At 31.9% G+C, this 72,089-nt stretch overlaps 1 protein-coding gene and 1 long non-coding RNA gene across 2 annotated transcripts; one reads left to right on the top strand and one right to left on the bottom strand.

Moving 5' to 3' along the window:
• Positions 1-6,508: 6,508 nt before the first annotated feature.
• Positions 6,509-8,338, bottom strand: LOC134695409 (uncharacterized). Its single transcript, XR_010102756.1, has 3 exons — positions 8,020-8,338; positions 7,192-7,270; positions 6,509-6,628 (listed from the first exon to the last, which is right to left on the bottom strand). It is a non-coding gene; the product is annotated as an uncharacterized LOC134695409 (long non-coding RNA).
• Positions 8,339-27,030: 18,692 nt separating this feature from the next.
• On the top strand, positions 27,031-48,235 carry LOC134694322 (visual pigment-like receptor peropsin). The gene is made up of 3 exons (XM_063555327.1): positions 27,031-27,723; positions 47,267-47,276; positions 47,703-48,235. The coding sequence occupies exons 1-3, from the start codon at positions 27,031-27,033 to the stop codon at positions 48,233-48,235; spliced, it is 1,236 nt and encodes a 411-aa protein (XP_063411397.1).
• Positions 48,236-72,089: the final 23,854 nt, after the last annotated feature.

The raw sequence follows: 72,089 nt of genomic DNA, 5'->3' as shown, positions 1-72,089 counted from the left end.
AGTGAACTTATAATCACCTCAGCTATCATTATTAGCTTTGCTATTCTCAATTCAGGATTAAGTTTTTTTGAAATTAGCTTACTCAACTCTATACCGATATTTCAGAAACTTCCAATTTTGGCCGATACTAGTATGTAAAAGATGCCATATTCGACATGCGAAATCTTTTAAACCTATGGTTCAAATCTTTTAAAATTTTTACAAGATGTTTAGGTTGGCCTAGTTAATCAATGAAAAAAAATTAAGAAAAATTAAACGCCAGGATTTTTTTGGGGTATAGTGTTGGGTACCCCCTTAATAGCAGAAAGAAAACCAAAAGCCAAAAAAAAAAAACACCAAAAGAACACAACAAAACAGAACAGAACAACGATAAAAATAAAGAAACAATACTTAAAACAAAAAAGTAGCAAAAAATATAATCTGATCAAATTTTTTTAGTGTTCTTTAACCACTTCAAGTAATTCTATTAGATATCGGTTATGTACGTAATACATACATACATATAACTTAAATAAATACACACATGTAAATACATAATTATGTTCTAGACAGGACAAGAGACCACACAAACCGTCAATCTTTTTAATACTTTTTTTTGTTCTATGTTTTCTTCTTCTATTGTTGTATTTTCATTATATGCATTTTACATTTTACCTCCTTCTTTCATGTAGTTACTCATTAACTCTTGTTCCATACCATTGTAACATAACATGATATACTAATGTAATCGTCAATTGGAATTGGTATTTCAAGGAAACGAATAAATATAAACTATGACCAGCTTGTTTCCAAATCCTAATATTATTGTGTATTTTTATAAAAAAAAAGAAGATGTGGTATGATTGCCAATGAGACAACTATCCACAAAAGACCAAAATGACACAAACTTTAACAACTATAGGTCACCCTTCAACAATGAGCAAAGCCCAAACCGCATAGTCAGCTATAAAAGGACCCGATAAGACAATGCAAAACAATCCAAACGAGAAAACCAACGGCCTTTTTTATGTAAAAAATGAACGAAAAACAAATATGTAACACATAAACAAAAGACAACCACTGAATTACAGGCTCCTGACTTGGGACAGGCACATACATCAATAATGTGGCGGGGTTAAACATGTTAGCGGGATCCCAACCCTCCACTAACCTAGGACGTTTTTTTTGTTGATATATTTGTAATGATTTTGAATATGTTAAAACAAGCCGTTCACGACCTACAACAACGAGAAAATAAAACAAATACGGAAAAACAACACGAAATTAAAATATAAACAAATACAAACAAAACACTAATCAAAACAAAAACAAAAAAACACCCATAAAACTAAGAGTCGTTTAAGTAAATACACAACTTGCACAGTGATTCCATGTTGATATTAAAAATGTTTTGTCTAAAAGATTTTTTACATATTTTATACACGTAATAATTTACTTCACGAATCTTATTACATAAGATTTCATTGAATTTTGATTTTACAGATTTGACAGATTTCACTGCGATGAATTCAAGATTTATATATTCGATGACTTTTGAAAATGTCCTTTGATCACGAAAGCTCATCACCACACTTCTTGTCACCAGGGTACATACATGTATCAAAATGAGTACATGTAGTTTGCCATATGTTGCCATACATTATCAGTATCATCTATACATATGTATAGTTTTTTATACAAACATATTTCAGAATTAATCTGTCAAATGTCACAACTTAACGTTCACATGTACTGACAAGTAATCTTCAGACTTATTATACGATATATATCAATTCATTTAACTGCTTGATATACATTCACCTGGGTAAAGCTGATGACCGTTACTGCATTCACGGTCATCCCAGGATGTCGGATGAAAAATTAGGGCAGTATCTGTATTGTCTGTTAAAGGGTTTCTACAAATGTATATCATTGTCTTTACAAAACATATATTGATGTGATGTTTTTTTTATAAAAGATTCACACGGAAATCACAAATTACTATCGAGAAATGTGTATAAAACGGGAAATTGGATTTGAAAAGGATGTTTGACCGTAAATCACAATCGATATGACCGTAACAGGATCGGCAATTCATAACAAGGGTGACGTAATTGGTTAACAGATGAACGTACTTCCAAAAGTAGACCGTAACTTTTAGGGATATAAATAATTACGTTTAATCAATTTCTTTTTACCCATTAAACGTTTTTTAAGTTTAGCATGTTCATACAACGATAGTAAATTGCATATTTCTTATGAATAAATAAGTATTTAAACATTTTAATACAAATTGACAGCGACAGACAGGAAGTTGAAGAAAAAAAACATCATCAATTAAACATATAAATATCCGGTAATCGAGCCTATGTAAAATTGAGAATGGAAATTGGGAATGTGTCAAAGAGACAACAACCCGATCATAGAACATACAACAGCAGAATGTCATCAATAGGTCTTCAATGTAGGGAGAAACTCCCGTAGCCAGAGGCGTCCATCACTGAGCTTGCCCTTAAACAAATATCTATAGGTACTAGTTCAGTGATAATGGACGTCATACTTAACTCCAAATAATCATAATAATACAATAGAAACTAAAATCAAATCAAATACAAGACCAGAGGCTTCTGACTTGGGACAGGCGCAAAATTGCAGCGGGGTTGAACATGTTTTTGAGATCTCAACGCCCCCTATACATCTAGCCAATGTAGAAAAGTACACGCATAATTATGCTTTGTAAAGTAAATGGTATAGAAACCCTTTAACAGGCAATACAAATACTAATTCTTCATCCGACATCTTGGGGTGACCGTGACTGCAGTTACGGTCATCAGCTTTACCCCAGTGTTTATTGTTACCCCTCGAGTATCAATCATCATTAGAATCAAAGCTGAAGTATAAAGCTGTATCATGTCATTTATGTTTTTTACGATGTTAACTTTTTTGTTTATTTTGCGTCTTTAGCCTTGCAGCTACATACATATATTACGTACATTAACACTCACAATGTCACATCATTGACACAATATGCTCCTTTACTAAATATATTAGTTTGTATTTATAAATATACGATAGCATTCAACAGTCACCTTTAAAGAATTGATTTTCCTTACAGTAGTTTCCGAAATGAATACACAATTTCCTCAAATTAATGTTAGTCCTTTGTTGTTAGGCTTGTTAATACCATACTTATCTAAAGACATATGTTTAAAAGAAAAAGTAAGAAATATATCTTAAGGTCAACATTTTCAATAATTTTTTTAGGATGAAAGGCTTCTAAAACTTTGAACGTAATTGGTACTAATAAGTTAGTATAAGAAGTAACATTCATTAAGAATGGTATGCTACGAATAAGTGGGATTTAATAATCATCTTCTTGTTATATTGATGAAGGTTTTGGTTATGAAAAATGATTTTTAATAATTCTATTTTTTTTAATAAGTAATGAAGACCTTCTTTGAAATGGATTTATTTTCAAGACGTTTTTGAATCAGTGACTCTGTAAATGACAAAAAAAAGTTATCAAAGGTACCAGGATTATAATTTGGTACGCCAGACGCGCGTTTCTTCTTCATAAGACTCATCAGTGATGCACAGATCAAAACAGTTAAAAAGCCTAACAAATACAAAGTTGAAGAGCATTGAGGACCCAAAATCGCAAAAAATTGTTCCAAATACGGCTACGGTAATCTACTCCTGGGGGTAAGAAAATCCTTAGTTTTTCGAAAAATTCAAAGTTGCAAAACAGAAATTTATAAATTTGACCATATTATTGATATTCATGTCAACACTGAAGTGCTGACTACTGGCCTGGTGATACCCTCGGGGACGAAAAAGACAGTTTGTGTGTCATTTAATGTGGAATAAATGGAACGGAAGCTGAAGCATTTTTTTGTGTTTTTATTTCATTGATGATTTTAAACGATTTTATGAAACCCTCTTAATTATCACAACAATAAAGAAAAATGAAAAACATGAACGGAAAAACGGATTTGTTGATTGTATGTGCTCTCCCATTATGATTAGTGTAATAATTTACCAGATGTACATTGATTAAGTTCATTGAAATCCAAAACACTACAACATCGACACAGGATGCTATTATACTAAATATAATTAGTTTTTATGAATTAATATTGTAAGGCATTCAGCAATACTTTTTAAGTATGGAGTTTCTTTTCTTTAGTGTCCGAAATGAATACACAATTTCTTCAAACTAATAACAGTCCTTCGTGACCAAGCTTCTTAACACCATATATATCTATAGACATTTATTATATAAAAGAAAGAAAGATTTCGCAAGGTCAAAGTGTTTATTCATTCATATAATAGAAGGCTTCTTTTACTAAGAATGTAATTTTCTAACAACAATGAGTTAGCTATTAGAAGTTACATTCATATAAGATGTATTTTGAGAAAAAGTGGGAAAATTGATCTACTTCGTGTTTAATAATTATCTTTTTTGTCATATTAATGAAGGCGTTTTTAATAATAAAAAAAAAATAATAATTTGAAATTTGTTCTTATTCATATGGACCTTCTGTTTTTGTATCCGAAAGGTTCTTGACTTTATATGTCAGTCAGAGTCTATGTGAATGACAATATGAAGATATATGTGTCATTAAAGTGTTGAAATGGGATAATAGCTGAAGAATATTATTAATTTTTTATTTCATGGATGAAATTTAAGAATTTTATGAACCCCTCTTGATTATCACAATAACGTAAATGAAAAAATATGAGGAGAAGACCTTCATGTACAAATATAAAAAGAACCCATAAACATATCATATCAATAAAAAAAAAGCAGGACCTTGACGAATTTACAGAGGTGGGTTCCTATACAATAATGTAAAGAAAAATGAAAAACCTGAACAGAAAAAAACGGATTTGGTGATAGGATGTGCTCTTCAATTAAAATAAGTTTATTAATTTACCAGTTGTGCATACATTTAGTTCATGGAAATCCAAAACACCACAGCATCGACGCAGGATGCTTCTGTACTAAAAATAATAAGTATTTATGTATACTATTCAAGAAACGAAACGAAACACGACTTTAAAATAAAATTCATCGTAATGTATTAAAAATAAGACAAAATTAGATACACTATTTAAAAAAGCCTTCATTCGCAATGTATACGCATGTGATAATGTGATCAGAATTTGTCGGAAAGTATCTAAATTCCGTGTAAACGGTCATAGCGTGCAAATTAGTTTTGTCGAAAGTTGAATAAAAAATTGACACATAATTTTCTAAGTACTAAAAAAAAATTTAAATTTGATAAAAAATATTCAATATGCTAATCAAGTTATGTTCATGTTGTACCAAATGGGTTGAAATATTTTTTTTTCCCATTTTTTTGGAAAAAAGTGTTTTTTGAAATCTCAAAAAATGCACAACAAAACTTAATATTTTCGTCTCAAATCAATGCTTTATATATGAAAACGATACACTGTCAATTTGGAACCTTTTAGATTCGTTTTAAGATTGTTACCGCTTTTTGAATATATCTTTACACAAACTGTCTATGGTAAATCAGTTGATGATGAATACATTTTAACGATTTCTTGTGGGGACAAACTTTGCTTAACAAATACACGAAGAAACTGTATGATTTTTAAATACAACTTGATGGCAAACACTGTCTTTACCTTTGAATGAGAGGTTGGAATTATTAGTTGGAACTTTTGTTTACTAAAATTGTCATTTTATGTAAATTTTGTAAAAAAAAAGCCAAAAAACGTCACGAAAGCAAAAATATTTTTTTTAAACGGATTTATGTTTCCAGGTGTAATACCACCATTGATTTTTCCCTATTAGTCTTTGTTAAATTGGCACTTTTAAAAAAATTGTACAGTATTTACCTTTATTTCAACCAAAGAAATACTTTGCATGAATAAAGTTTAATCCTTTCCAGTGCTACAGTGAAAATTTCACACTACATTTCATTGCATATAAGAAAGTAACCTGCACCGGAAGTAAACAACCAAATTTTTACCAGATTATTTACTGGTTACCTGCTTTGGTAACTATGTAACCTTAACTTTCCAAAATATTTTATAAGACCATCAAATAAAAAAAGAATGATGCTTTCAGACACCCAACATACATGTTTATGACTCAGAAAAATTTAAGTGCATTGAAATGCAGGGTTAATTTTCTACAACTGTCAAATTCAAGGGAATATTTTTTTAGACCTACTTTCGTATGCAACCGGATGTGGCTTATCATGATTTGGTGGTATTACACCTAAAGAACACCTAATTGTCAAATAAACTTAATGTAATTTTTTTCCCTCCAATTGCAAGTTATTTCAAGCATAAATGCCAAGTTTTGTCTCAGTCAGGTCTATAGTTTCAGAGAAAACCACTATAATGTAAGGCCATATCCTACGGCGATTTCAGTCTAATTTCTTCAAAAAATCCTTATTTCAGTGTATCATTATAAAATGCAGTGTTGACTTATATCTGATCATATACTCATGATCTAAGCATTCAAACAATTAAATAAGATACAAAAGACAACTTTAAGATGATATACAATTTTATTGCACCTTTTAGAGTTCATTTGAAGGTCTGTTTTGGTCTGTTTTTGGTCCATTTTTCCTTCTTCCTTCTTTTTTCATCAAAACTTGGTATCTTTTGCCTAAAAAATAAAACAAATGTAATTATTTTCCCAAAAGAAATGAGAGACATGTAATGTCAAATCAATAATTAAAGTGTTTTAGCTGAAAGAACTGTCTCTATAAATGTTAACAGTCTCCACCGAAGTTTCTATAAGCCCTTATGTGTAACTTGAGATTTTGGTCTGTTCCCCGAGTATGACAAATAACGGTTCCCTTTCAGTCAACAATTTATTGTTACTGATATCAATGTCATTTCATTTATTTATTGCAGTATATTTCTAATAGATTTACACCAAAAAAAGTCCACCTTCTTGTATTTTACATTAGAAAATGGGGAGAAAGAGTAATAAAAAATACATCAAAATGGTTTAAAAAAGGGTTATGTCCCTTTGAATGCGGGTAAAAAAATAAATTGGTAAGAATTATAAAATTTAGGTATGTGAGACTGGATCCTGATATATATGTATAAATCCAAGGCAAGTGTTTAGATGATATTTTGTCGGTGCAAAATACAGACGGCACAATGGCAAATTGTAAACTTTTGCGGCCAAAAAAAAAAAAAATGACATTAGTTGATACATACCTCAATGCTAAAGTGTCATCTGCAGACCAGTTCACATATAAGATTTTTCAACAGAATGCTTGTCACATCATGGTTAACACTGAAATGAAAAATCACATGTTGTATAAACAAAATTGTTAGGGTGATTTAAAATTTGACACAGAGGCTTACGTAAAATGGTGATTTGCATGGCAAGCTATAAGAAAAGTCTCAATGTAATATATGTATGTTGATTCAAAAGTGTATTTCATAAATTATATCATATGAAGAAAAATAGGACTTCTCTTTTAAACCATTATTGTTTTACCATTTTAAATCAAACAGTCTTGGTAGGATTTGTGTTTTCGACACCTTGTTGGGTGTGTACTACGACAAACTTGGCGGTCTTGGTTAATATGAGGCGGCTCGAAAGACAAGTGCTCAGGGTTAATGCATCTCTTCTGATGACAAAGATGAGACACATGAAATTCATCTGATATGTCAAATTTCTCAGTGTGCAACATGTATGCAAATCTGTGACCATACAAGGTTTTTTTTTTCTGTCCCAAGGAAACCTAACACTATACACTGAATACAGCCTTGTCTGTCCACCCTTTTGACTTAGCAAACATCCGTAAACCCCCATTTCAATGCAATTTTCCCTCAAACGTGATTTCTGTGTCTCAATCCATTCGGAATAGTCCATTTTTACAGCGTATGAACTAGTTTAGTAATAATTTTTAAAAATGAAAGTACAATAAGGTCACGAGTGCACGTGTTGTTTCCCTAAATAGGTGTAATACCACCATTGATTTTTCTCTATTAGTCTTAGTTAAATTGGCACTTTTAAAAAAATTGTACAGTATTTACCTTTATTTCAACCAAAGAAATACTTTGCATGAATAAAGTTTAATCCTTTCCAGTGCTACAGTGAAAATTTCACACTACATTTCATTGCATATAAGAAAGTAACCTGCACCGGAAGTAAACAACCAAATTTTTACCAGATTATTTACTGGTTACCTGCTTTGGTAACTATGTAACCTTAACTTTCCAAAATATTTTATAAGACCATCAAATAAAAAAAGAATGATGCTTTCAGACACCCAACATACATGTTTATGACTCAGAAAAATTTAAGTGCATTGAAATGCAGGGTTAATTTTCTACAACTGTCAAATTCAAGGGAATATTTTTTTAGACCTACTTTCGTATGCAACCGGATGTGGCTTATCATGATTTGGTGGTATTACACCTCCATAATGATTAAGTATTACCACCTTCAACTATTGGTCCAATAAACGGAAAAAATTATCTTTACTTTGAAAAAAATCTTGTATCGTTTCTTTTGTTGACTAGTATATTAATATTATAAGGTATTCAGCAACACCTTTTTAAGAATTATTTTTCATTACTTTAGTTTCCAAAATGGGTACACAATTTCCTCAAACTAATAACAGTCCTTTGTGACCAAGCTTCTTAACACCATATATATCTAAAGACATATATAATATGAAAAAAAGGAAGATGTTTCAAGGTCAAAGTGTTCATTCATTCATTTTATAGAAGGCTTCTTTTACTAAGTAACATTAATAAAAAAATGTATTTTGAGAATAATTAGGAGCATTGACCAACTTCATGTTTAATAATCATCTTTTTGTCATATTCATGAAGGCGTTTATAATGAAAAATAAGTATTAATATTGTTCTAATTCATAAAGATCTTCTGATTTTGTATCCGAGAGGTTTTTGACTTTATATGACAGTCACAGGCTGTGGATTACGAATTGGAGGTTTATGTGTCATTAAAATGTTGTAATAAACAGGATAATAGCTGAAGTATTATATGTTTTAATTTCATGGATGATATTAGGAAAACTTCTTAGCGATCACGACAAATGTAATATAAAACATGAGAAGAAGACCTTTATCAACAAATACAATTGAACCCGAAAAATGAGATATTGATTTAGAGGCTCTAAGCCTGTCACCCGTTATTGTTATGTATAAAAAAGAAGATGTGGTATGATGACCAACGATACAACTCTTCACAAGAGACCAAATTACAGAAATTAGAAAATAAAGTTCACCGTTCTGCATTTTACAACATGAAAAATGAGTTATCTCATACTGCATAGTCAGCTTTAAAATCACAAACGTTAAACTAACGGCCTAAATAGTGTAACAAACACAAATTAAAAACATATGTGACGACTTCTGACAAAAAGGGCCCAGATTCGGTAAAACGTAATTTTGGCTATGACGTTGCAAAGTTAACGTTATCGAGCACCTGCAAAAATATTTTTTTGCTGCCAAAAACAATATTGAAAGTACCATTATTTTCTCAATATTCTTTCACTTAAAAGCACATGTACAGCTTACCATGTGTGCATATTTCGCAATTTTCCTTATTTGTCAAAGTCCGCATCTTCATTTTAACATAATTTCGTGTTTAAGCCTTTTATTATTATAAGTTGCGTCCCTTATCGATTACGAAAGTTGGCAACGCGTGAAAATAATCTGAAGCCAGTTGTTTCATTTGGCTTAAGTATCCCGTCGGAACTCAAATATAAACAGTATGAGAGTTCATTGAGGAACAACGGATTGCTTTTGAATTATATTTTGGCCATGATAATATGAACAACGATGTTGGCGCTGTTAACAAACCGGTAAACATGGTGAAACTGTAGAATAAGTTCGAGTCAGTTATGCAGGATGATTATTTTATACAAACAATTTGAAAGGAAATCGGGAATTTATGAAATATGTGCCGCAGAAGTGAAATACTAAAGTGTTGATTGAAATAAAGATTTGCAAGCTTGAACTGATTACCTGATTTTCTTCACAATTTGTATTTACTGAACACATGTCACATGCATGTATATATGGTCAGTTAGAAACAGAATACAGGGACCAATGCTCTTCGAGCAAAGAAAAATATATAAAACTCCCAGGTGTCGGCCAATAATTATATTGAATAATCAAAATCAGATGAAAACACATTAGTTTATGAATTATTATTTATGTTAATATTTATCTTGTGTTATCATTTTCATTAAAAAAAAATATAAATTGTCAAGTAAAATTTAAAAAAAAATAGTAGTAGCTCAGGCTATGAACCCTCTTAACAGATTAAGTAATGTAATTTATTGATTCGAGATCATTATAAATACATACATGTAATACATGCATTCAAATGCATGTGTGTTTATGCCGTGTGGTTGTACATGCATAAAACAATGTACTTTCATTTTGTTGAACATTACTTTTAATTTCTACATGCAAAACTATGTCATGTATGTACACATTGAAATTGATAACATTTTACTGACTCTAAATCAATATTTAAATGCCACTCATTGGTGGCCTTTGGCTGTTGTCTGCTCTATGGTCGGGTTGTTGTCGCTTTGGCACATTCACCATTTTCTTTCTCAATTTTATCTCTTTGTTACCACACTGCACACATGGCATACATTTCAATGCTGTTATAGAAAGTACATATTGACCTTGTAGTTTAGTATCAAGCATGAAAAGAGTGTTTTAGCTTATTTTATTTGAATTTGACAAAGCATAAATATATAACCCTAAGTTAATGCATCATATGTTTAAGAACATTGCTGATAATTGTTAAAGATAAATTGATAACAACTATCAACAGACAGATTATACTGACAGCACCAAACTAAAAAACTGCATCCTTCTGTTATATAGTCTGAATATAAAATTGAGAATGGAAATTGGGAATGTGTCAAAGAGACAACAACCCGACCATTGAAAACACAACAGCAGCAAGTTACCAACAGGTATTCAATGTAGCGAGAAATTCCCGCACCCGGAGGCGTCCTCCAACTGGCCCCTTAACAAATATATACTAGTTCAGTGATAATGAACACCATACTAATTTCCAAGTTGTACACAAGAAACTAAAATTAAAAAGACTTACAAAGAGCAGATTCTCCTGACTTTGGACAGGCGCAAAAATGCGGCGGGGTTAAACATGTTTATGAGATCTCAACCCTCCCCTATACCTCTTGCCAAAATGCATATTCTAATGTAGGAAGCATGATAAGCATCTCTATATATCATATGTAAATATATGCATATTACACCAGCCTTTACATGTCCTTATAAAATTTAAACATTTATGAACAGAAGTGGCTTTATTATTTTAGTCATTGAATTGCATCTTGGTTAGCTCTTACTTAGTCTAGGTTGAAGAAAAGGTTGAGTTAAACTACACATATTAATATACAAAATGATTCTTACAGGTATTAGTTATGTACATGTATATACCATATCTCTTTTTTTTTGGTTTCTATATGAATGGTTTGTGTCACTGGGCCTCAGGCCTCTTAGACATATTCTAACTTAAGCTGCATGTAATTGCTACTGTTTTTGTGTATTAGAGGCTCCTGACTTTGAACAGGCAGATACATATATAATTGTTAGGTTAAACATGTAAGCGGTATCTAATAATCCTACTTATCTTGGACAGTTGTGTAACAGTAAAACATAAGAATGAACTATACAAATCAATTGAAAAAATAGCTATGTGCTTTATCTTTTTACAAAGAATGTCTCAAACACTGCAAACAATAATATAATTTATTTCATATCGGTTGCGAATTAGATTCTCTAATAGGATTAAAAGGGGTCTCATGACATTCATTATTCTTTAGTAATCAATTCCATCGGTCATTAACAGAAAAAACGGACCAGAAAACCGGTCGTTAACGAACTTTTACATGATAATGACTGGTGGGGCGTGGTGTCCGTCTGATAATGACCGTTGGGGCGTGGTTTCCGTCTGATAATGACCATATGGGCGTGATTTCTCTGTTAATGACCAGTGGGGAGTGGTTTCTCTCTTTAGAGAGATGTACCTTTTATAAAACATGTTCCTGTTTTCAATATTATTTTCAAGTTGTTGAATTGTTTATTATATGTTTTCGTTAAGTTTGAAATTAAAGATAACTTGGTTAAGTATTTATATACTGAAAAATTGCACTAAAATTAATAGCAGTATTACTACGACTGGTTTTCACTCTTTGCCATAGAAATCGTAAAACTACTCTAGTTCGCTGTAAGCATTTTGAATTTATAAGAATTTTCTGAAACATGGGTTCTCAATGAAATAAACATAATAGTCCTTGAAAAACTGGTCATTATCGTGATACATGGACTGCCCAGAGGACAGTTGTATTGATATTGATAATGACTGTTGATATCCTGTATAACTGATTATTTTGTATAATTATTTTATCTCTATATTGTTTTGTTTTTGCTGACAACACACGAAAAGGTCATTTAATATGTCTAAGGACAACCACGTCTTTAAAAAGTGACAGTATAATAACAATATCAGCACATTTGACCTGTGAGTAGATTTAATAACTGCAAGGAGTCGTAAATAGAAAGATGCTTGTGGCATTATTTTAAAAAAAATCTGATTTGCATTCTGTATGTTATATGTGAAATGTTATTATTATTAATAATATTATATAAGAGTTTATTGAACTGCTTTTATCCTATACGGCAAAACGCCCAAAAAGAAAATGGTAAAAATCGTTATTAGAGGGCAATAACAAGATTAGGAGTCATTATGAAATTTCCTCTATATTTTCTTAAGGAGGTCAAAGAACAGTAAATGGGCAACCTTTTATATAATTTTTCATGTACATGGGCCCGTTGAATTATATTTGAAAATCGATTTGACAGATTCGACAGATTTAGCTGCGCTGGATTCACTGAATTTGAATATTTAAAAAAAAAATCAGACCAAATCTGCCAAGCTGTTCGGTGTTAGCGTTAGGTGTGAGCGAAGGATCAGTGTTGAAAGACCGTACTTTGATCTTTAATTGTTTACTATGACTTGGATGGAGATTTGTCTCATCTTCCTATATCTATCTCTATACAAATGCAGACATATTTTTTTATATAAAGATATTTCAGAATAAATCTGTCAAATGCCAAAACGTAATGCAGGGTTCACACATTGCCGATTATTGCTCCCGTTTGAGATCAGACAGCAATACGATACGAAAAGTGAAAAAGTCGGATTGGTATCCTCAATTATCTGGAATGTCCTATCATTGTCTGAACGCATTCGTTTTAGTTCGTAACAGATTCCTACGGATCGGGAAGGGTCCGAATTGTTCGGCAAAGCATCCCGACAGTTAGGTGCGTCCCGTAACATTCGGGGCAACTCAGCCGATTTTGTCTAATCGGATTACAATCGTGGCTATGTCGTGACAGATTCTGCTGTATCGGATCGAATTCCTAATAATGTCTTGTGTATTCTGGACGGTGTCCTGTACAACGGGAATGATCCGGAGTAATTTTTCATAGCTGTTTTTCTGCCGATTGAGTCCAGATTGCATCCAGAGCTTGTCGATTGCGAACCGTTTTTTGCCGAAACCGTTCCGAAACAGTCCCGTTATTAATACGAAATTCGTCAATGATACCCACGTCAGAGTCCCGACAACTACAGAATACAATACGACTGAGACCAAACAACGCCGTTTGCAATGCGATAGAGCGGACCGTGATAGGATTACGTTCCGACAGTACCTGATCATCCCGAACATGCCGACAGTTTTCGAACAAATAACTTCCGTCAGCGTCGGTTCCCTGTCTGGTCACTGTCTGATCTCAGTCGGATTATATTCGGTAGAGTCGGGACGCAGTCGTGACAGACTCGGTCGAATTTTACCTGGCGAAAAATACAAATCGGATTAGAAGCGGATTCAGAACGGGATTATCGGGACTTATTCGCTTAGAAACGGTTGAATATCGGTGCTTCCTGAACACTATCTGATTGTTGTCGTGATCAAATTATTTTTTTTACAAATTTTAATTTAAGTTTGAATTTCCATCCACGATTCACAGGATCTTGATCAGACTTTTAATAAATTTTAATCGGGAATGGTCCTGTCAAGAACGGTAGTAAAAATCGTTAATGTGTGACCCCAGGTTAACGTCACATATACTGACAAGTAATCTTCATACTTATTATTATTTATTATTTATTATTATACAATATTTATACAGCGCATTATATAATTTGAAAAATTTCCCTAAGCGCTTAACATGAATAAACAAAAAAATAAGATGCATAAGGTAAAAGCAAAATATACAATCACATAAATACAATTTCTGAGCAGTGGCGTGTAAAATGAAAACATTGATTGTCAGTTAAATAGAATAATATAAAAGAATGTACAACCCACATAAAAAATATCAAAAAATTTAAAATTAATCAAAATGAAAGAAAAGTAAAAAGTTTCAAAAAAATAAAAAATGAGTTAAGAAAAGTTTAAAATTTCCTCTGTATAAATTTAAAATAATGATTATCATTAAACCACAGTGACTCAAGTATTAAAAATTATTAAGTAAAAGTTCACAATACAATCAACTGGTAAAACAAATTGTTCATAAATTTCAAAATTTACAAAAAATCAATGAAAGCACTTCGGAAAAAAATATGTCTTAAGATCCTTTTTAAAAACGTCAAGAGATTGTTCATTTCGTAAGGATGAAGGTAAGCTGTTCCAAAGAGTTGGTGCGGCAATATCGAACCGTCGTTCACCATAGCGTTTTGTCCTAACATCTTTTGGTAGTCGTAACAGCATGCTTTTCTCCGATCGCAAGGCTCTACCAGGTTTGTAATGTTCAACTAATTCCTGTAGGTATGATGGTGCCTTGCCATGAATTGCTTTAAAAATGTACAACAGGAGTTTGTACTGACAACGAAAATGAACCGGTAACCAGTGCAATGAAATGAGAACAGGTGTTATTGAGTCGTATTTTCTCTTGCGCGTTATTAGCCGTGCTGCTGTATTTTGCACACGCTGTAGTTTTGTTATTACACAGCTATTTGTTCCATATAACAGCGCATTACCATAATCTAGTCGTGATGTAACGAGTGAGCACACTAGAGTCTTACATGCCTCATCTGTAATCAGGGATCTAATGCGACCAATTTTTCGTATCTGATGAAAACATGCTTTTGTCGTTGCACTAGCTTGTTGTTCCATGCTGAGTGTTTTGTCAAAATAAAATCCAAGATTTTTCACACAAGAAGCATCAGTCAATATAGTTCCATCGAATGTTAGTTGGAAACTGGATAGTTGCTTTAGTTGTTGTTTTGGTGCAAACACAATTAATTCGGTTTTGTCTTGGTTTAATTTAAGCATGTTGATACTCATCCATGCACTGATATCCGACAAACAGTTCTCAAGACGATTGGAGAGGTCTGACCAGTCTCCAAGAGGTTTCATGACTTGATACACTTGCGTGTCGTCAGCGTATGAATGGTAAGACATCCCATGTCGCCTGCAAATTTCTCCGACTGGTTTGGCAAACATACAGAAAAGTTTTGGTCCCAACACAGAGCCTTGTGGTACACCAAAGCCGAGTCTGATATCATCCGATTGTACCGATCCGATAGAAACACGCTGAGTTCTATCTGTCAAATATGATTTCAACCACAACAGTGCCTCATCAGTTATCCCAAATGAAAACTCTAAACGATTGAGAAGTATTGTATGGTCGATAGTGTCAAATGCAGCAGATAAGTCAAGCATAAGCAAGACGACACAACAGTTATTATCAAGTGCGCACACAATATCATTATGGACGCGCAAGAGAGCGGTTTCCGTAGAATGGTAGGCACGATACGCTGACTGAACATGATCATAGAGAGAATAAGACGTGATGTGATTCTCAAAACGAGTGGCAACGACTTTCTCATTTATCTTGGATATGAATGGTAAATTAGAGACCGGCCGATAGTTTTTTAACACTTCTTTGTCTAAACTCGGTTTTTTCAATACTATAGTGGTATCGGGTATACAGGAATGGTTTCATGCTTATTTCACTGCCCCCTCTTTTCGAGTATCATCAACAGAATTGGAAAAGTTTAAAGCATTTGTTCAAAACAGGACCTCAAAAATCTAATCTTTCGCATTCTCATAAAATAATTCTGATGATTTCTTGACAAAATGTAAGGATATCAATTCCGAATCGTATATAATTTGAAATTGTAAAGCCTAATGGATTGTGGACAGTAAGTTAATGACAAAAAAAATAAATATATAGAATATATAACTGAAAACTCACATATTAACAACTAAAAAATTAGACGGGGAAGATGTGACTCTCCATAACGATAATAGGAATGCTGGAAATCTTTAAATATCATATATTTTTTGGCAACATATTCGATTTTAAAAAAACATTAAAATAAAACTCCTATAAATACTTTATATTATGCTCTTTTAAAATAGGATTGGGTGCCTATGGCGGCCAATAACAGCCAATGGCGGATGAGAAGGGCCAACATTGTACAAATAAAGTGGTTAAGGCATTTCAAGCAAATGTATCCAGGGGAGCACCCTTCGAAAGATTCACTGATACAGAACAAATTACAAAAACATTAGGTTTGACAGTATAAGGCCACGGCTTAATTAAGATTCAATATACAAACATTTGTACCTTGACCTATAATTGTTTACTTATATGAATTGTTATTTGGATAAAGAGTTGTCTCATTGGAACTCATACCACATCTTCCTATATCTATTTGTTGTGTACCTGTCATTTGTGCATTGGTTGGCTGCATGAATGCAGTATAGATACATATAAATTTAAATCTATGATCTGAAATATATTTAACAATGTCTACATTTATATAAAAAAAAACTTATAATGTTCGACTACGGCAAGTTATAAAAGAACACACACTTATATGTATTTTTTCAATTAATATGTCTATAATCTGGTACCTTGAGGTCGAATGATAAGCTTTGGTAATCAAAGGATATCATAAGTTTTCACTGATTTTTTTAATGTTGAATTCAGTGCATGAAAGTCTTAAATATCTGCCTCTACTTTACGTTGACATGTACTGACAAGTCGTCTGCATGCTCATTAGGCGGTATATAGTAATGCTTTCCACTTGATATCACTGCTGGATTACAACCAACCGAATTAAAGCAGAAATATAAGGCTGAAAGCATTATCATGTCTTCTACATGAATATAACGAATACCTTAGGTGGGTGGTGATTTTTTATAATGATAACATTTTCTGTAATCAATTGGCATATGTTGACCTTATCGTTCAATTCTGAAAAGACTCTAATGAGGCTGTGATTCAACTCTCTACTGCAGATATATATATATATTCGATAAAGTCAGCAATGTACCTGCCTTGGTAAAGATAATCTTAAGAAAGTATTAGGGGCATAACATGGTTTTATGGCTAGCCATACCAATGGCTTATATCATATATCAGTGTTATACAATATCGCTTAATTTAACATAACTAAGTGACAGTACTAAAAAAAAAGTCATGTATAAGTCGTTTCAAAACAGGTAATTCGTCGAATAACAACAAATATCTAATACTGACGACATCACAGGACATCACAAACTGACTTATTTTGGGAATGAATATTTATTCTTGAAAATCATTCAATTATCTCCAAATGATTATCAAGACTATGACAGTATTGTAAAGCTATTTCAAATAAATCCTGTGGCGACATCATAATTATTTGGACTAAAACACATTTTTTTAGATTGAGAATGGAAATTAAATCGACAATACAGAGACATAAGACTTATTTGAAATGTACCTAAAATATAGTGCACTTTGATCTGGTTGATTTCTTGATTTTGTTCTTTCCATTCCAAAACATTTAGACAATCGAAATAAGAAAGGATAGATTTTTTTCGTAAATAAATATTAATCGATAATTTAAAACAAACCATATATATATTTTTATAATGATTACATCAACAGCTTCATCGCAGGAAAGTGCGAGACAGAAATTCATATCAATTTAAGACTTTGGACTAGATTATAAAAACAAATATAAAATATATAAAGTATCATTCAGCCTCACGGGCGGTTTTGCTAACATTATCATATAAACAATATATTCGTCGTCAAAAATCTTGGTTAGACTATAAAGTATTTTATTTTTTCGATTTTTTGTCTAGACTGACGCAAAATTAGCAGATTGCAAACGGAGGAAAGATATCAGAGACACATTTAAACTCATTGATCGAAAATAAACTGACAACGCCATGGCTACACAAGAATAAGACAAACAGACACAAAATATTACATAAAACACAACACAGGCAAATAGGCCTGGACTAAGCAACACAACCGCGACAACATAGGTGTGTGATCTCAGGTGCTCCGGAAGGGTAAGCAGATCCTACTCAACATGTGACACTCGTCGTGTTGATCATAATAGTATAGAACTGATAATACGTCTAGTTCAGTAGGTCACCTTTGGAAGTCTTATCCTTAATCATAGTGCTGTAGGATATCTGTTTTTCTATATACCTATATACATGTTTCCTTAATATTATAAATTCGTATATTTAAACAAATTTAATTCATTTAGGGATAGTAACATGTTAAACTATTTTTTCGAAGGTAGAGAGAAAACGGCGGATAGTAAAAAGCATATTGAACGGAGCATATTGCACGGTTATTTTAGAATATCTTAAAACCTAATTACTTTGTGACGTCATGTAATGAATTTCTAAACATCGTTAAAGGTTTTGAAACAAATAATATCTGTGATCGATTATTTGACGAAAAAAATCGTCAAATACAATGTATATTAGATGTAAAACAAACATAAAAACATTGAATAACAACTATTATTATACCTTACATATATTTCAAACAATTCTATTGGATAACAACTTATCACGTGACATGGAATAATTCGGTTAATTTTTGTTTAATTGCAAGGGAGGACGAATAACTCTTAAAATTTACCCCAGCGGCAAATAACCCTATTATTCACCGGCGAATAACCTTAGTGTATTGATTTGCACTCGAATTACCTCCCATGAAAATGTCGTCAAAGACGTAAATAAACAAGATGGCAGCGTTCACGTTACACTGACAGCCCATCGAGAGATGAGGAAACAAAGCTTTGGAAACGAGTGCCAGCAGTCGATGGTATCTCCTATAAACGGTCCTTTTAAGGGCCATTAATATTTTACAAAAAGATTCTACCATTGTTGTTCATCCGAAGAATTGTAGAACACAAACATGACAAATGTATTTTCCTGAGCTATTTTCAAACGTCAGTTTGTGTTTGTTATGTAAAAAATATAGTGTTCAAAAGGCCCTTCCACTGTTACTTCGGTATAATAAAACAATTGTGGCCCCTTATAATCGATGAATATCCATAATTGTCAACCCTTAAAAGTTATTTCACTTCGGGCTGCGCCCTCATTGATAAAACCTTCTCGTGTTGACAATTTTGGATATTCACCTTTTCAATGGGCCATAATTGTATAATATGTTGTTTTTGTCAGGAAGCTTTAAGACAATATGATATATAATTTCAAACAAAATCAGATGACAATTTTGATAAAATATGGTCGGAAATTAATAATATAACAAATATAGCCTTTGTATGAGGTCAATACAAGATATATCAGTCAATCTACTTCTTTCAGGTCAATATATCCTTTTATCATATACTTAGACTAAAATACCATATGATTTTTTACTGTATGATAATAGCATTAAATCAACGTAAATTCCATATTTGGATTATCAAAAACAACAAAAAAACAATTAACAAATTATTTAATAAGTGCATTTTTAAATGTTTCAAGAAAGTAACTCTTAAAAAGTTGACTTTTCCAAACAGTGGTCATTATGTTTATTTTTGTCGATTCGTCAATATTAAAATAATTTTCTTCTCTGTTTAGGCATATGATAGAAAGATTTTAGGTATCGAATGTTCTGACTAATATTAAGGTCCGACGTCCGTGAACTTTTCACTCTTTGAACTTCTATTTGAGAACCACGTAAAAGGATCAATATATGAATCTGTTATTTTCCTCTATTGTTGAAACATATGATAAAAAGATCATAACATGTCATTTTTCTTATCGCATGTATTATCAACCCTCGGTCAATATCAGCCCTCGGTCAATATCAGCCCTCGAGCCATGCGGCTCTTGGGCTGATAATATATGCGACATGAAAAATAATATGTCATAATTTGATAGTATCGACCTCATACAAAGGTTATATTTGTATAATATTGGTGTTGTGCTGTATACTATGTAAGCGTAAACATATTTTAATTTTTGTTAACATGTATCGTAGGTAAAATTGCTGACTGATATCTTGATGTTTTATATTTATACTTGATAAACTTCTCTGTTGAATTTGCATCTATTGTCTAATTTAGAAAAATCCTGAGATATAGTGTTGGAGGCTGTAATTCAAATTGTTACTTCATTTGCTTACATTTTTCATTTCGAAGCCTTTTATATCTAGCTATGTGGAATGGACTTTCCTCATTGTTGAAGGCCGAACTGTGACCTTTACTATTTAATGTATGCGTCATTTGTTCACTTATGAATAGTTGTATCGTGGCAATCATACCACATCTTCATTTTTTATATGTACTAACTTAGCATTTACTTAGAAAAGTATACCTTTCACATAAAAACACTGATAATTGTCACATGAGCTTTGGTCGCATTTGTGAAGGAACGTGTTATCAAGTAATGAGTTTGTTATATTTCTATATTTAATTTTTGGATGATATGTTCTAAAAAACAGTTTTATAAACTTGGCATTTAAATCAGAACTAAACATCGAAGAAGTGAACAATAACTTTCATTTGATTAAATTCTAGTATTTGTACTTTCCGTTCATTTAAATCAGATATTAGAACATATGAAGGAAACGTTACGTTATTTAATATCAATCAATAGTTCATCTTTAACGTTTTATATTTAAAAAAAACACATGGGAATTTTCATACTGATTTCTTTAACCGCTTCATTACAGAGTAGTTCGAGACAGAATTTAATATCAAATTAAGACTTGAACTTGAACTAAATCATGAACACAAATATATAAATAAAAAATACCAATTATCATTCCGATTCAACGGCATTTGTGTTCACGTTTGATGGAAAACCAATAATTTACACAAAGTATTGCTTCGTTAATAATCTTTTTACGACTTCAAATGAAACTTTATTACTATTATTTTGATTTCCTGACAATTTGCGTTTTGCTTTGAAAAAATCATCACAAAGATGTTGGTTTTTATTTTAGTTTCTGTCTCGACTTCTACAAAAGTCTAAGAATATAAAACATGATAACTGTCGTGTTATGCATCCTTTCGTTACAATCTTCTACAATTCGTTGTACTGAATTTAGCATAGGTGCTTGGATATCTGTCGTGTTTAATAAAAAAGTAAAATCACAAAAATAATAATCACCGAGGAAAATTCAAATTGGATAGTCCCTAATCAAAAGGCAAAATCGAAAGCTGAAACTCATCAAACGAATGGATAACAACTGTTATATTCTGAACTTGGTACAGGCATTTTATTATGTAGAAAATTGTGGATTCAACCTGGTTTTATAGCTAGCTAAACCATTTCAAAAAGTTACCCTTAGGTTTATCCTTTTACCCAGGTAACTGTTGTGTTGCTTGCCTTGTTTTTGTATTATCATCTTGACATCGTTGATATCACTTTAAAAGTTTGCCTAAATATTTGTCAAAATGCTTTGTCTAGCCTTGTACAATCATTTTGATTCCGTTGTCATCAGATAGACCTTAGGTCGCTGTTTATATGTACAATCATCTTGATTAAGTTGTTCTTAGTTATGAAAATTTCCAAGAATTTTGTCATGTTGCCTAGATATATGACTGTCAGGATGTATCGTAAATGTATATACTCCAATTGATATCGTTGTAATTGATTTAAAAAATTGCTCTGATAATTGTCTATCATTGTGTACTTGGTTATTATTATTTTGAAGTTGCTTAGATAATCGTTGGATTTTCTCTTTCAGAACTAGAACAACTTTCTTGATTTTGTTGTTTTTGGTTTGGAAAAGGTATCCGTTTTCCTGCGTATTATTTGAATAATCCTTTTGATTCTGCTGTAATAGGCAAAACATTATTCAGATTACTTTCATGTTGCGTCATATGTGGTCAGTTGTCATGAATCAATTGTTATAGATTTTTCAAATGTTGGCCGGAAACAGTGCATATTATTTCGTATTTGTTCAATCCTTTTGAGGCCATTATAATCAGTTTAAAAACAAATACCCAGGTAACTGTTATGTAGCAACATATTTCTACAATCCCAATAATGATATAGTAATTGATTTTAATCATTTAACCGGATAACTGTCATGTTGCCTCGTATTTGAACAATTCTCCTGATTTCATTATATAGCTAAGTAACTGTGATGCTGTTTCATGATTGTACCACCCTTTGAATCCACTGTAATTGGTATAAAAAAATAGTCAAGATAACTGTCATGTTGCTTCGTGATTGTACCACCCTTTGAATCCACTGTTATTGGTATAAAAATATAGTCAACATAACTGTCATGTTGCTTCTTTGATTGTACCACCATTTGAATTCACTCTAATTGGTATAAAAATATAGTCAAGATAACTGTCATGTTGCTTCGTGATTGTACCATCCTTTGAATCCACTGTAATTGGTATAAAAATAAAGTCGAGATAACTGGCATGTTGCTTCGAGATTGTACCACCCTTTGAATCCAATGTAATCGGTTTAGAAATATGTAGTCAAGATAACTGTCATGTTGTTTCTTGATTGTACCACCCTTTGAATCCACTGTAATTGGTATAAAAATATAGTCAAGATAACTCTCATGTTGCTTCGTGATTGTACCACCCTTTGAATCCACTGTTATTGGTAAAAAAATATAGTCAAGATAACTGTCATGTTGCTTCGTGATTGTACCACCCTTTGAATCTACTGTTATTGGTATAAAAATATAGTCAAGATAACTTTCATGTTGCGTCTTAATTTAACCACCCTTTGAATCCACTGTAATTGGTATAAAAATATAGTCAATATAACTGTCATGTTGCTTCTTGGTTGTAACACCCTTTGAATCCACTGTAATTGGTATTAAAATATAGTCGAGATAACTGTCATGTTGCTTCGTGATTGTACCACCCTTTGAATCCACTGTAATTGGTATAAAAATGTAGTCAAGATAACTGGCATGTTGCTTCTTGATTGTACCACCCTTTGAATCCACTGTTATTGGTATAAAAATATAGTCGAGATATCTGTCATGTTGCCTCGTGATTGTACCACCCTTTGAATCGACTGTTATTGGTATAAACATATAGTCAAGATAACTATCATGTTGCTTCGTGTTTGTACCATTCTCTTGATTTCATTGTACATGTTGTAATAGGTTAAAAAGTTAAAATCAAAATAATTGTCATGTTGCCTCGTATTATCAATCTTCTTCATTCTATTGTTATCGGTTTAGAAAGTTGCCTTGCCTTGGTAATCCAGGTGTTGCTTATCTAAATTGACTATACAATCTAGAATGCGTTGTAAACAATAAATGTAATTATCTATAAATATTTAGATATAAAGGATCCTTCTTCGGTTAGATTATTATGTTTCTTTTTACACCATAATCATACAGATGTCTGCTCTAGGGTCGGGTGGTTGTCGCTTTGACACATTCACCATTTCCTTTCTCAATTTTAGATGAGGATATTTGTTATCCAAATGACCAAAGCTGCATGTTTGCCTCTGTCTATATATAGCTAATATGAAGCTTCTGACCTTTCTTTAGTCTGCTATGATTTTTTATTTTAGTCATTTATATATTTCGGAGTTTTAAGTAGTATGACGTCCATTATCGTACACATACACATTTTTTGTTAGAGGACAGCCGAAGCACTTGGCGTGGGATGTTCTTGCTGTGTATAAGTTTAATCTTTGACTGTTTTCTACTCTATAGTTGGGTTATTTTTTTTTAACACATTTCCATTTGCCTTCTCAATTTCATAGATAATAATATTTAATGTTTCCTTTTATATATATATTTGTGATGTTTTGTACACTTTTAAGGCGTTTATATCATGTATCTATTGTTTACAGGTAAGGTATCGTAACTCGTAAGGATCAGACGTATTCTTACGAAATATCGTTCACAACAATACATACGCTTTATATTCTATTGTTATCGGTTTAGAATATAAATTGCATTTCTCGTCCTTTTTGTAAAACGACCTAAACAGTCCCAAAAGGTACCAGGATTATAATCTAGTACGCCAGACGCGCGTTTCTTCTACAAAAGACTCATCAGTGACGCTCATATCAAAATATGTATTAAGCCAAACAAAAACAAAGTTGAAAAGCATTGAGCATGTTGAGGATCCAAAATTTCTTAAAGTTGTGCCAAATACGGCTAAGGTAATATATGCCTTGGATAAGAATAGCCTTAGATTTTCGAAAAAATTACAGTTTTGTAAACAGGAAATTTATAAAAATTACCACATTTTGATATTCATGTCAACACCGAAGTGTTGACTACTTGGCTGGTGATAGCCTCAGGGACGAAGCGTCTACCAGCAGTGGCATCGACCCAGTGGTGTAAATAGTTATCAAAAGTACCAGGATTATAATTTCAGGAGTAGATTACCTTAGCCGTATTTGGCACAACTTTTTGGAATTTTTGGTCCTCAATGCTCTTCAACTTTGTATATGTTTTGGCTTTTTCACTATTTTGATCTGAGCGTCACTGATGAGTCTTATGTAGACGAAACGCGCGTCTGGCATATGAAATTATAATCCTGGTACTTTTGATAACTATTTACACCACTGGGTCGATGCCACTGCTGGTGGACGTTTCGTCCCCGGGGGTATCACCAGCCCAGTAGTCAGCACTTCGGTGTTGACATGAATATCAATTATATGGTCATTTTTATAAATTTTCTATTTACAAAACTTTGAACTTTTCGAAAAACTAAGGATTTTCTTACCCCAGGAGTAGATTACCTAAGCCGTATTTGGCACAACGTTTTGGAATTTTTGGTCCTCAATGCTCTTCAACTTTGTATATGTTTTGGCTTTTTCACTATTTTGATCTGAGCGTCACTGATGAGTCTTATGTAGACGAAACGCGCGTCTGGCGTATGAAATTATAATCCTGGTACTTTTGATAACTATTTACACCACTGGGTCGATGCCACTGCTGGTGGAAGTTTCGTCCCCGAGGGTATCACCAGCCCAGTAGTCAGCACTTCGGTGTTGACATGAATATCAATTATATGGTCATTTTTATAAATTTTCTGTTTACAAAACTTTGAACTTTTCGAAAAACTAAGGATTTTCTTACCCCAGGAGTAGATTACCCTAGCCGTATTTGGCACAACTTTTTGGAATTTTTGGTCCTCAATGCTCTTCAACTTTGTATATGTTTTGGCTTTTTCACCATTTTGATCTGAGCGTCACTGATGAGTCTTATGTAGACGAAACGCGCGTCTGGCGTATGAAATTATAATCCTGGTACTTTTGATAACTATTTCCAGAAAGTTGTGCCAAATATGGCTAAGGTTAATGAAGCTGTGATTCAATTACTGATATGCAGTATTACTTAATAATACATTGTTTGACTACTAACTACCAAAAATAATAATTACTCAAAGAATAACAGGCTATAAAATTAATGATTGTATTTCATTTTGTCAATGTTTAAAAACGAGTTTGGTATGTGTAGAAAGGTATATTATAGTTCTTTGTATACTGTATTTCTCAGGTAGTCAATGTCCGATGTAATTTATTAAATTTATATAACCAAAGCATTTAAATTTTCATTTGTTTTATCTATGATTATCAACAATGAGCGACGGACGCTTTTCTTAATGTGTTCTTTAGTAATGCGTTGATTTTTACTGAATTTTGATTTTATTTTAATATCATTTGCATAAAAGAGTCACAATCGACGTCCTTTCATATGGTAGTGATTAAAGACACTGTCCAAAAGAACATTGCCCTATTATTTTGCTTTCATCCAAAATCTGTATCATATATTCAGCAACTGTCATTGGTTATTGTCAGTCACATTTGTTTTTCACTAAATTTCAAGTCATAAAATCAGGCCGTGGATTTTTCTCATTTGATTATTTTACATTTATGTCATTTCAGTGACTTTTATAGCTTACTATGAGATATGTTTTTATCAATTTTAAAGGCCATATGGTTTAATTAATTAAATTGACGCCATGTTGACTTATTGACACTTATACAACCTCTTTTGCACTGAGTATTACAGCTTTATCTTTTCTCACGCGTGATGACTTTATACCGCGGCTTTGCAACTTGAACATTTATTTTCAATTGGCTACACAATTCTTTGTTGTATTGTATGTTGTATAATATTCCAGTTCATCTATAAAATAAGGTTGTTTATTGTCATCTCTTTTTTTACAAAATCGAAAGTCCGTCACCTTAGGTCTAAATCAGAAGAATATGAACCGTTACAAAAAGTGACAGGGCCAGGTGAAGATCGCCTCCCAGTGTCAAACGTTCTCGTTGCGTAGAGGACCCATTGGTGATATTTTTCTGACATTTTCGTTATACTGACTATTTATCTTCTAAATACGGCTGTGTTAACAATGAATATAAACTCACATATTGGAAGACTCCAAAACAGTTGATTCGTTTTTGTCATTGACCTAATTAATTGTATATTTATAATCTAAAAATGATTGGTTTAACATTGAATTTAAAGACATAAATTGTATGACGTCAATCATCAGCGAATACAATACTTTGAATATGAGTATCGATTTGTCATCATTCAATACTTTAACAGTTTATATAAATATAGGCATCAAGCTTCATCAAATCAGTGTAAGGTGTGATATGCTAGCAAATTAATATTTCGCTATCAATTGCTTTGGGTAATTATTTTTTACAATGTTCATTTACTTTCGAATGATGTGTATTAGGAGTTTTTCGTTATTCTAAGGCACATCTGATTTACCTTATGAACTGTTCTGCAGTCACGATGATTTTTGACAATCTCAATCAAATAATATCGAATATAAGTGTGGCACCGAAACAAATTGTAAATAATTCTATAGTCATTGTGACTAATCAGAACATTCAGCAATTAAGCTACGGCGGACATTTGGCAATTGGTATTATATTGACTTTATCAAGCAGCATTGGTATACTGGTAAACGGATCAGTCATTTTAACTTTTATAAGAAATGTTACATTAAGAACTCAAACAAATTGGCTTATATTGAGCTTAGTTATATCAGACTTCTGTATGTCTTTCTTGGGTACACCAATGGTAGCCGTTTCAAGTTTCTACCAAAAATGGGTCTTTGGTACTTCCGGTTGTGCGTACTACGCGTGCCTCATGAGTTTTATGGGATACATGTCAATTGTTTTATTGACCGCTATTTCAATATCGAGGTATGTTGTGACAGTTCGGAGAGAATGGACTCACTGTCTAACGTATAATGTTGTAATTTGTACTATAGCTATCGGAGTTTTGTATTCATTGTTTTGGTCTTTATTGCCACTGGTAGGATGGAGCTCATACGGACACGAGGCTGCAAATACATCGTGCTCAGTACAATGGAACAAAAAAGACCCGCTTCATTATTCATACAGTGTGGCAATCATGATCTTCAATTTGGCTATACCATTTGGTATTATAATCTTTTGTTATACGGCAATAATAACAAAGGTAAGTTTATCACTTAATTCTATCTTACCGACTTTCTGTCTTCCTGTCTTTCTTTCATTCTTTCTTTGTATTTTTTTCCCACCTTCATCAACCGCGTATAATTTCTGCGTGGTTAGCAGTATACAAAACATGTTTAGAAACATCAAAAATTTACGATATTGTATCGAATCCTATTAATATGACATAAAACAACCAATTGCAACTCAAATCACAAAAAAAATGAAACATTTTAAGAGCAAAGTCTCATTTCTTATGCCCCACCTAATGACATTATGGTTTTTGGTCTGTACGTCCGTTCTGTCGTCCGTTCGTTCATCTGTCTGGCTCTAGGTTGAGGTTTTAAGTCAAAGTAGTTTCGAGGTCCAATCAACTTGAAATCAGTACACATGGTCCCTAGTATATGATCTTTCTTTATATTATGCAAGATTAGTCCACTGAACATAGAAAATGATAGTGCGAGTGGGGCAGCCGTGTACTATGGAGTATTTCTTCACAATCGTTAAATATTTTATGCTGTGGTCTTAACGTGTGTGTGTCTGTTCTCTATCTAGCAACAGGCTATGAGCCACGACTGTTGAAATGTTTAATTTAAAGGAGGATAACACTTTCAGGCAATTTTGTTCGCAAATTTTAGTAATGAAGTAAAATACGGCGAAAAGACGATATAATGTTGTCATTCAGACTTAAATAGTTCTATAGAATATATTACGGCAGATTAAAATATAAACACAAATCTGGTTTTGTAGGTAGGCAAGAAAGGTTGATGTTTAAATGTATTCTATAATTATCAAATTCCCTGTGGTTTTAATTTGAATAAGGACTTCGAATGTCCTGAATATGACCGAGGTGACGATGGAGTAAATGAGAATTACATCATGAGTGTGTGTGTTCTTTAAAAGTAATTTACAAAGTCAAGTAAACATAATTTCATGAGTTAAGTATGGCGTCCTTTTTCACTGTACTGGCATAAATATTTGTTAAGGGGCCAGCTGAAAACGGCCTCCGGGTGCAGGAGTTTCTCGCTACGATGCAGACATATTGGTGACCTTATGCTGTTGTCTGTTCTATGGTTGGATTGTTGTCTCTTTGACACATTCCCTATTAGCATTCTCAATTTTATAAATACAAAGGTAGATCTGAAAGTAGCAAACAAAATGGTTTAAGTATCAAAAGAAGCATCTCCTTCTTGTTCTTTGACATTCATTTGTAATAGCAGCTGTTTTAATTCTCTTTATTGATAATACAAGATATGTCTGAAATTTCATGTAATTTTATGTTCCAATCGGCTCTCTGTTAACATTTATCATTCAAATACACTTGTTTTCTTTAATCTGACATCATACTTAAAACATTTGAAAGGGACAATCAGGTAAACATGTTTAATGGTAAAATAACCAAGAAATTAGTAAATTTCCTCTTTTTCGTTAAAACATGGTTTAACACAATCATCAAAAATGGTTTAACACAATCATCAACGTCTGACAATGATATCTTTAACCGTTTTTTATTTGTATCATTAGACACAAACTATTCGTCTGTTTTGTGGGTTCTACGCCGGAAAGTACCTAATATAATGGCAAAATCAAAAGCACAAACACATCAAACCAATAGACAACAACTGCCATATTCTTGATTTGGCAAAGGCCTTTTGTTATGCAGATAATGGTGGATTGAACCTCGTTTTATAGGGCTTAACCTTTCACGATGCGTGAATAAAACAAACAGACATAAAAAGTAAAAATGTAAAAAATTTGGTACAGCAGTCAATACCGTGTCACAATCTTAATCACAACAAAAGCAAACAAATATTAAAGAAAGAAGCATAGACAAAATACTAATTAAGCTTATTAAAAAGGAAGGGTCTGTACCAATTCAAATCACTTCAACAATTTACTAGTTCAGACAAACTAAAAAGATAAAAGGAACCATGCATACATATGGTATTTTTTTCAGGACAACATAATATTATGCTCCATGTTGTTTAAATCTGAAAAGATGACTGCATACCATGAAGAATCCCCACGAAACTCTATTTTCGTCTAGGCATATGTCTTTTGAAATAAGAGTCAGAGAAAAGGTAAAGAGAAAACAGCCTGGAAAATTGAATAAAATTTGAAAGAAAAACAAAAATATTGTAAAAGGCTTATTTAAATTATTATCTTTTCTGGGATTGTAATACATAGTTCATGTAATCAATACATAATTTTATCATATATCCTAACAACTTTAATCAAGCAATTGTCCATAACAGCTGCTAATCGAGACAGCGAATTCATTAAGACTAACACAAAGCGCGCGAATAGTAAAAATTAATCAAAAACTGTAATTAGAACAGTAGGTGACATATACATGAAAGGAGACAGTAAGGTATATACCAATTAGGCAGCTGGTTAACATAAAAAAAAGTAAATCAGAAGTCAGAAGGGTTTAGATAAGGTTTTTAGAATAGACAATAATGAGTTAAAAGTGTACAAGAACAGAAGAACAGCAAACGATGAAAGAATAAAGAATTTTAGATAAACAAGATATTGAATACTAGTAGACTATTTTAAGGTGTAATAAATCAATGAATAGATAACAATGCCCTAAATATATCTTATATATGAATATTACAGACGAATGATCTAAGATGAATAATGCATAACAAAGAAACCCTTACAGAGCCTAATATATAGAGCCAGCAATGGAGTCTTTAACTTTATCAGGAGTATAACTCTTAATCGCCCAGTGTGTTTAAAAGTGTAGAATAAAATCGTCCTTTCAATAAACAATTTTGTAGTTGATCTTTTGCTGTTTATTATAAAGGGTCTAAAACGTCATGACTTCCAAAAATGTACTATTGTTTAATTGGGTTTTTTGTCTCAGTTATTTTAGTTAGGTTTACAACGTATACATGAAGAACACATTGCATCAGATAAACAATAAGTAATCATAATATATTATATTTACGTTTTTTTTGTAACGGATTCAAATTGGTGAAAAAAGAGGAAGACTATATTTCCAACTTATATCTGAAAGCAAAGATCTTTGAAGAAAAAAAACCCAATACAGTGAAACCAGTTTGAACCAAACCTCTTTGGGACTTTTATTTTGTTCGGTTATGGCGATGTTCGATTCGGTTTTAGCAGGTTCACACCGCACATGATTTGATATAACTGTGCTTAAGAACATGTTTGGTTTATAGAGGTTTTCGGTTTATACAGGAGTAGGTAAGTCAGGTTTCACTGTAATATCATTTTTTTCGTCCATCTATGCCAGGTGATGTATGCCCAAAAATAATACATATCTCAATACACCATGTCTTTAATGACTGAGTTCAGGTCAAGTTTTCATATGCAGGATTCATTCAACTTCAATCTTAATAAAAATGTGTTTTCCCATAAGACGAACATTTTAGCAGATAATACTTTCATTCAAACAATACGTTAATGTTTGTAAACTGTTAGTTCTATTACTAGTAGGAACATACAGGAATTTGTTACAATAACTGTTTCTATCGAATCAATTGGAATAAATCGTTTGCATCATAACAGCGTGCTTGTGCACCAATCTTATTTTTATCAATGCTAAATTAGCGCCATCAATTTTAAGTATTGCTCGCGCCCAAAGTATGCGAATCTCCTATTTTTCCCATAATGAAAAATGGATTCCTCCTTTTTGGTTAGAATTTATCAACAAAAAGTAACATTGATAACAGTCAGACATTCAAATTGTATTAAAGGCTGAAACGTGTTACTATACCACATACATAAAAGTCTCTACGGCTTTATAATTCTGTCATTTCTCAATAGGAAATTGTTTTCGAGTTATAAAATGTATGCTTCATACGGCTGTTCCGTTAGCAACACACAGGGTAATAAACGTACTTGCTTTACAATTAATTTCACATTGTAAATTCAAACAACAACAAGAGCAAACATACATGTAGATGGATGAGATGATTAAACGAAAGCATTGAAGAGATTGCTAAATTTTTCATGTGTGACCACTATTAATCAGCTTCGCGGTTGATAGGGTATCGCCTGATTGAGATTTGGGATCACATTGTCGTCATTACCATCAATGAATATCAAATAAGAAAAAATCTTGACCATTTCTATCACCTGGTAAATCGTAAAACAAATCTGTAATGAACCACAGATCCATAAGGCCCTCATATGACAAAATATTTGATAAACGGCAAAAACGGTAGTAAATTTTTTTTGTTATCAGTGGTGTTTATATAAGTACTACTTTTCATCATCTGCTTTCGAAGTAATCATCAAGCACAGCCTATCGTCAATCCTAGCGTTTGGTAAAACATTCGATGATGATGATGATGATGATGATGATGATGATGATGATGAGGAGGAGGAGGACGAGGAGGAGGAGGAGGAGGAGGAGGATATCCACTTTTTTCTAACATTGACTGTATCGTGAAAATTGGACCCTCACGAATACAAAATGATTTTCTTATGTTACAGTAGTAATGACAAAAAAATAAATGCAGCTTGTAGAATCGTGATTTTATTTTTTATTTAGATAAATATGAAACATGTTCCGTTTTTGTTTAACATTGAATGAATTGTGATAATTTAAATCTCAAATGAACCATTAACCGTGTGAAATAACGAAATTAAAAGGATGTATTCCATATTAATATAGAAGAGACAGCAACACGTACTTTTAAAGTAATAACACATGTTTAATCAACATGCTGTAGAATAATACAATCCGATACTTTTTGCAAAATATTCAGCAAAGTTAAAGGCAACAGCGTTCAAAAGTAGTAAATATATGAGATATGAATGAGATATTCTACATGTTTTATACCAGTCATAAAATTCTTCTTTTTAGACTCATCAGCGACACTTGAATCAAATCAGTTGGAAAATAATAAATTATGATTATTTGATGGTATTATGTCATCATCATTTGTCCTATTAATTCTTATCACATTGTTATTTTTCCGATGTCTTCTGTGCAATCTCTACCTTTTAAAATAATTGGAACCATGGCTATCATAAAGCTTCTCATTGTTACTGATTATGTTGCAACAATTCGCCGTTTCAGAATCTAATGCATCCTGGGTAATATTTTTAAAAGTGTACACCGAAACGTTGTGATTGATTTTTACGGTCATCAACAATGGAAATTCAACCAATGACGTGACGTTATCTTCATTTTGGGATACGAACAATGAAACTACCCATGATTCTTTATATTCTGAAACGGCCAATTGCTTTTACCTTTTGGTGTTTTATCGTTGAGGCTTCTGATGAAGGCAGATTTAGAAAAAGATTCCGACACAAATTCATGAAGTGTTTTTCTTTCTTCACTTCAATGTGAAGGCATGCTTTACCAAAAGTATATTAAGAAATAATCTATCAATTTAGATAAATGTATGTTTTTATCAATGACTCCTTGTTGATTGATTAGATTGATCTTGAATGTAGTACTAAAATATTTGATAATTTCAAGATATTAGAAAATGTGTTAGGATGATGATGAGAATTTTGTGTAGATTGTTTGGAAATAGATTTTTCCACAATTAACTGTATCATGATCATTTGCCCTTCAAATGAACCATTAAACTTAAGACGTCACGAACACAAACAGAGTTGCTTACGTGGAAATGACCATAACATAATTTTAGCTTGTAGAACCCTAAGGCAAAGATTATAATTACGTGCACGTTATTTCACATTTTGTTTAGTTCGTTATAAAATCAGATCTTTCGGCTTTTTCCAACATTGACTCTATCGTAATCATTCAATTATCAAATAAGCCATTAACCTTGAGAAATAACGAAAATAAAAAGATTTATTCCGTGTTAATGTATAAAAGACAGCAACACGTATTTTTCATGTTTTTAAAGTAATAATATATGTTTTACCAACATTCTGCAGAATACTACGACCCTGTACGTTTTGCAATATGCTCAGCAGAGTTAAAAAAGATTATGCTTTTGTATATTTAAGGCAACAGTAGTATACCGATTTTCAAAAGTCATATATCGTATGAGAGATTGTATACCAGGCATACATTTTTTCTCTCTAAAACTTATCAGCGACACTTGAAACAAATCAGTTGGAAGGCCACATACAAACGTCTACCAGACAATATAGCTTTTTAAATCAGCAAGGTATTAACCATCCTGAAGCAATTAAAAATAATGTTAAACATGAAAATAAATGATACAATTGTGCTAGAAAATAGGCAGAAAATTGTTCTCTTAAAACTTGATATTCACTAAATAATCACAATATTTTTTTATCAAGGCTTATGGTTTTGTTTGTCAGACATGTAGTTATTCCCTGTGAGACTTATCAGCGACACATGAATCAAATCATTATAAGGCCAATTCTAAACGTCTACCACATTCAATCAGCATGGCATTTACCATCTTGAAGCAATTTAAAAATGTTGTTGCATGAAAATAAATGACATGATTGTGTTAGATAAATAATCAAAAATTAGTCTTCTAAAACTTGAAATACACTAAAAAAACACTATGATTCTATATAGTTTACAATCGAATACACGACTTTTATAAATGACCTTAGTTTCAAATTTCCTTTAAGAGTATAATTCACATCCACTTTGTTGTTGATTTGACTCCAAATTATATGATTGACTTTTTATGAAATGTTCCCAAAACAAAAGAAATGATAGATATAGGAAAATGTGTCATGAGTGCCATCTTTCCATTCGGGTCTTAATTTGAAAAAGTAAACCATACGCATTATCATGATTATAGGCCAATGTATGGTCTTCAAAACGGAGTCTTTGCTCAAACCGCAAGTTTTAAAGGGCCTCAAAATTGACTAGTGTACAACCATTCAAAGGGGGAAATCCAACCTTCTTACCTATAAAGAAAATGATAAACGAGAAACACTTATGAACCACATCAACAAACGAAAACAACTGAACATCAGAGTTCTGACGTAGGACAGGAGCAAACAAATGCAGCGGGTTTAAACGTTTAACAGGCACATGTACCAATCGCGCCGCCCTTATCTGAACCATTATCATAACATCGCAACATAGAACAACACACTATGAAGTATCAATTAAAATGACTTTACTCAATCAAAAGTCACATTAACACTAGTAACATTATAATATATCGTTTATTTATATAGATTAGACTGTTGGTTTTACCGTTTGAATGGTTCTACACTAGTAATTTTGGGGCCCTTGATGGCTTGTTGTTCGATGTGAGCCAATGCTGCGTGTTGAAGGCCGTTGATTGACCTATAATGATTTACTTTTATACTTTTTTTTTTGGATGGAGAGTTGTCTTATTGGCCCTTATACCACATTTTCCTATATCTATTGATAGGTATCCATGAAACGTCAATCAGAATTGATTCATTCATAGTTGTTTGTGTACCGTGTTGAACATTGTTAAAACTAACATCAATGTCGGTATCAGGTGCATATAAATTTAATGCTACGACGTGTTTATAACATTAATGGGAATGTTCTGTTATTGTGTCATCATTATTTTTCCTATTAATTATAATTACACCCTTGTATTTCCGATGTGTTTAAGGCAACCTTAACCTTTTTAGAAAAAATCATGTCAATATTATTCATAAATATTCTCATTATAACTGATGATATGGCATAATTTGCTTTCATGTTTTTGGTGTTTTTAGTGAAAATGATTCTGATGAAGACAAATTGGGAAAACCGACTCCGACACACGAAATATATTAAGTGTTATTTTCAGTTTATAGTGAAGGCATACTCCAACAAAGGTATTTGGGGAAAGAAATCAACTCAATTATGAAAGTTGTTACTGACTTTTAACTCGGTTATTTGCATGATCTTGAATGTATTGCTGAAATATTTCATAGCTTCATGTTTTGTGTATAACACCAATTGATCAGTCAACTTATTGTCCTAATATCACATAGAAAGATCAAGGCCAATACCGACGGCTTATAGAACATCATTATCGTTTGTCACTCGAATCTACTTTATTAACGCTACAACTTTTTGTCATGTATCTGCGTATGGCCATGAGGTGTTCGTTGTTTAAATTACAGCTATTTATTTTCAAAAATTGAAGAAAATTAAACAAAAAACAAATTGACACTTCCATTATAATGAAATAAAGTAAATTCTTCAACCTTGAGATATTCATTCGACAAAAAGCATACTCTGACGAAATTCACAATTTCACAATTAAGCCTGACATTTAGTGCAGTGTTGAAAGAGTTCAAGAATTAAGATACATATATAACATAAGACACTGCGTAGAGACAATTCATACATTGGAGTAGATGTATGACATAAGGAAGTCCCTGACGGAATTTTATATACCACAATTTAATTTGATCTTCAATAGTGTATTGAACTACGCCGACTGTAAAATACATGTACGACACAAGACAGCTACTGACCAGATTCCGTAATCCACAATTTAGCTTGAACTTCAATGTGCCGAATTATTTAAAACATTTAGATAAACGTATTTTATAAGACCGCCACTGACCGGTTTCCGTAATCCTTAATTTATCTTGAACTTCAATGCAATGCCGAAATATTTAAAACATTTAGATACATGTTTAATTTAAGACATTTACCGAATTGATTCCCGAATCTACAATTTGGTTTAACCTTGAATGTAGCCTGAAATATTTGAGACACATGTACCACATGGAAAAGTACCTGACGAGATTCCTTATCTTACAATTAAACTTGACCTGTAATGTAGTGGTGAAATATTTTAAACATAGAGATGCATGTACGACACCCGATAGTTCTTAACGAGATTCATAATCCCACAATTTAGCTGTACCTTGAATGTAGTGCTGAAATATATAAGACATTGCAATACATAACATTACAAGATTACCTGACAGGATTCCTCAATCCACAATTAAGCTTGACCTTAAAAACAGTACTGAAATATATATTGAGACATTGCGATGCATGTTAGACAAACACGTCTACTTTTTGTTTAGATTGTTATGCTACCAGATCTTTGCGTTTTTTTCCCAACATTTAATGCATGCATCGTGAGCATGAAATCAGATCTTCCTCTCCTAAAAAGATTTTCGTACGTGGAAATGACAATTAAATAGATGCAGCTTGTAGAAACCTAAGGCAAAATGATCTTAACATGCTTGAGCTTATCATGTTTTTGCTTTTGGTAAAGATTGTTATAAAACCAGATCGTTCCTTTTTATTCAACATTGATTGGATCGTAAGCATTTGATTTTCAATTTTATTCTCAAATGAACCATTAAGAAATGTGTATTTATAAAAGACAGCCACACGTATTGTTAAATTAATAAATCACTTTTTATCAGAAGTATTCAACGATACACATGATACAGCTTGTTTTCAATTAAGTGTTAATATATTCCAGACATTGCGATTCATATAAGACACACGACCTTGAATGAAGTGCTGAAATAAATTTCAGATTCAAATTATTTGTACAAGACCAACTTATCAGTCAAATTATACTTTTCAACTACATGGCTAATTAAACATGTTTGATTCCCTCGACACTGAAGTGTCTTTTGTAAACTAAAAACGAGTCTTGCATACCAAATCTTAGTTGTAGTTTCTATGATGATTAGATATAGGAAGATGTGGTGTGAGTGCCAATGAGACAACTCTCCATCCAAATAACAATTTAAAAATTAAACCATTATAGGTTAAAGTACGGCCTTCAACACGGAGCCTTGGCTCACACCGAACAACAAGCTATAAAGGGCCCCAAAATTACTAGTGTAAAACCATTCAAACGGGAAAACCAACGGTCTAATCTATATAAACAAAACGAGAAACGAGAAACACGTATATAGTACATAAACAAACGACAACTACTGTACATCAGATTCCTGACTTAGGACAGGTGCAAATATTTGCAGCGGGATTAAACGTTTTAATGGGCCCAAACCTTCTCCCTTTTTCTGAAACAATAGCATAACATCACAACATATAAAAACATACGATAAAATATCAATTAGCAGACTTAACTCAATCAAAAAACGTATGATTACACAAAGAACGAATAAATTTGATCTGCGATATCTGAATACAAATGCACAGTTAATTAAATATTAGAGACAAACAGTCATGACCAAAAGGCTATCAAACAAATTCAAACACACTGAGAAATATTTAACCAATCAATGTTCACTTTAGAAAAAAAACGGTTTTTTATAATCTTGAAGTTTATACAAATGTTGTAAGAATAAGTGAAAAATTGAAGATATTACAAATAATCAAAGCTGGTATACAGCCAAGATCCATATAATTAAAAATGACAAAAAAGCATTATAAACAGTATCAACAGGTCGAATTAACAAGAAAATACGATTTGAGAGTACTCGCAGTTACTGACAGCTAGTTAAAAGCCAAAACCAATTAATAGTAAAAAATCATGCATCAGAGACTAAAATCGACTAAAACACATCACAGGGATTTAGTATTTTAACGTCATTAATAGTCAAAGAAGACATGACTTGTGACATGATGAGTTTGTGAGTTTATTGGCCTAAATTTTTCGAGAAAACCAAGGACAAGGTAGCAGCTGCTTTGAAAACAGCATATTCTTCTTTTAATCATCAAGTTGTAAAGTTGTCAATAATTGAAGTTTCTTTTTTTTTAATTTCATGATGAATAGCTTAAAATATATCAAATGCGATAAGTATCATGAAATAATTAATTAAGAAATTGTTTTGATGTTTGAGAAGAAATAAAAAATATGGAAATTGATTAAACATTAAGTTTATAAATGTATAAGACGATGTGGTTTATGAGTGCCAATTTGACCACTTTCCATCAAAATCACAATTTTTTAAAAGTTATCCATTATAGAGCCAAGGCTGATCAAAGACATAACATAGAAAGACACACTATAGAACACACTTGTAATGACTTAACTTAATCGAAAGACACATTAAGACAAGTGGAGATGCCTATTTACTTCTATATCTCAGTTTTGATGGTTGATTCTAAAAAGCTTATAAAAGCTTTTCCCGAAAGCAAAATAATGCGTCATACATGTAGAAGTCAAACAATTATCTGTAAATCATGTACGAAATAGGCCTCCCTACTTGGCCTAGCTTCCACTACGCGTAAATCCGGTTAAATCAACGGGGACAATGTAACCAAATTTAACATAGTAATGAGCAAAGTCCAAGTCACTAGAAATTTGACCTGAATTCTTCTTAAAAATTGTTCTACTATGATTCGATAAGCTCTCTCAGACTTACATTAGTTATCAAATCATTATTGTGTATTAGAATAATATAGGTTCAGGTGAAAGTTATCATGCTTCCTTTTAAAAAAATATGAAAGCAAGAAAGGATTTGTATGAGACCAAATGTTTTTCATTAGTTGGAAAATTGTGTTGTTCTTTGCAATATGATAGCTACATTAATTAAGATCTTGTAAAGAGATTAAGTGTCTATTGTACAAATTAAGAGGCTGTTCTTAGCTGTTTGCTCTGAGGGTCTGATTTAGGTGTTCTTTTTTTTATTTGTTAGGGCATTTTTTGTATCTTTGATATAACGTTAATTCTGTAAAATTACCGTGAAAACAATTTGACTATTAAATTGTTTTTTGTTATACGATCTTTATTTTGAGCTGGTGATTTTGCAATTTGCTAAGTGACTTTCCGTTTTGATTTTCCTTGTAGTTCAATAATTTTGTTGTATATCTATATATCTGTATGGCAAAACTACTCCAGTAAGATTCATTAGAATAACATATTAAATTCTAATGCAATTATTTTGTAACAATTGTTCTGATTGGATGACAGCAAGCGTAAAATTCTCTATCTCCTTGTCTGTAACTAGGGAAGCCGACATTTTGAATTTCGGAATATTTCCGCGTCGCCATGTAAACTAAATTTGCGACAGTAAAACTACCGATGGACGTCCTTAAAGCTTCAAATACAATACAGTTATCTCTTAATTCACATATAAATAACTTCACAAAATGAACAATTTCATAATACACCAATGTAAAATAACGGTTTTACCTAGAATCACAAACCTCTCTGACATGGGTCTTTTACCTCCTGTTCTTGAGACTGATAATAAATAAACAAATATGAGTAGAAAGGCTAAGAATAAGTACACATGTAATAAATAAAAATGAATCAAGATATATAAACCATGTCATGTTTATAATATATTTGCTTTATTTTTGGGATCCTTCATAGCTTGCTGAGCCAATGCACCATGCTAAAGGTCGTACTTTGACCTATAATGGTTCACTTTTACAAATTGTGACTCGAATAGAGAGTTGTATTATTGACACCTATTCCTACAGTTTCTTTTATTTTTAAAGACTTTTAGGAACTGTCATTTGTAAATATGTCGTAAGCACACTGCTTGAGATTACATTTGAACTGCAATACGTACGACTATTGTTCAACATGTCACTATCAGATAAATTTATATTTAAACACAAGACAAAGTCATTACGAAACTACATATAAGTAGAACTAAAAGTCAGTTAAAAATGTGCCCCACAGCGTTACTTGTTAAATAATCTGTAAAGATTCGATAAGTTCTCCCAGACTTATATTTTTATCAATATAGTACTGTGTACAGGAATTAGACAAATTCTGGTAAAAAAAACATACGCTCTACATTAAATAAAAATAAAAATATTTTGTATCAAACCAAATATAGATCATAAGTAAGAAAGTTGCAGAGTTATTTCAGATCTCATTGGCAGATTTTAATTAGATAAGGTCACATCTAGTTAGTTGATTGTTTGATTATTGTACAGGTATGACATATTGTTGACGGCTGTTTTTCATGTGTCCCAATTTTATTTTATATTTGAGTGTGAATTTACATTATTATAAGACGTGGCACGGTACCTTTCTATCCCAAATTCATGTACTAGTATTTTGGTGTTGATGTTATATTTGTTATTCTCATCGTATGTTGTCTAATGATTAGTCTGTTTCTGTGTGTGTTACATTTTAATGTTGTGTCGTTGTTCTCCTCTAATAATGTGATAATGTCTGTTCTGTAACGATATCACTAGCTGGAACCGTTATTAAAGGTAGCAGGATTATAATTGTGTACGCCAGACGCGCGTTTCGTCTCCATAAGACTCATTAGTGATGCTCATATCAAACTATTTTTTAAGCCAGACAAGTAAAAAGTTGAAGAGTATTGAGGACTCTAAATTCCAAAAAGTTTGCCAAATACGGAGTCATGGTTTATCAATATTTGAATGCCAATTCATTCTTTGCTACAGTAATTGACACAAATTATCTGCGGTAAAACACTTCTTAGAAATACAACTTACAAACAATACAACAATTGTACAAAGTAGCAACAACTAGTTTTAAATCAAAACTTTTGATAAAAAAGAAATGAATGCGACACACTTTTGAGTTATGACTAATGCGGTGTTCACACATTGCCGAATATTGCTCCCGTTTGAGATCAGACAGCGATACGACACGAAAAGTAAAAAAGTCGGATTACTATGATCCTCAATTATATGGAATGTCCTATCATTGTCTGAACGCAGTCGTTTAAGTTCGTAACAGATTCCTACGGGTTGGAAAGGGTCCCAATAGTTCGGCGAAGCACCCCGACGGTTAGGTGCGTCCCGTAACATTCGGGGAAACTCAGTCGATTCTGTCTAGTAAATAATATCTAGATTAACAATAGAATATATATAAAAATATTTGGATCAGTATCATTGTTTCATATTCCAACATTAGAACCGAAATGAAGGATGTGCAAATTATCTCAAACCGTTATTTTCAGTATTTGACCACAATTGTATTACAAACTGACCCATTCATAAACATATATAACTAGATATTAGAAAAAAATATAGGATATAATTGAATGGTGATAGACAGATTAATAATGACAAACTATGACAGATAAATTTATTAACTATATAGCTTTTCAATGCAATTGAAGCAGCAGTTCTGTGTTGACACGAATTATCATTGATATTGGCATATTTATGTATCAACTGTTCAAAATTTAGAAATGTTTGAAATATCGCGGTTTCTATCTTAAACATAGATTACGGTAGCTGTATGTGGACCTTTTTCTCTCCGAATTTCGGATCTTTAATGCTATTTTTCTTCGTTCCTTATTTATATTTCTTTTTTTTCTATTTTTTAAATGCAAAAGTCCACGTTAGCCTTTTTATAGAATAACTGGGAACTTTGATGAGTATTTAAAATGAACCCTGGATAAAGATATTTGTGCATGTAGTGTTTGACATACAGAAATGTTTGAGATGCTAAATGAAGTATGACGAAAATCCTATCGTATATCATTCATTATTATTTGGTTCGTTTAATTTTATATGAAGTAAATGTAGCCACATGTTAATGACCAGATCAGTAGACATTTCCATTTATCTTTTTAAATGGCAGATATTATACACAGTTACTTTTGCATGGGTACCTTTTCTGTACTAAAACAATGCAGTACTGGTTTACTTATAATATTTAGTCCTATTTCTTTACTTGAAAACTATTGTTATATTTAGGAACTTGTATTTTACAGTACTTGATTTGTACTAAATGTTTTGGTACAGAAATAATACAATATTCCATGTTTGAAAATCATAACTTTAAGAGATTTGAAATAGAAAAATTTTCTAAACGCTGAAAATGTAACGGTAGTAACCAAAAATCAGTAGTACCTAAATTTCAAGTACAAATTAAGTACTGTAAAATACAGGTACCTAAATATTACAATAATTTTAGAGTAACAAAATAGTACTGAATATTAAAGTAGATTTCCAGTACTACAAATTTTTAGTACAGAAATAGTAAGTATGCAAAAGTAGCTGTGTAGACTTGTAGATAACTGTTATTTACACCATGACACAATTTAATCAAAGTACAAACAAAGTAACATCACAAAAATACTGAACTCCAAATTAAATTCAAAACAGAATCAAATGCCAAAATCAAACCTCAAACACATTAAACGAATGGATAACAACTGTCATATTCCATACTTGGTAACTGCATTTTCTTATTGAACCTGGTTTCAAAACTAGCTAAACCTCTCACTCGTATGACAAACAACAATAAACAAACTATTGCATAGAAACGACAAGATTGCGCAATGAGAACTTTAAACAACAACTGGGGGTGATATCAGGAAAGGTAAACGTATCAATCTCTAATAATGTGTTATATGTAAAAAAAAAAAAAAGAAAAAAAGACGTGGTATGATTGCCCATGAGACAACTCTCAACGAGAGACCAAAATGACACAGAAAGTACCAACTATGGATCACCGCACGGCATTTAACAATCAGCAAAGCCCATACCACATAGTCAGCTATAAAAAGTCCCGAATGACGATATAAAACAATTCAAACGAGAGTACTAACGGCCTTATTGATGTATAAAAAAATTAACAAATATATGTAACTCAAACACAAACGACAAACAATGAACTACAGGCTCCTGACATGTAGCAGGAACATACATACAGAGTGTGCCGAGTTTAAACATGTTAGCGGATTTCAAACCCTCCCTTGGACAATGGTATAACAGCATAAGAACGAACTATAAAATCAGTTAAAAAAAGCTCAACTCATCAGATGTTCCCTTGTTCTGCCTTCAGATACGACTTCCTGCATAAAATTCCTCAGTTCTATAAACTCTAATAATATATTGTCTTTTTTTCTCTATTCACCTAGATACGCCATGACGCCTTACAACGACGTTATCGACTAACAAGGCAATGCTGGAATAGAAGATCACATATGGAAAAAACGATAACTTTTACAATCATATTAATGATCGGTGAGTTAGATTCGAATTTAAGTGGTTGCATGTATTATCTCAGTTTCCTCTCAATGTTTAAATGGTCGGTAAGAATGATTTATTGTTTTTTAAAAGTGGTTGCATGTATTTTGTCTGTTTCCCTTCAATGTTTAAATGGGAGTTAAGACGGATTTAAATTTCTGTGTTTGCATGCATTATTTGTTTCTCACAATTGCTTAAATTGTCGGTCATTTAGATTCTTGTTTTTTGTTGTTATCGGTATGATATCGGTCCTCGCAAATGCGTTAAAAGTTAGATATTCCGTTTTAAATTAATGTGGTTGCATGCATTACTTCTTCTCTCGCAATTGCTTAAATGGTCAGTAAGTCAGATTTAAATTGTACTGGTTGCGTGCATAATGTCTGCTTTCACAATCGTGGCAATTGTGTTAGACGCCGATCGTTATTAGCTAGGATTGTCAGCTGTCGTGTTTCTATACTAAGTGGGTCTGTCTGGATACTCCCCACACCTTTAATTAGATATGAAGAAATATATATTAAAGCTTAAAGTTGCATTTAAAACCAAATATCACTCAATAAGAAACTCCTCAATACGAATGTTTGAAATATCTATTAAACATATTGACTTTTTATGTTTAGTTTTTTAACTATATTAAGTTTACTAATTGTAAAGGACCACATTCAATTTTTATATAAATAAGGCCGTTAGTTTTCTCGTTTAAATTGTTTTACATTCATTTTGTCTTACCCGGGCCTTTTATAGCTGACTATGCAGTATGGGCTTTGCTAATTTTTGAAGGCCGTACGGTGACCTATAGTTGTTATAGTCTGTATCATTTTGGTCTTTGTGGACAGTTGTCTCATTGGCAATCATACCACATCGTCTTGTTTATACAACACGTTTCTAAATTAGTTCGTCAGAAACGATCAAACCGAAACCTTTGAATGCCAGGAATGTAGGACAAATTACCCTGAAAGGTTGAGAGCTAACTCGCAAAATTTAAATAATATTGAGTGTTATCGACATACTTTTGGAATTTTGGAATTCCAAAAAAAATTCGTCAGCGATTTAGGTTAATGTTAAAATTGTCTTTTCTCATTCCTGATTTGAAGGTTCTTATAACTAACTTCTCCAAACAAAAATAACTGTCATGGGTCAGTTCGTTTTTAGACGATATAGTTATATACAGGCACAACAAAATGTTTCTTGTTTTATTATGATAGTATGACTTTTTTTGTCTATGTACAAATGATATATCTGAGAATTGACTTTTAAACCTTTGGGAACTAGTATTCTTGGTGAAGGAATATTTTAGTATCATTGGTCATATATTTTTCTAAGTCTTATAATGACAAGTGTCTAAGACATTTCCTTTTTTTTTAATTACCGCTCAAACACGTGACTCTGATTAAGTATATCCTTAGGCAATGCAGTTTAGATGTATTATCTCTTTTTTCCTCTTTTCATTCAGTTTTGATTGTATATTTAAGTCAACGAAACTAATCGTTTATTATGTATGATTGATTGCTAAACGTCCTCAAACATGACCAGCTAACCATATAAAAACACATGCGATTATGTCGGTACAATGTTTCTGCAGTATACATTGTAGGAACACCGAGGTTCAGATGAAATTTACTTAATAAAACGTAAAAAAGTGTAGAATAAAGGAAAACACGTTGAAAATTATAAATAGATAAAAAAAAAAATCTAAAGAAAATATTCATTACTTAATAAAATTGAGAATGGAAATGGGGAATGTGTCAAAGAGACAACAACCCGACCAAATAAAAAACAACAACAGAAGGTCACCAACAGGTCTTCAATGTAGCGAGAAATTCCCGCACCCGGAGGCGTCCTTCAGCTGGCCCCTAAACAAATATATACTAGTTCAGTGATAATGAACGCCATACTAATTTCCAAATTGGACACAAGAAACTAATATAAAAATAATACAAGACTAACAAAGGCCAGAGGCTCCTGACTTGGGACAGGCGCAAAAATGCGGCGGGGTTAAATATGTTTGTGAGATCTCAACCCTCCCCCTATACCTCTAACCAATGTAGAAAAATAAACGCATAACAATACGCACATTAAAATTCAGTTCAAGAGAAGTCCGAGTCTGATGTAAGAAGATGTAACCAAAGAAAATAAACAAAATGACAATAATACATAAATAACAACAGACTACTAGCAGTTAACTGACATGCCAGCTCCAGACTTCAATTAAACTGACTGAAAGATTATGATTTCATCATATGAACATCAGGCACAATCCTTCCCGTTAGGGGTTTAGTATCATACCATCATAAAATATATGAGAAGAACATAACCCGTGTCATGCCAACAACTGTTTTTAGAATAAATGTCTTTAGTTCCGACGCAAAGACCTTATGAGTGACTCAATATTAACGTCAAAATAAGCAATTAATTACTTGACAACAGTATCGTAATTATCTCCCTTCTTAATCAGTCTATTTAAAGGTTTTGTAAGTTTCTGAGGTGAATACTGACACCTTTGTGCTTTATAAAGAATATTTCCATAAAAAATTGAATGTGAAATACCTGAACGTATAAAAAGTCTGCATGTTGAGCTATATTTACGAATGATGTCTTTATACCGATGATAAAATTTAGTAAAAGTTTTGACTAGTTTGTGATATCGAAAACCCTGGTGTAATAATTTTTCAGTAATACATAAATTTCTCTCGTTAAAATCTAAAACATTGTTACAAACACGAGCGAATCGTACAAGTTGAGATATATAAACACCGTAAGATGGTGACAAGGGAACGTCACCATCTAAAAACGGATAATTAACGATAGGAAATGAAAAATCATCCCTTTTATCATAAATTTTAGTATTCAGCTTTCCGTTAGTGATATAGATATCAAGATCGAGGAAAGGGCAGTGGTATATTAAACATACATTTTAAACATACAAACCAAGAGACAACGATTAAAAGAAGGAACTGTAGATATAGCTAGACCACATATGGATTGAAAGAAAGGTAAAAAAAAATGGCGGACGGTATTAGGAGATATAACAGATAGAAAGCAAAGTAGAAAAAAAGCAATGTTAATGTTCAAATAAAGAATACCGAATGACAGCGATAAATCAATCCAGTCCACCAAACATGTACCCCATACAGTAATTCTGAACCACACACACACCCAGGCACAGACTGGGGGTGATATAAGTTGCCATTAAGGTTGAGCAAGTCCTGTTCCTATAATGTAACTCGTCATGATTCGTATTGTAAGAACACGCATATACTTTGTAGTGTAAAAATATCAAAACTAAAGAAAAAAAAAATGAAGTGTGTCAATTGCCACTATAAAGCAGACTGTCAGGGAAAATGGTTCGGTCAGTAGATTTTTAGATCCAATGACTATTCTTGCTGCTCTACCGTTTTGAAGTTTTGTAAGAAATTTGAAATCATTTGCTATAGATCGGAACTGCCATTAATATAAAAAGGAAGATGTGGTATGTTTGGCAATGAGACAGCTGTCTTAAGGAGATCAAACTGATGCAGAAATTTACACATTTAGGTCACCATACGGCTTTCAACAATGTGCAAAGCCCATATATTATAGTCAGCTATAAAACATGAAACATGTTAAATGCTAACCCCTATTTTTCATTTCATAATTCAATAGCATATACAGCAGGATCTTCGTATTGTTCCATAGCACCTGGGATCACTCTCAGTTTTATATGGGATTCCTGCTGCTCAGTCTTTAATCTAATGTTGTGTTTTCTGAAATATTGTTTTTCCTATTCCAGCCTCAGAATTGTCAGTTTGTTTTCGTCTTATGCGTTTGATATTTCGCCTCCCTCTTTTATATAATTAAAAAAACGATTTTAAATTTTTGTTCAAATGTTTGCTATTTTTTTAATTGCTTTAAGGATAAAGACAATAAGTGATAATGTTAAATACATGATACATCTAAAAAAAAATCATGTCCAATCAAATGTTAAGTGTCTTGTTTTTCTGCTTTTTTTTCCGTTAGTGAAATATACACTTTCAATTTATAACAATCTTTAAAAAAAAACATGTTATTTTGAAACAAAAAAGCAATAAAATCACTTTCTCGAAATACATCTAATATGTTTTTATATTACTGCTAGGCAAATTGTTATTTAAAATATCATTACGCATGTTATATGTAGTTTATTTAATGATATTGTTGTACTTTTAACATAATATTTGATGTTTCAGGTGCGTTTTCCTTATCTTGGTTTCCCTACGCAATTGTCTGTCTTTGGAGTATTTTACGAAATTCGGAAGACATTCCTGTTGGTCTTGCTGTGTTTCCAGCAATTATAGCTAAAGTATCTGTCGTGTGGAACCCATTGATCTATATTGCTAGAACAGAGCAATTCAGATGTGCCATGGTGAACACAATTCCATGCTGTAGAGTCGTCTCGAATATTGTGTGTGATAACAATAACTTCGCAATAGAAGATATAGAAATACCAGCGAATAATGAAAACCGGATAACAGTTGTAAAATATTCAAATCAGTTTTCACCAGGAACGGATATGCTGGAATATAAACTTGGGCAACCTGGTCCTCCAAAAGTTGAAGTAAGAAGAAAAAATCAGAATGACTCAAAAAGTCCTAATTTTAGCCAAAACAATGGCGGCATGTCATTTTGCTCTGAATCAAATATTTCAGCAGACCAAACTAATGATGCCATTTCACAATCGATTGGCAATTGTAATAAGGACAGGGACGTCAAATCTGAATGAGGCACATATAATTTTAAAATGTTTCATGTGAGGCATGTGCCTATCGGGAAAAGTCAACGATTTAAAGTGGTGTGTAGTCGAATGAATGTAATTGTTTGTCTAAAATCATTACAATGAAAGCGATACCATCTTCATTTTTTCAAAATTATAAATTTTATCATAATCTAAAAAAATATATAATTGGTGTAGGTGTATTTATTGAGAAACATACTGTAAATTCAGAAATTATTGCGCTTTTGTAATTTTAGACAATATGCGATTTAAATTTTAGCGAAGTGAGAAAAATCCTGTTAAATTCATTTATAAAATTTCATCATGCGAGTTTAAATTATTGCGATTGCAATCCTGTCTTATGTTTCATCGCGATCATTTCTTAATTTACAGTATTTAAAAAAAAAAAAAAAAAAAAAAATAGCGAATTCCAAAGAAAATTCAAATTTGAAAAGTTTTCTGTCAAGTGACAAACCAAAAGCTTAAACGCATCGAACAAATTTATTACAACTCTCATATTCCTGACTTGAATTCAGTTTGATAGATAAAGAAGTCATTCATTTTTTTATTGGTAGAGAATATATGAGAGAAAACGTTAATATTGGAAATATGATCAAGAAAAGATTTTATTTTTATATGACATATACACATATATATCGTTATCTGTTGAGCCGTAATAGATGGTTGTCTAATTGACAATCATGCTACATCTTATATTTAATTAGATATCTGAATTTATTATGATCGCATTATGATTAATTGATCTCGGACTTTAAGGCTAAAATTATGTTTTAATACAAATAATTATGTGGTTATGTTGATATTGTTTATCCTGAACTAGTTATACGTGTTTATTGTTTATTTTGTCAATCTCACCAATCATTGTTCAAATGTTTTAAATCAACGATTAATTGTGTTTATAGTATTTATTTTGTTATAAATTATTGTTATGCTCAATAAATGGCGCAATGAATTAACTTCTATCTTGTATATTAAAGTTATATTAAATTAAGTATGCACACTTTCATACACAAACCCAGTCTAGTAGTTTCGAACCATTCTTCGCTGTTCTTACATGGAATGTGTAAATATTATCATGATTATAGTTATCTAAAAGAACCAGGCGTTTATGAACACTAGAGACAAAAGGGTAGGTGTTTACAGTGAAATCACACATTAAAAACATTGTCAGGATAAGCATGTGATAATGTAATATGAATCATAGCCATGTGTTCTTCTAGACCGACACAGTGAGTTGGATGTTTAATGTACTACTTTATTTAATAACAGTCCACAGGAAGATAAGTCACCTTACTGTGACACATTATACTTTTTACAATATTTGATCATGTCCCTACATGCTGCGTACTTATTGGATAAGCAGCAAATACCAATTTCTTAGTCTTTGGTTCAAGAAATACTGGATGTTACCCTATGGACCACCGAACTTAAGACTTACACGCTACCACAAAACAATAATTCTATGAAAAAATAAAGAATTTACCCTATCTCTGATCCTACGGAACTTGCCCTATGAACCCTAAAATGCATCACATCTTAGGATATTATTAAGGAATACACATGCATAAAAATCAATGTGTAGTTTTAATATAAAAGATTAGTTTAAGAATCAGCTTATAAAAGAGAAGATGTGATATGATTGCCAATGAGACAACAAGAGATCAAATGACACAGAAATTAACAAGTATGGGTGACCGTACGGCCTTCAACAATGAGCAAAGCCCATACCGCATAGTCAGCTAAAAAAGACCGCGAAACGGCAATGTTAAACAATTCAAACGAGAAAACTAACGAACTAATTATAAGCTAATTTGATCTGTTTACCAAAGCGTAACACTCGTGTAAGACGGCTTAATTTGACAATAAAAAAATCTTGCTAATTATCTGCTTGGTTAATTTTGACCTGATTATTTTTTTCTTTTAGATGAATCTCAAAACTTATAGTGCTCTGGGTAAATTAGTTCCAAACGTTTATTGGAATTTAGAACAAAATAATTTATCACGCTTAAGAGATATATGTGGTTAGTTTGAACACCCTCAGAAAATGCTGCAGAAACTAAACAGTTTGTTAAGCGAAATAATTTTATAAGGTTTAAAAAACAATATTTATTCTGTGATCATTTCGTGAAAATAATAATTTTTATTTAGTACTATTTCTTAGATTTAACTAGTAGATCTTTAATTCAGCATTTGTCGAACTGACGCATGCTGAAATTTGCTTTTATTAAAGAAAGATCAAACCACTGAACACTAATTATTCATATCACTGTTTTAAACTATTAGTGCTTATTAAAGAAAAAAGGCGAAGATGAAGTCGAGAAAAAGGGAAAAATACAACATTATACAAATCAACTTAAACAAAATCGACATAAAGAAGGACCAGGCTTGAAATCTGGTGCGTCAGACGAGTGCATAAAAGTGAATTGTACTTGCCATACCTTCCATTCGAAAAGTAAAAACAATGTTTGATTCATTGAACTACAAGCTGAGATGTTTGAATTCATTCGTTTGATCATACCATTCGATATCTTTTTAACGAAATGAATAACTCTTTATTAAGAGTGTTAGCTTTGAGGATAACAAGAAAACAATGATTTTTTATATCATTTGCATCTACAATGATATCATTACTTTCAAGTCAAGAAAATGAAATTCTGAATGCTGAAGGTTTAATAAAATCAATCTAAATACGGATATTATTTTGATCCGTTTTATCAATATTGAAACTTTGGAATTAGAAATTGAAAACATTGGCATTGATAATCACTGATGAGATTTTTATCATGTTTATTTTCAAGCTAATACCGGTAATGTAATTAATTGGAGTATGATGTTAAATTTACAATATTTTGGAATGATTTCATACTAAATTTATTTATTACCGTTATCATGTGATCCCCGTATATATCGTATCGTACCTCGAAGAAGAATTTATTGGATCCCAACTTCAAGTTAAGTTCTAAAAAATGGGTTTTCATAAAACTTACCATTTAAACTCTCTCCTGTATAAATGAACGGAACAACCATGCAAAAAATACTGTCCTTTGTTTTGACTTGGTACAGAGGTTTTTCAAGCACTATGACTAAAATGAGTCACATCTGGTTTAGTTTAGTTTAGTTTTGCACAACTTTTTGGAATTTTGGATCCTCAATGCTCTTCAACTTTGTATTTGTTTGGTTTATAACTATTTCGATGTGAGCGTCACTGATGAGTCTATGTAGTCGAAACGTGCGTCTGGCGTACTAAATTATAATCCTGGTACCTTTGATAACTATTAGTTCAAACAGTATTTATTAATAAAAAAATACAAGATATAATTATATTACAATGTGATATAAAGTTCAAATATGGGATTCGGAAACAAGTGGAGAAAAACTTTTATTAATCCGTCTCCCTGGTTTAATATATAGGTTAAACTGAACTTGTATAAAGAAGAGAACAAAGATGTCAAAGGGATAATAAAACTCATCAGTGGAAAACGAACTGACAATGCAAAGGCGAAAGAAAAGAACAAACGACCAAAAGATAAATAACAGCACATTTAACATGTTTTTTTTAAATATATGATTGATTAACATAACATCATAACAGTGAAAAGATACATCACAGCCATACAAACACAGTTGTTCGAAAAATAAAAAAAAATAAAAAAAATAATATGACAAGTATGCATGCAACCACTGAACGTGTTTGAATTTTATAGTACACACGCGTACGGTATTGGAAAACCAATTATTATTTTTTAGGTCAAAATATCACAATTTGATTGCTAAATACAAGGAAAACGATGTGCTTTAGTCTATTGCAAATACTGTATTATACGGACACACTTGATCAAATGTACGCTTTATTATATACAAAAAGCTGTTATATGTTGATTAAGATTCGAGTTTATGAAAATAAACTCATTATAGATACCAGGACTAAATTTAGTATATACGCCAGACGCGCGTTTCGTCTACAATAGACTCACCAGTGACGCTCGAATCAAAAAAAGTTAAAAGGCCAAAGAGTACGTTTCATCCGTGATCTCCTTGTACTAATATATAGCGATTAAAAAAATATGTAAACTCCATAAAAGTTCGTATTGATTTGAAATGTAACAAACAAGTTGATCCTTAGTGCTGCAATGATGTGTTTATTTTAATGAGGAAACTGTCTGTAAAAAATACATGGTATTGTTATAACCAGAATTACAATAAACCTATTCGTACGAATACAATTTTTCTATGTTAAAAATCTAAAGGTCTTGTAATGTCGTTTTAAATAATAATTATGTAACTTTGATTGATGACATTTCTTCAATATGTTGTTGTTATGATCAAATAACTTATAACAATGTATAAATCTTAGTTGTGATGTCCTGAGGATGAAACAATCACCAACAGTGGTTATAAATAAACACATAGATACTAAAATTAAATTTATGTACGCCAGACGAGTAGTTCCTCTATAACAAAAACTCATCAGTGATGCACGAATCAAAACAACGTAGAAGGCATAGTAAATAAGTTAAGATGCCACAACAATAATTTAAAGGCGTTCGCTACTCAGTTTCAAAATAATAAGCCTGTCAAATCTCTAGTATATATCGATTGAGGATTAATAAAGGAACCAAAAGAGCAAAAACACATATACTCATGGAAAAAACTATTGCAACACCATGATTTATTTAAAACTTGAAAAATTAGCCTCTTATTTTGGATCGAATATGATAAAATAATTGTAAAATGATATTGGAACATAGTTTATGTAGGCGAGTGTAATATTTGAAAAAGACGTCTAGTTAAGGACTTTAATGCACCCACCTAACACACGGCTAATTTTTTTTTTAAATGAAAGAATAATGATTAAACTTTGATTTTTGTCCGGTCGTCACAAAATCGTACGGTGCAGTTTTTGTAAAATTGACGTTTATTTCAGAAATTAGTTGAAAATTATAAAATTACGACATTTTTTTCAAGCAAAGGAAATCAGTCGTATCTCTTCTTTTAGACAGAATAATTTAAGGAATTATATTCTTAAAATAATGAAAAACAATATTTACAACTGTAAGTCCGCATGCTTTTGCATTCCTCCTAAATATTTGACATTTTGTACGAAAATTTTCATAATCCTGACCTTTTCGGATCTACAATTAAATTTTTATTAAGTTCTTTCGCACTCTATCTGTTTAAGAACACACCAAATTACTCATCAGTTATCGTTTTTTCATTCAAGATCAAGACTTTATCTCAACATTTCTTTAAATCACGAATTTCTGTAATTTCATGATGGTGGGTAAAATCAATATAGTTCCCGGAATCCCTTATCTATTTCGTTATCGTTTTTTACTGAATATTTTAGTCGATTTCCTTGTACTTAATAGTGCTATTAGAGTACGATAAACCATATTTAAACGGTTCTATTTCTATCTTTAACTTCAGTGTAGCCTGAATATATACAAAATCGTCCGAAATTAAGATCAAATCAAAGTAAAACATAGTTTTTGAGTTCTGTAGAATTCACCCCTTTCTAAATAAGGAATCGTATCGGAAAATTGTAGAAAATCTTCCGAGTCTTGTCAAATTTTCAGTCCAGTTCACAATGAAACCCTTCCTATGCTAAAAAGCAAAAACCTATCCATTGATTGACACAGAAGCATGGTCTGTCAGGTTTCTACTACAAAGAAACTATTTGGTTCAACACTTAACTAAAGATACAGTTGTATTGCGCAGTGGAAAAACGGTAGGACGAAGTTTACAGAAGACTGGCAGTCGATGAATATGAAAAAAATGAAAACATCCCATTTGAAAATACAAAATATCATGAAAGTTGCTATCAATATTTCAAAAGTAAGCACAACCTAGTATCTTCTGTTTGTTTGTACAAAGACTTTGTACTACATGTACCAATTCTACCGACAAGTCTCTTCTCCTATATCGACGAGGGCAATACTACAACGAGTCATTCTGATTTGTCTGTTTGTTTATTTTGCAAATGTATAAAGCCTATAAGCAAGTAACACAACTTCATAAGGTATCCTCTGAGGAGCAAACTCAACCTGTATTGAGTGTAACTACATATATCTCCGGCCTACAATGATCTGATTTACAAAAGAAGTCATGATAATTTTACTATTAAATCTTTAAAGCATCAAGCTTCCATCGCTAAATATTTGCTACAAAATTTGAAATCAGAAAGTAAAGAGCTAATAAATTCTGAACATAAAACAGCTTTTACTAACATTTCGACGATTAACGATGACGTGGGTGTACACAAGGACGTATTCTGGTTACTTTGTCAGTTAACCGGGCTTAATTTCTGCCCGAGGATCGCCGCCGAGAAAACTACACAACATATTATCAACTTCAACAAAAACTAAAAATATATGGCCAATTTATAGTTACATGTATACAGCCTCAACAAGGCCAAGGTACAATATCCAATAGTATACAGTAGCTCTATAATTTTGTCTAATGCCGTAATGACGGAAAATTACCCGTTTAAAATGACTGTGCATGATATACAGTCTGTCGAATTTAAAGAAATGAGCAGTGACTGCGAAACTGGTTGCAAGCACTTTATGCAGCTACTAGTATTTTACGGAAGCAGAAATACGGTAAAGTTGTAATCCGATCAGACGAATATCCATTTTCTAAAAACATTTTACTGAATTATTCAATTGAAATTATGCCACCTGCTTTCAGAACATTTCTGTATTGTCTTTTGGATGATGGCGCATCTGTGGCAGATAATAAAGCTTAAATGTAGCTATGGCTTAAGTAGAATGTATATTATCTTTAAATATTTTTTTTTACTCTTTTTCATTTAGGTTTATTATAACAAATGCACCGTATTTATGGACACACCTTTGCTATACTATTAACAAGTTTGACTGCTCAGGAGATTAGAAAAATTAAAAATGGGGCCTAAATTCTAGAAAATGGCATTCGTTTTCTTCTGGTGGTCAATACTTTATCCAAGACAATGTAGATCTACAGAAACAATAAAAGTTCTTCGGTATGACTTTGGTTGGTTAAAGGCAACATCGGTCTGGTATGATTTCATGCAACTTTCTACAAGATTTGATCTGTTCACGCATTGGTATAGGTAAAGGGGGAGGGTTGGGATTTCCAAAAAAACGTGTTTAACCCCGCTGCAATTTTGCCCCTGTCCCAAGTCAGAAACCTCTGACCTTTCTTAGTTTTGTATGATTTTTTATCTTAATTTCTTGAGTATATTTCGAAGCTTAGTATGACATCAATTATCATTTCAAACTAGTACAAATTTTGTTTAGGGGCCCGCTGAAGAACGCCTCCGGGTTTGGGAGTTTCTTGCATTGATTACCCATTGGTGGTCTTCGGCCGTTACCTGCTTTTTGAACGGGTTGGTGTCTCTTTGACAAATCCATCATGTCCACTCCCAATTTGTAATTCAATCTGTATATAGCAGATCTTGTGTCCGTTTTGAGCAACACCTCTGCTGTACTGATAATGATATATGCCCATGCCAAGGCAGTTGTCTTTGCATGTATGGATATGTTAACCGATAAGAAGAATGAGATTACAAGTTAAAATGAAGCTATAATATTCCGATATCGCAATATTCCGATATCTAAATGGTCCAACATCCCATTGGTCCAACGTTTCGATCATTTAGGTTATACGCTAACGGGATTTTAACATAAGAAAGCCAAAAAAAAGGTTCAATATTTCAATGATAACCTTGTCCTCATTATCACTGAACTAGTGTATATTTGTTTAGGGGCCAGCTGAAGGACGCCTCCGGGTGCGGAAATTTCTCGTTACATTGAAGACCTGTTGGTGACCTTCTGTTGTTGTTTTTTCTATGATCGGGTTGTTGTCTCTTTGATACCTTCCCCCTTTCCATTCTCAATTTTATTAATTAAAAAAAACTTCTTTGTCAAGTGTTGTTTGAATAATTAGATATCTCAAGATACACGGCGGCCGACTAAAGTAAATTCAAACACAGTTTGACGTACAATGAGTGATCATATTTTCCTTGTGGTGTTTTAATTCAAAATGGTCATTTTGTTGATATAAATATACTAGTAGTGCTTTACTCATTTTAGTAATGTTAGTTATAGTACTCTTATCATATCTGATTTAGTGATGTAAATGAAAACGCGGTATGATCCAGACTCAACATATTGCACTACAATAATAAAAAAAAATCTGCCCTATGGTTGAATGATCTTGAAGCGGTTGTCAGGCTTTCAAACTAACAGGAGACCATACGCTTCCTCAATTTTAATGTACAGCTCATCATGGGACTTTTTCTAAACAATTAAAAATACGTCATATGTTATATTTTCCCCTAGCTTCAAATATTTTGTTTCGGATTATTTATATCAAATTTGCAGATACATGTTTGTAAATACGTGTAATCAAATGATATGGAGGAATTATAAGATTTAGATAATGCAAATGCGACTACAGAAACATGTTTGTGACTTAAAGGTTGATTTTCAAAGACTCTGAGAGAAAACGTTACGCAACATGCGTTACCGTTAAAATCAACCAAAATTGATTAATAGTATGATAGAAATATATTTTCCCAATAGTAATACAGCATTCTTATAAAATTGTTTCGTTTTTGCATTTGTTTTGAATCGATTTATCTACTGGAAGTATCCGTGAATTGAAATTGCACCTATGACCTTTGACCTCGATTAAAAAAAAAATGCACCATAATTTCTTTTGACGACCGGGATATTTAGAAAGTACACATTCTTAGCTTTCCAGTGATATATAATTAGCCGTGTGTTAGGTAGGTGCATTAAAAATGTAAATTTGGCTCTCATATCACTCGCCTAATGATGACATTGGCATTAAAACGTAGAAAAAATTATTGAAAAAAAGTTTTTATCTAACCATAATTTTGATAACAAAATGAAGTGTTTTTTGTACTCTAGTCGTACTTTACAAGTCAGACATTTCAAAATTAATCTAACGATGATTGTTCACATCATGGTTGATCGTTATACGCCAAAGAAATATAACTTTGTGCGAAGCCTCCATACAACGGATAACCGTCTCTTAACGTTTTCTGATTTTTACCATAAGTCGACTTATTTGTTTTAGTAGCAGCAACAATTCCTGACGAAGGACATTGTTTATTTCATGACGAGTTTGAACTGGTGGTGTTCTTTGCGCACTTTACGCTCAATAGTGTCCCATATATGCTTGATATGATTCAAATCCGGGCTAGGATCGAACCAAGGAAAATACAGAGAACTCCGTTTGAACAATGGATCTTCCTCCACGATGCTAATTTTGAACTTTTCGATCTCTGCACTACACTGGATACGGGCAACAGTGTGTCTGTTCGTTAACAAAGGTCCCCGAAATGGTCTTATCGCAAAATAACCAGGAGCTATGAGTCGATCTCGAACAGTTCTTGGTTAAAGGCTCCTAAATGGCCACCACTCTCTTTTTATGATTGTATTGTTTGTAATGGGTTTCCTTCTGACCAACCTTCATAATGCTTGATTTTCCCTATCAGATGTTATAGGGGGTCTTCTTGGTCTCGGAAGGTCTTTAACATCGTTACAAAATATAAAAGATTTATAAATTGGGGTCAATGGGCACATTTGTTTAAGACATTGAAATGGATAAAACAAGACGATTCTGGAGATCTGACAAAAATTCCAAAACATGACAAGCGAACATTCTTAAGGTGGTACTTATGTCTTAATGATCATCAAAACAGAGATTCCAAGGTAGAGATTTTGAATCAAGTTAGCAAATTTGATTTAAGAATGCAGATGTATGGATGTATTTGCATTTAAAAGAACAAATTGATCAGATTATAACTTATAAATACTAATTTGTTTACAAGTAGATATTTTTGCTTGATTTTTAATTTGGCTTTTTAAGGGGAGGTAACTCTGAAATAGTGCATATTCTGACGGAAACTACATGGATTTTTTATATTTTGTATTTTAGCCAGAAAAAACCCACATTGACTTTATATTTTCTTTTCATATTCTCAAAGCATTTTCTTAAAGCTACCTTCTCGTATTTTATTGTACAGTTCGATCATTCGGTATAGCTTTTAAACACATAATAATATTTTCCCTGTATATACATGTAGATATATGGAAGGTATGGTATGAGTGCCAATGAGACAACTCTTCATCCAAACAACAATTTAAAAAAGGTAAATCATTCTAGGTCCATAGACAATGTTTCATTTTGTCACAATCTGTAGTTTGAGAAAATGCACTGTGACCTCTCATTATTATTATATTTTTGAACATATATCAATACATACTAGGTGTTGGCAAAGTTTGAACAAATTATATTATTTGTATACCAATACCAATTTAAGTTTTGCTACTTACCGTCCGTTTATCATTCTTCGCTAGATTTTTTTTAACGATTTGTTTGTAATGCCCTTGTCAATTTTTACTTTACGAGCGATTGTCTCAAGTCTTACATGTACATGTAGCATCAACTATATTTTAAACAAAAAAATAACTTACTCTACATCTGATATTGTTTCCTTTAAAGCAAATAAGGCGGTAATTGTTAATGATTTAATTACAATTCATCGTAATCGATATAAATACAACTACTTTCGAAATGAAATGTAATCGATTACACAAAAGTTGCTTTAAAGAAATTATGATGACATTGGATTAGTTATTGATAATACTTAAGGAGATTGACCTAGGTTAAGGGAAATCATCAGTACGTTTGTGTCAACCATTTTCATAAATATATTCTTACCTTCTAGGTTACATAGATTTTTTCCAATCTGTTTCAGGTAAATGCTTGAAATACATTGAGGATACTTGACTTTTTACAAACGCATAACTGATTTAAAGAGTTATCTCCCTGAACCAAGGTCTATCCCCTTAAGTAGGAATTAGCGGGAACATTTTGTTAATGCCACAATATGGATAAAACTAGAGGATTCCGAACATATTGCAAAATTTCATAAACAAAAAGAGCAAACATCCGTAAAGTTATCAACCATAAGTAGGATGGCATTGCATTTGTAATGAATTACACACACTTTTTCTTTGAAGTTCTTAGGACTAAACTGGATTAATTATCGACAACACGAATTTGTCGCTAAAGTACAAAAGTTGACACACTATTACATATTATAGCATTATTTGGTGCTATAATTGTTCTATCCCCATGTAAACGTGTTAAAGATATAATTAATATGTAAATTGGGTTTTTGATAATGTTGAGATATACACGCTGTTAAAAATGAGCCAATTACCAGTGTAAAATGTGTATTGTTTGTAGTATGAAAAAGTTTTTATAAATATTTGAGCCTGGTGCTAATTTTCAGTAAACAAAAAGTGTAATAACATTTACGGTACAAATTTTCCTGCACCAGATATGCATTTCGACAATACATGTCTCTTCAGTGATGCTCGTGGCCAAACTATTTGAAATCCTTCAAAATAAAATAATTTGTTACTAATGAATGATTACACAGTTTTGTTGTCTATTGGGACATAATTGACATAAATATAAAACAGGACATTGATCCATATCTAGAAACAATATTTACACGTCAAATTGTAATTCAGAATTTTGAATTTTATAACCAACATTACGTGAACTTGGGAAATAAAACTAATTGTATTAACTGCAATGATCAATAAGCTTTATTAAATTATTTTCGTGATTCTATGAAAGAAATCAATGTAAGATATTTAAAAAACACATTCGAAAATATTTATGGAGACCTTAATTTAAACTAATTGTTTTAAAAAAAGAAATTGGTTCGTATTAGTATATTTAATAGTCACCAATCGTCATCTATATTTGGAAAATAAAAGATTCAACCAAGGATCTTCATAGATAATTAGGAGAATCGTACGCGATTAGAAAGATCTATTATATCCGATTATTTCATAACGTACACTTTATACTTAGGAGTAAATAATCATATAAAATCAAAGCACGAACCGAAGAAACATATATTGTTTACGAAACGTATTATTCGCATTAATAGCTGTTTCTAATTGAAATAACGTGTTGGCAGAAGAAAATATTACTTCTAGCTAAGTTTAGCTCACAAACACGGTATAATTTAAATAACTAATATATATAATGCGGTGGAACTGTAGTTGTTCTCATTTCTAATTAATAACAACACGGACTTAGTACGTTTGGTATCAGTAACATCTTAGACTATCTGTGGTTATTTCTGAACACTTGAAATCAGTCGTTATGGTTCAAAATAGTGTGTCTTATCACAAAGACTATACAGTTAAAATCACAATACTGGCAGAACTCCACTATGAAATCAAATAATTACCTAGACTATCGCAATATTGTGACAAAACAAAGGGACCCTTTCATGAATTACCAAAAAAAACATGGTTAGTTAAAAAGACCATAGCAAAATACAACTCCCTACTCCTCAAAATAAAGACAACTTATAACACATGTTCAAGATAGAGTGACTGAGTATATATGAGGGTCAGGGTCAGAGTTAGGAAGAGAGAATAATGAACAATAATAAAGGCAGAAAAATGTACAAAACAAATAAAGAATAAAGAAACATAAACACAAAATTTTTTTATGATTTATTTTTTAAATTTATAAATGTCGAGGTTTAAACTTCCATTTTCTACATAATAATTCTTTTTAAAAATGCCTGTACTAGGTAAGGAAAATGACAGTTGTTATCTATTCGTTTGATGTATTTTAGCTTTGGTACTGCGATTTGATAAAGTATTTCGCTTTATTGAATTTTCATCGGAGTTTTGTATTTTTGTAAATTTACTTTTTTCATTTAACGAATTTGCAATAAAAATATCTACAATGAAAACTTTTAAACTACAATTCAAGTGTTTAAAAGAAACTAGAGAACATGAAACGAGTTACATTGCACCTGTGCACTGAAAGCCTGTTTCTTCACGATCTAGCTCAGGTATGTTTGCAGCCAAAGGTTGGGAAAAATAATTATTACAATAAATCTTAGAGGATTAACAACCTACATTTGTCAAAAAGAAATCGTCTAAAATCCTTTTTATTTTGTGTCGGGTAAACCCCTGTCAAAAAATTATTAAAAAATGACAATGACTCTGCATTTAAAATCAATAACTCTATTTTTTATTGAGTTATTAGGATGACAATGGATTATTTTGTAATCGACTAAAGTTAAAGTAATAAGTCGACACTGGCTTACATATGATACCTACCATATTATATGGTGTGATATAAACAATCATGTTTAATATTTCTATCCCGACCTAAAAGATAAATTATGTGAAAAATTGGGTTTACTTAATGTTGATATATGCAGGCTGTTAACAATTAGACAAGATACAGTGTAATATGCGTATTGTTTGATGGTTTACAAAAGTCAGAGTTCTCTATAAAAGAGAAGTAACACAGTTTTTATTAATATATAAGTCTGGTACAAATTTCAATTAATAAAATGTGTAACTTATAAATGATTAAACAGTTTTTTTGTCTGAGGGGACATAGCTGACATACATTTAAAACAAGACACTGAGCTCTATCCAGGAAACAATAAGTGTTAATCAGAAACTTTAAATTTTACGACCAACATTACCATATTACGTGAACTTGGGAAATAAAATTAATTGTATTAATTGCAATAATCAATAAGCCATATTTCCGTATGTACATGATTCTATAAAAAAAAAGATCAATGTTAGATATTTAGATATTCAAATGTTTATGGAGAACTTAATTTATACTAATTATTTAAAAAAAAAAGAAATTGCTTCGTTCAAGTATGTTTAATGAGTCTTTATCACCGAATATCATCTATGTTTGGAAAATAAAAGATTAAACCGAGGATCTTTAGAGATAATTAGGAGAATCGTGCGCCATTAGAAAGATCTGTTATATCCAATAATTACATATCATAAACATAATATATAGGAGTTAATAATCCTATCAAAGCAATGAATGAACTGTAGAAACATATATTGTTTACCAAACATACTATTCACGTGAATAGCTGTTTATAATTGAAATAACGTGTTGGCAGAAGAAATTATGACTTCTAGCTAAATTTAGCTCATAAACAAGGTATTATTGAAATGATTAAAATATATAATGCGTTGGAACTATTCTGGTTCTCAATTCTTATTAATAACTACACGGACTTAGTACTTCTGGTATCACTACCATCTTAGACTATCTTTGGTCATTTCTGAACTTTGGTTATTAGTCGTCATGGTTATAAACAATGTGTCTTATCACAAAGACTATACAGTGAGATGTATACTACCACAATACTACCAGGGGAACTCCTGTTGGAGATTTATTTCCCCGAGGGTATCACAAGCCCAGTAGTCAGCACTTTTTGTTCTGACATGAATTGTCATCGATATGGTTATATTTATAAATTTACTGTTAAGGCCACACCAATTTAATTTCTTGTTCTACGGATTTTTTTACTTCAAAAATTGGGGCGAGCGAGCGATCTGAAAATTTTAATAAAAAAATAAAAAAAATATTTAATTTGCAAATTTTTGAGGCGAAGCTTAAAAAGTAAAGGCGAGCGATTATAAATTTTTTTTGTAAATATAAAATAGTAGGTTTTGACTATATTAAAACTTGATTTATCACTTGTACCTTGACATTTCTTTAATTTATGAAATATTTTTTTCCCTGTTCAACAAGAAATAATTGAATAGTTAAATCTGGTCTATGTATGTGTGACTGACAATGAGACAATTATCCATCCAAGTCAAAATTAGGTTCAGAACAATCCCTTAATGTAATGAATATCCCTTTTATGAGGGGTCATATAAGTTATAATATATTTTTTTTGTAAAAACACTTCAAGTACAAAAGTGCTAATATTTTCTCAAAGAACTATACTATTTGGAATTAAATGGTCAAAACATGTCCAAGAATTTTGTAATATTCCTGGACTTTATCCTTGTTAACACATTTACTTTAACAGTTTAATATTATTCAAAATAAAAAATGTAAGTGGACCCATCCCTATTTTAGAAAAGTGGTTTAAAATATGATGTATTTCACCTCTTTTTGAGAAAAAACATTCTAAGTTGTCAAAGGTTTTGTATAGTAGCACTATACAACTCCTTAGTATTTCTAGTTTCTTTTCTACATCAGTAAACATGGTAAAATGACCCCTTCAGGGCCCATGTCCGAGGGAGGGTTGTTCCCAACCTGATAATAACAAACATAGGTCAAAGTACGGCCTTTTACACAAAGCTTTGATCCAGACCAACCAGCAACCTATAAGGGACCACAACTTAGTATTGTACACAATTCGAACAGGAAAACCAACGATTTAATTTATATTTCCAAACGGGAAAATACTAATGAACCACATCAACAATTTGAACAAACGATAACGGCTGAATAACAGGTCCCTGAATAAACCTGGACAGGTGCACAAACCTGCAGCGGGTATGACCGTCACCATACATTATAATTGCAGTTGAAGGCAACGTTTTGTTCTGTACTGGTATTTCCGGTTATATATTTATATCGGAGCACTCCCATGTGAAATAAATTGGTTTCATGCTGAAACAAATATTCTCGCAGATATTTACAGTGTTGTGGGGTACTAATAGGTTTAAAATCGTTATATAAAAGCTAGACTGTGATTTTATAAACAAAGTTGAGATCTTTTTATAATATTTACAAAAAAACGGTGCGGGAAATGGACAAGATTTAATTTCCGGCTGCGGGAAGCGGGAAAACAATAAAAATAAAAAAATTCTGTTTTGAAAAAAATAGGTGCGGGCGGGTCCGTCGAACAAGGAATCAAATTGGTGTGGCCTAACAAGTTTTTGATTTTTTTAAATACTTACTTTTCTACCTCAGCCATGGATTACCTTAGCTGTATTTGGCAAAACTTTTAGAAATGGTTCGTATTTATTTGTCCTTTTAAACTTTTTTGGATTCGAGCGTCAGTGATGAGTCTTTTGTAGACGAAACGTGGGTATGGCGTATATATTAATTTAGTCCTGGTATCTATGATGAATTTATCCACTATGAAAGCAAATAAATATCTAGATTAACGCAATATTTTGATAATACACAGGTAGCATTTCGGGAATAACCAAAACAAAACATGGTAAGTTAATCAGACCATAACAAAATACAACACCCTACTCCTCCAAAAACGGAAAACAACTTATAACATACGTTCCGGGTAGTGTGACCTATTATAAGGGTCGGGGAAAGGGGTGCCATAAGGAGAGAGAATGATGAGAATAAAAGGACAAGATATGGGACAAAAAAAAACAAAAAAAAAACATACGCCCAATTAATGTTGATGACTCGTTGTCCAAAACGTATCGATGTCGAGGCTTAAACCAACATTTTTTACAAAAGAAAATGGCTATACCAAGTAAGAAATATGACAGTTGTTATCTATTTGTTTGGTGTATTTGAGCATTTGATACTTCCATTTGATTAAAGACTTTCCTGTTTTGGATTTTTCCTTTGAGTTTAGTATTTTTGTGAATTATTTTCATGGAGAACTTAATTTTCACTAATTGTTTAAAAATAGAATTTGGTTCGTGGCAATATGTATAATGAGTATCAATCACCTGTAATGATCATCTATATTTGGGAAATAAAAGATTCAGACGAGGATCTTCAGAGAAAATAAGGAAAAACGTTAGAATTTAAAAAGATTTATTATTTCCGATGATTTCATAGCTTAAAAATTACATCGTTCAATAATCATAATGTTTTTATACAATCATTGATTGTTCTTAAGAAAGATATATTGTTTGAAAAACAGCCGATTCGTGTTCTCAGCTATTTCTGGGCGTTTAATTTGTTGGCAGAAGCAATCACGACTTGAAGCTAATTTTAGCTTATGTACAAGGTTTTATTGGGAGTACCAAACTAAGAGATGTGGTAGAACTATTCTTGTTCTTATTTCTGGGTTTACTTAATGTTGATATATGCAGGCTGTTAACAATTAGACAAGATACAGTGTAATATGCGTATTGTTTGATGGTTTACAAAAGTCAGAGTTCTCTATAAAAGAGAAGTAACGCAGTTTTTATTAATATATAAGTCTGGTAAAAATTTCAATTAATAAAATGTGTAACTTATAAATGATTAAACAGTTTTATTGTCTGAGGGGACATAGCTGACATAAATTCAAAACAAGACACTGAGCCCTATCCAGGAAACAATAAGTGTTAATCAGAAACTTTAAATTTAACGACCAACATTACGTGAACTTGGGAAATAAAATTAATTGTATTAATTGCAATAAACAATAAGCCATATTTCCGTATGTACATGATTCTATAAAAAAAAAAGATCAATGTTAGATATTTAGATATTCAAATGTTTATGGAGAACTTAATTTAAACTTATTGTTTAAAAAAAAGAAATTGTTTCGTTCATGTATGTTTAATGAGTCTTTATCACCGAATATCATTTATATTTGGAAAATAAAAGATTAAACCGAGGATCTTTAGAGATAATTATGAGAATCGTGCGCCATTAGAAAGATCTGTTATATCCGATAATAACATATCATAAACATAATATATAGGAGTTAATAATCCTATCAAAGCAATGAATGAACTGTAGAAACATATATTGTTTACCAAACATACTATTCACGTGAATAGCTGTTTCTAATTGAAATAACGTGTTGGCAGAAGAAATTATGACTTCTAGCTAAGTTTAGCTCATAAACAAGGTATTATTGAAATGATTAAAATATATAATGCGGTGGAACTATTCTAGTTCTTATTTCTAATTAATAACTACACGGACTTAGTACTTCTGGTATCACTAACATCTTAGACTATCTTTGGTCATTTCTGAACTTTGGTTATTAGTCGTCATGGTTATAAACAATGTGTCTTATCACAAAGACTATACAGTGAGATGTATACTACCACAATACTACCAGGGGAACTCCTGTTGGAGATTTATTTCCCCGAGGGTATCACAAGCCCAGTATTCAGCACTTTTTATTCTGACATGAATTGCCATTGATATGGTTATATTTATAAATTTACTGATATCAAGTTTTTGATTTTTTTGAAATACTTAGGCTTTTCTACCTCATCCATCGATTACCTTAGCTGTATTTGGCAAAACTTTTAGGAATTTTGGTTCGTACTTTATTTGGCCTTTTAACCTTTTTTGATTCGAGCGTCACTGATTAGTCTTTTGTAGACGAAACGTGGGTCTGGCGTATATTTGAATTTAGTCCTGGTATATATGATAAGTTTATCCACTATGAAAACAAATAAATACCTAGAGGAACGCAATATTTTGATAATACACAGGAAGCATTTTAGGAATAACCAAAAAAAAACATGGTAAGTTAATCAGACCATAACAAAATACAACACCCTACTCCTCCAAAGACGGAAAACAACTTATAACATACGTTCCGGGTAGTGTGACCTACCATGAGGGTCGGGGAAAGGGGTGCCGTAAGGAGAGAGAATGATGAGACAATAAAAGGGCAAAATATGGGACAAAACTAAAAAAAAAAAAAGAAACGCCCAATTAATGTTGATGATTCGTTATCCAAAACTTATCGATGTCGAGTTTGAAACCAACATTTTGTACATACGAAAATGGCTATACCAAGTTAAAAATATGACAGTTGTTATCTATTTGTTTGGTGTATTTGAGCATTTGATACTTCCATTTGATTAAGGACTTTCCTGTTTTGGAATTTTCCTCTGAGTTTAGTATTTTTGTGAATTATTTTCATGGAGAACTTAATTTTAAGTAAATGTTTTTAAAAATAGAATTTAGTTCGTAACAATATGTATAATGAGTCTTAATCACCTGTAATTATCATCTATATTTGGGAAATAAAAGATTCAAACGAGGATCTTCAGAGAAAATAAGGAGAATCGTTAGAATTTAAAAAGATTTATTATTTCCGATGATTTCATAACATAAAAATTACATCGTTCAATAATCATAATGTTTTTATACAATCATTGAATGTTCTTAAGAAACATATATCGTTTGAGAAACGTCCTATTCGTGTGCTCAGCTATTTCTGGGTGTTTAGTTTGTTGGCAGAAGCAAACAAGACTTGAAGCTAATTTTAGCTTATATACAATGTTTTATTGGGAGTACCAAACTAAGAGATGTGGTAGAACTATTCTTGTTCTAATTTCTTATTGAGTGCTAGTATTCCTTAGAGTCAGGCAGTGGTGAAAACATGACAAACAAAAACCCACTCAGGTTGACATTAATTTATGTTCAAAATGTATAATGATGCAAAAATATAACATTCGTTTCATTGTCCTGTTCTGGTAATTGGAGATAAAATTTGGTTACAATGCACTAGAAATAAGCAATTAAGGGGAGATAACTCTGTAATTTGCTGTCATTTTAACCAAAGTTTGTCTAAAGATTTCTAAAGTTACGAGACACTCAGACACTAAAGACCTACCATTTCTAACTCAGGATGAGTGTTACTTCAAAATAGGATGGCTAGGTAGGTGGGGTTTTTTCAGCCATGTTTTTATTTTTTTCAAAATTGCCTGATTCTTAATAACTGCACGACTTAATACTGATGATATCGCTAACCTCTTAGAGTGTGTGTGGTCGTTTCTGTACACTTTAAATTAGTCTTCATGGTTAAAAACAATGTATCGAACACTAAGACTATACGATAAAATCACAATACATTAAATTCAGAAATTATTGCGATGTTTTTTTATTGCGAAAAAGGTAATATTCACGAAAATGAAAACAAGCAATATGACATTTTTATATGAGTTAAACAGCATTTTCTGAATATCGTAAAAATTAAAATCGCATTTTAGTCTATAATGAAAAAGTTTGCAAAAATAATTGCAAGCAATAATTTCTGATTTTACAGTTCTGAAATAGAATACTGCCATGCCACTCAATTATATTATCAAATAACTACCTAGACTATCGCAATATTTTTACAATACACAAGGAGTTTTGGAAACAAAATACTTACAATATATTTAAAATCATAAATAACCTACATTTGCCAAATTAGAAATCTTCTATACTACTTTTGTGTCAGGTTAACCCTGTTAGACGGATATTCAAACTTTACAATGACTCTGGAGAATAAATATACGTTTGATCAATAACTACATTGAACAACGTACTCATTGTTCTAGAATTCATTATGAGTTCATAAACAGTCTGCTTACTCGGAGGCAGTCATAATTGAATCTTAAAATACATTGTCTAGCTCTTACGACGTAATCATGTTAAGGGAATTCGAATGAATCTCTGTAAAGTGCGTTCATACCGCTTGCTGAGGACATATTTGTCTCGTATTCAAACACCCTCAGCATCGGAATGACAATATGAGAAGCCATTCATCAAAATTTCTTTCCTTTTTGTTGGAAGACACTCAGACAGATATTGATATAAAATAGGTCATTATCAATAAAATATATAACAAAAGGTGTTTTTTTTTATTTAAAAACTGAAAGATTTATCTTCTGAATAAACGTTATTTTTCTAAAGAATATTGACAATTTCTTATACATTTATTAGTGCAAATTGATAAAATGGCTTCCTTCGGAATACTTTGGATGAACAATAAGCTATAATATTGTGGTGCAGCTGTACTTCTATCGTATTACCAATATATTTTCGTATTTAAAAACTACATATTTTTTCATCTTTTTGATATCACACAGGCTATCAACAATAAAAAATGTAAATATTCTTAGACATAAATAGATCTGGAAAACTAATTACATTGAGGCTTTAATTTTCTTCAACAAACATATTATTCAAGTCAATTTGTTATGATAAAATTGAACCCTCAATTTGTGTTGGCAAATGAATGCGTATTTTACAAACTAATGAGAACCTAAGTATTAATAAATAACATTTGTTCATGTTTTATTATTTAAAAGAGATAAGTTAAAAATATTCAGATGGATACTGTTACAATTCTGTATACCAACAACACACTTACTTGTTTTAATTGAAAAAGAAGATCAATAGTCTACGCAAAGTATGTGACGAAGAATACATCCATTTTTTTTAATTTCTTGTCGATAAAAAAAAAACAAAAACGCAAAACATTTATCATGTTATTGTGGTAATGATAAAATCAAATTTAAAGTTTAAGAGTATTGTTAAAGCTTTTGGTCTTTAGATGTAAGACTTTTGACAAATAATTATTTGGTCTGAATTATTTTCTAACAATATTAGTTTTTCTATATACAAATCATATTATGTATCTAATCGGAAATGACAAATATGAATGTTGATCAATTCTTTTTTCAAGAATACAAATAACGATATAACGAAAACAGAACAATGATTAAGATCCACAAATGATCCATTACGGACGCAATCACGAGTTGGTTGACCGTTATGGAATATCTGTTATATAGATGATATCGGATATGTTCCTTATGTCGTAACTACAATCTGGTTCCCTTTTCACGAATGTGACCTACCGAATTAGACTTTTGACTTTTTATTTGTGACATTTTAACCTATTGTGTCTGTTTGTTTTGTTCACGCATCATTATCAATATTATAACATTTGATGCGACTGTCGTACAAATGAGGGGTTTAGCGCTATAAGACCAGGTTCAATCCACCATTTTCTACATTTGAAAATGCCTGTACCAAGTCAGGAATATGACAGTTGTTGTCCATTCGTTTGATGTGTTTTTTCATTTGATTTTGACATGTGATTAGTGACTCTCCGATTGAATTTTCCTCGGAGTTCAGTATTTTTGTGATTTTACTTTTTACCTGAAGTCACTAGAAAACAGTAAAGACGATTGAATAAACGTTATGCAAAATAAATCAAATTGAAAAAGGAAATGGGGAATGTGTCAAAGCAACAACAACCCGACCATAGAGCAGACAACAGCCGAATGCCACCAATGGGTTTTCAATGTAGCGAAAAAATCCCGCACCCGGAGGCGTCCTTTAGCTGGCCACTAAACAAATATGTATACTAGTTCAGTGATAATGGACGTCATACTATACTCCTTGTTATACACAAAAAACTAAAATTAAAAATCATACAAGACTAACACAGGCCAAAGGCTCCTGACTTGGGACAGGCGCAAAATTGAGGCGGGGTTAAACATGTTTTAAGATCTCAACCCTCCCCCTATACCTCGAGTCAATGTAGAAAAAACAAAAGCACTAATATGCACAGTAAAACTCAGTTTAAGAGTAGTCCTAGTCCGATGTCAGAATATGAAACAAACAAAAAACAAAAAATGACAATAATACATAAATAAAAACAAACTACTATTAGTTACTGACATGCCAGCTCCAAACCTCAATTAAACTGATTGAAAGATTATGACATCATCTTATGAATATCAGGCACAATCCCTCCTGTTAAGGGTTTAGTATTATACCATATATGACAAGAACATAACCCGTGTCGTGCCATCAACTGGTTTTAGAATAAATGTGTTTAATTCTGATGCAAAGACCCTATAAATGAATCAATATTAAAGCCAAAATATGCAATCTTTAATCATACTTAATGGACGAAAAATTATCACTACAAATTGATCTGGTCAAGCATGGTTAGCATGCATAGTTTTGAGAATCAATCAGGATTTTGTTACAAAAAATCAACAAAATAAAACAGTCCGTAAATTAATAAAGTTCGTACGAAAATCAAAATAGTTGGAGTACATAGTCAAATTATATAAGTTGCATATTCGTCAGACGAGTGTTTTATCATCAATACATTTATCTGTTATGACGATACAGACAGAACAGCAAAGTCATATATCTAATAACATTTTGTGCCTATTGACATGGGTTTTAGTTGCTATGAGACTGTTGTGAAGTCACGGCTGGTAAACGTTTTGTCTCCGAAGATATTTCCAGTACAGTAGTGAGAATGTTTTATGTTGTGTTGATAATGGTATTTCCCAGAATTGTATGAAGTTATGCAACAATGTTAACTAACATATGTCGAGGTGCAATCGGGGATTGACATTTTTAAGATGGCCGTTGTTGCCTAGGAAACAGAGAGATTATCAAAAATCGCAAATTCAACTTTGAGGAAATGTTACTTGACTTTGCAATAGAAATAATACACGTAGAATAAAATTTAAAATGCTCACAATGGGAATTCTAGTTGATATTTCATTTTCTGAACTTTCACTAATAATAAATTGTTGAGTTATTCAAAGCACAAAGTTTTTGTATCAAATAAAGGCAACAGTAGCATATCGCTGTTCAAAACTCACAACTCCATGGACAAAAAAAATATCTGGGTAACAAACTAAAACGGAGGAAAATGCATTAAATATGAGAGGAGAACAACCACACAACATTAAAATGTAACACACACAGAAACGGACTAAGCATTAGACAAAATCCTATGAGAATAACAAATATAACATCAAAACCAAATACATGAATTTGGGATAGATAAGTACCGTGACACGTCTCAAAGTAATGTGAATTCACACTCAAAAATAAGAGAAAACAAACGACACAACGGAAACACAACGTTAAAATGTAACACAGAAACGAACTATAATATAAAAATGGCCATATTCCTGATTTGGTACAGGACATTTTTAAAGGAAAAATGTTGGGTTGATCCTGGTTTTGTGGCATGCCAAACCTTCCTATTTTATCACCATGTGAAATATAACATTAAAATGACAACACAATATTACAGGACTACAATATAAATAAATAGGAGAACACAATTGACAAAGAAACACACGAATAATAGCTAACAAAAGGCAACAAGTTGCAATACGCAAGAAGTGCATTGTGTCCACGCAAGACTTACTAGTGACGCCCAGATTCAAAAGTTTGAAAGCCGAAACAAGAACAAAGTTGAACAGCATCTAGGACCAGAACATCCCTATTATTAAGAATAATTTAT

The sequence above is a fragment of the Mytilus trossulus genome, chromosome 13, assembly GCF_036588685.1.
Source record: "Mytilus trossulus isolate FHL-02 chromosome 13, PNRI_Mtr1.1.1.hap1, whole genome shotgun sequence".
Taxonomy (NCBI): Eukaryota; Metazoa; Mollusca; class Bivalvia; order Mytilida; family Mytilidae; genus Mytilus; species Mytilus trossulus.
This window is presented reverse-complemented; position numbering and strand designations above follow the sequence as displayed.

Coding starts and splice junctions, on each gene's coding strand:
- LOC134694322 (XM_063555327.1), top strand. CDS start 27,031: ATGATTTTTGACAATCTCAATCAAATAATATCGAATATAAGTGTGGCA.